The 65188-nt window shown below is 56.3% G+C and overlaps 8 protein-coding genes across 14 annotated transcripts; 4 read left to right on the top strand and 4 right to left on the bottom strand.

Annotated features, from left to right (window-relative positions):
* Positions 1-12285: 12285 nt before the first annotated feature.
* Positions 12286-15108, bottom strand: DRAP1 (DR1 associated protein 1). 2 transcript variants are annotated; one of them, XM_032414228.1, is made up of 7 exons: positions 14822-15108; positions 14497-14569; positions 14292-14385; positions 13880-13999; positions 13666-13780; positions 13341-13429; positions 12286-12993 (listed from the first exon to the last, which is right to left on the bottom strand). In XM_032414228.1, exons 1-7 carry the CDS (start codon positions 14861-14863, stop codon positions 12888-12890), a joined length of 639 nt encoding a protein of 212 aa, XP_032270119.1. In that variant the 5' UTR covers positions 14864-15108; the 3' UTR covers positions 12286-12887. The 2 variants fall into 2 exon arrangements, with proteins under 2 accessions (XP_032270119.1, XP_032270120.1); XM_032414229.1 differs by having other exon boundaries at positions 12293-12993; positions 13666-13759; positions 14822-15104.
* Positions 15109-15361: 253 nt separating this feature from the next.
* Positions 15362-17604, top strand: CUNH11orf68 (chromosome unknown C11orf68 homolog). 4 transcript variants are annotated; one of them, XM_032413967.1, is made up of 2 exons: positions 15362-15448; positions 16183-17604. In XM_032413967.1, exon 2 carries the CDS (start codon positions 16184-16186, stop codon positions 16937-16939), a length of 756 nt encoding a protein of 251 aa, XP_032269858.1. In that variant the 5' UTR covers positions 15362-15448; position 16183; the 3' UTR covers positions 16940-17604. The 4 variants fall into 4 exon arrangements, with proteins under 4 accessions (XP_032269858.1, XP_032269856.1, XP_032269857.1 ...); XM_032413965.1 differs by having other exon boundaries at positions 15383-15448; positions 16180-17604; XM_032413966.1 differs by lacking the exon at positions 15362-15448 and adding an exon at positions 15519-15900.
* An 11857-nt stretch (positions 17605-29461) lies between these two features.
* Positions 29462-37163, top strand: FOSL1 (FOS like 1, AP-1 transcription factor subunit). Its single transcript, XM_032414974.1, has 4 exons — positions 29462-30097; positions 32341-32538; positions 34515-34622; positions 35038-37163. The coding sequence occupies exons 1-4, from the start codon at positions 30008-30010 to the stop codon at positions 35455-35457; spliced, it is 816 nt and encodes a 271-aa protein (XP_032270865.1). The 5' UTR covers positions 29462-30007; the 3' UTR covers positions 35458-37163.
* Positions 36714-37732, bottom strand: CCDC85B (coiled-coil domain containing 85B). The gene has a single exon (XM_032414975.1). The coding sequence runs from the start codon at positions 37568-37570 to the stop codon at positions 36962-36964; it is 609 nt and encodes a 202-aa protein (XP_032270866.1). The 5' UTR covers positions 37571-37732; the 3' UTR covers positions 36714-36961.
* Positions 37733-40158: 2426 nt separating this feature from the next.
* Positions 40159-44290, top strand: FIBP (FGF1 intracellular binding protein). Of its 2 annotated transcripts, XM_032414922.1 has the most exons (10): positions 40159-40363; positions 40555-40753; positions 40935-41061; positions 41929-42029; positions 42519-42652; positions 42991-43099; positions 43176-43239; positions 43513-43599; positions 43687-43784; positions 44116-44290. In XM_032414922.1, exons 1-10 carry the CDS (start codon positions 40279-40281, stop codon positions 44183-44185), a joined length of 1074 nt encoding a protein of 357 aa, XP_032270813.1. In that variant the 5' UTR covers positions 40159-40278; the 3' UTR covers positions 44186-44290. The 2 variants fall into 2 exon arrangements, with proteins under 2 accessions (XP_032270813.1, XP_032270814.1); XM_032414923.1 differs by lacking the exon at positions 43687-43784 and having other exon boundaries at positions 40173-40363; positions 44116-44268.
* A 116-nt stretch (positions 44291-44406) lies between these two features.
* On the bottom strand, positions 44407-48412 carry CTSW (cathepsin W). Its single transcript, XM_032414920.1, has 10 exons — positions 47790-48412; positions 47418-47502; positions 46467-46580; positions 45875-46029; positions 45676-45772; positions 45511-45591; positions 45275-45400; positions 45000-45064; positions 44721-44924; positions 44407-44639 (listed from the first exon to the last, which is right to left on the bottom strand). Exons 1-10 carry the CDS (start codon positions 47874-47876, stop codon positions 44529-44531), a joined length of 1125 nt encoding a protein of 374 aa, XP_032270811.1. The 5' UTR covers positions 47877-48412; the 3' UTR covers positions 44407-44528.
* Positions 48413-50990: 2578 nt separating this feature from the next.
* Positions 50991-58445, top strand: EFEMP2 (EGF containing fibulin extracellular matrix protein 2). Of its 2 annotated transcripts, none has more exons than XM_032414752.1 (12): positions 50991-51009; positions 51561-51620; positions 51947-52064; positions 52279-52327; positions 52977-53183; positions 53928-54050; positions 54334-54450; positions 54602-54721; positions 55982-56101; positions 56188-56314; positions 56563-56758; positions 57645-58445. In XM_032414752.1, exons 1-12 carry the CDS (start codon positions 50999-51001, stop codon positions 57804-57806), a joined length of 1410 nt encoding a protein of 469 aa, XP_032270643.1. In that variant the 5' UTR covers positions 50991-50998; the 3' UTR covers positions 57807-58445. The 2 variants fall into 2 exon arrangements, with proteins under 2 accessions (XP_032270643.1, XP_032270644.1); XM_032414753.1 differs by lacking the exon at positions 50991-51009 and adding an exon at positions 51172-51190.
* Positions 58446-58457: 12 nt separating this feature from the next.
* MUS81 (MUS81 structure-specific endonuclease subunit) lies at positions 58458-64218 on the bottom strand. The gene is made up of 16 exons (XM_032414751.1): positions 63819-64218; positions 63601-63730; positions 63280-63365; positions 62630-62728; positions 62461-62529; positions 62204-62289; positions 61537-61677; positions 61245-61340; positions 61033-61160; positions 60841-60938; positions 60162-60278; positions 59968-60063; positions 59673-59801; positions 59494-59597; positions 58873-58956; positions 58458-58780 (listed from the first exon to the last, which is right to left on the bottom strand). The coding sequence occupies exons 1-16, from the start codon at positions 63951-63953 to the stop codon at positions 58714-58716; spliced, it is 1665 nt and encodes a 554-aa protein (XP_032270642.1). The 5' UTR covers positions 63954-64218; the 3' UTR covers positions 58458-58713.
* Between the last annotated feature and the right edge of the window lie 970 nt (positions 64219-65188).

Raw genomic sequence — 65188 nt, 5'->3', positions numbered from 1 at the left:
GCCACCAGTGTGAAAAGAAGTCTCTTCCTGGGTAGAAAAATCCCAGGGAAGGGCTCTGATATGTCTTGCCTCGAGTCTCATGGCCAACCTTGCACCAATCAGAGGAACCCAGTGGGAAGGGGACATTGACCAGCATTTCTGGCACTACCACCTGGTTGGAGTGTGGGGAGCAGTCCTCTAAAGGTGGGGATGTGATTTGAGGTGGCCTGAGGGAAGATGGGCAGGGCAGACCAAACACCCACCACATGCCTACCATGTGCGAGGCAACTAGGAGGGATGCAGATGTGAATAAAACAAGCCTTCTGCCCTTGAGATGGGCACAGTTCAACGAGGGAGGTAAAACATGCACTGACAATTATAATAAAATCGGAACATGGGATGAACCTTGGAAGAGCAACAGGCAAAGGACTTGGGGTATTCCAAGGAGGGCAAGGGACTTCTGATTCTGGCCATGAGGACTTCCTCCGTGGACCAAAATGATCCTTTTGCCACAGACAACTAAGAAACTGGACAAACATAAGAAACAACTACTTTCAGATATTAGAAAACTGGTAGCACAGGACTGTAATCCATGGGACAAGGGAAGCAGATGAGGTGAGCCCTACCATCACCCGGGTCATCTACATCTGCCATCTGCCTAGAGGTAAATCCCCTGCTGCATGCAGGGAGAGGAACCCAAACAGGGTCCATCAGACTCGCTGATTAAGAGTCAGAGACCAGAGTTTGGACAGGCAAAAGGTAGCTAGGAATTCTGAGGTAGAACATTTAAGAGGAGGAAACTATGTAGGAAAAGAGCCCTAAACCCTGTAGAAGGAGCCCCTTAAGCTTTTGGAAGAATACTAATCTGCACATGGCATAAGGTGAAACCCCACAAAACTGGACAAGAACACATTTCAAGAGAAGAACAATTACTGCAGAGCTGAAGACAAATAATTCCCAGAGCTCACACAGAACTAGAAATCTTTCTAAGAAGATTCTCTCCAGTCAGAGTAGAGAAATCTCACTGAATACACAGAAAATTCAGTAGAGAACCAGACGGGCCACGCCGTAGAGGTGGGCCTAAATCAACCCTTAAAGAAAGCTACTCAAGACCCACCATAAAAGAGCTTGAAATACATCTTGAAATGATCAAATCTAACCCGCAAGTAACTAAATTACCAGGAAAAGTCCAATACTCTTTAAAAGAACTCAGTAAAATCCAGATTAATAATGTAAAGCTCACAATGTTTGGCATCCAATAAAAAATTAATATACATACAAAGAAGGGGGGAAATGTGATTAATAACCAGGAGAAAATCTGCCCACAAAAACGAACTCGGAAGATGGCAATACTATCCAAATTGATTCAACTTAGTCCTTATCAAAATCTCAGCTGCCGGGCGCCTGGGTGGCTCAGTCGTTGAGCGTCTCTGCCTTCGGCTCAGGTCATGATCCCAGGGTCCTGAGATCGAGCCCCGCATCGGGCTCCCTGCTCCACGGGAAGCCTGCTTCTCCCTCCCTCACTGCCCCGCTTGTGTTCCCTCTCTCGCTGTGTCTCTCTGTCAAATAAATAAAATCTTAAAAAAAAAAAATCTCAGCTGCCTTTTGCAGATACTGACAAGCTGACCCTAAAGTTTTTGTGGGAAGTCAAGGGGCCCAGAAGAGCCAAACAATCTTGAAAAAGAAGAACAAAGTTGTAGGACTCACATTCTCCAATTTCAAAACTACTATAATCAAGACAGCGTGGTACTAGCATTAGGACAGACATAGAGATCAATGGAATAGAATTGAGAATTCAGAAATAAGAGCACTTACATTGACGGTCAGTTGATTTTAGACAAGGCCATTCAATGGGAAAAGAATAGTCTTTTCAAGAGATGATACTGGGACTGCTGGGTTTTCACATGCAAAAGAGTGAAGTTGGACCCCTACCTTACACCATATATGGAAATTAACTCAAAATTAATCATAGACTTAAATGTAAGAGCTAAAACTATAAAACTCTTGGGGAAAAAAACACAAGAATGACCTTGGATTAGGCAATGGTTTATAACTTAACAGAATTAAAAGCACAAATAACGAAAAGAAAAAAATTAGATTTCATCAAAATTAAAAACTTCTGTGCTTCAAAGGACACCATCAAGGAAGTGAAAAGGCAACCCACAAGATGGGAGACAATATTGGCAAATCATGTATTTGATAGAGGACTTTTGTCCCAAATGTATAAAGAACTCTTAAAATTCAACAATAAAAAAGGCAAATAACCCAATATAAAAATGGGCAAAGCAAGCACACAAAGAAAGAAAAAACAGAAACAGACTCATGAATACAGAGAACAAACTGGTGGTTGCCAGAGGGGAAGGAGATGTAGGGATGAACAAAATAGGCAAAGGGGATTAAGAGGTACAAAGTTCCAGTTATAAAATAATTAAGTCACAAGGATGAAAAGTATAGCACAGGGAGTATCATCAATAATACTGTAATAACGTTGTATGATAACAGATGGTAACTACACTTATCATGGTGAGCATTGCATAATATATAAAATTGTCAATTCACTGTGTAAACCACTGTGTTAACTAATGTAAACCTGAAACTAATATAACATTGTATGTCAACTATACTTCAAGAAAAAAAGCACGTTAAAAAAGGATTTGAACTGGGGCGCCTGGGTGGCTCAGTCGTTAGGCGTCTGCCTTCGGCTCAGGTCATGATCCCAGGGTCCTGGGATCGAGCCCCGCATGGGGCTCCCTGCTTGGCGGGAAGCCTGCTTCTCCCTCTCACACTCCCCCTGTTTGTGTTCCTTCTCTCACTGTCTCTCTGTTAATAAAAATGTTTTAAAAAAGGATTTGAATTGACACTTTTCCAAGAATATATCCAAATAGCCAATAAGCATATGAAAAGATGCTCAGCATCATTCACGACAAGAGAAAAGTAAAAAACAAAAAGTAACAGGTGTCAGGGGGGATTTGGAGAAATTGGCACCTTGTGCTTTGCTGGTGGGAAGGTTAAGAGGGTGCAGCTGCCATGGGAGACAGTATGGTGGTTCCTCGGAAACTCATAGAATTGCCATATGACCCAGATATACCTCGTCTGCACGTATATCCAAAAGAATTGAAAGCAGGGACTGGAATAGATATTTGTACACCCATGTTCATGACAGCATTATTCACAGTAACAAAAGCTGGAAACAACCCAAATGCCCCTCAATGCATGAATGGATAAACAAAATGTGGTGTATACATTAATGGAATATTATTCATCCTTTAAAAAAAGAAATTCTGACACACACCACAGTATGGGTGAACCTTAAAGATATTATGCTAAGCGAAAGAAGCCAGACATATAAGGATAAATATCGTGTGATCCCACTTACATAAGATACCTAGAATAGTCAAAGTCAGAGACAGCGAATAGAACACTGGTTACCAGGGCCTGGGGGTAAGGGAGAAATGGGGAGCTGGTGTTTAATGGGGACAGAGTTTCAATTTGGAAATATGAAATGATTCTGGGTCGCCTGGATGGCTCAGTCGTTGGGTGTCTGCCTTCGGCTCAGGTCATGATCCCAGGGTCCTGGGATCTAGTCCCGCGTCAGGCTCCCTGCTCAGCAAGGAGCCTGCTTCTCCCTCCCCCTCTCCCTCTGCTTGCTGGTCCCCCTGCTCATGCTCTCTCTCTCTGTCAAATAAATAAATACGATCTTAAAAAAAAGAAAGAAAGAAAGAAATGATTCTGGAAATGGATGGTGGTGATGGTCGCACAACACCGTGAAAGTACTTAATGCCACTGAACTGTACCCTTAAAAATGGTTAAAATGATAAATTGTACGTGTATTTTGGTACAATAAAAAAAAAGGAAAGCATGTAAATGGTGTATACACGCCAATTAAAAAGAAGAGGTTGTCAGATTGCATTAAAAATGCAAGACTCAAATTTTTTATTTATTTTTATTTATTTATTAGAGAGAGAGAGAAACAGCATGAGAGGGGAGAGGGTCAGAGGGAGAAGCAGGCTCCCCGCTGAGCTGGGAGCCTGATGCGGGGCTCGATCCCAGGACCCTGGGATCATGACCTGAGCTGAAGGCAGTCGCTTAACCAACTGAGCCACCCAAGAGTCCCTGCAAGATTCAATTGTATTCTGCCTGCAAGAAACCCACTCTAAATGAAAAGACACAGATAGGTTCAAATGGAAAAGGATGGGAAAAGGTATATCATACAAACACTAACCCAAGACCTAAAGGAAGGAGAGGCCACTTTCAGCCAGGCCCCCAGGAGGGCCTCCCGGAGGAGGTGACACTTGAGCTGAGCTTTAAAGGCTTTGTAGTATTAGGGACTGTGAAGGCTAAGAAAGCCCACGTGGTGAAGGCATTGAGTGTGCATGTGTGTGTGGGCATGAGAATGCATGTGTGTGTGTGCATGAGTGTGTGTGTGTGTGATGAGTGGCATACAAAGAGTTAATTACCACACTGGTGGAGGGAGGTGAGCTGGGTTTGACAGTTTAGGTGCGGTGGAGAGTTCACACGTGGCTCCAGACAGAGGGGGCAGGCAGCGCAGAGAACCCAGGAGGCAGAAACAGAACTTGAAGCACTTAGGGGAAGGGGAAAGTGAAACCTGCCCGGGTACCAGGCCACGGGCCACAGCAGAAACTCTGTGGCTGGAGACCCGCAGCATGCCCCTCATTGGAACAAGGAAGGGGGAGAGACTCAGTGGCCAGGGCCGTGCCTCTGAGCGCCTGGAACAGTGAGCCCACACACGCCCTATCTGTCTCCCATCCCCTCTCCCTGCTTTCTTCCCCTTCCTGGGACCTACCACCGAGCCCTTAGGTGTTTGCAATTTTGTTTTTGGTCTGCCAGTTACACCATCCCTAACCAGAATGGAAGCCCCCCTGAGAGCAGGTTGTCTTTTTTTTTTTTTTTTTTTTTTTTTTTGGTATAGAGAAGGAGGTCAGTTTAATAACATAAAACAGAACAAAACGGAAAAAACAGTCACCCAGAAGCCCCTCTTACTGGTCAAGGTACTCATTCCACCCCCAGCTTCTTGCCCCATCATCTGGCGCTTTTACACAGACACAGTCTTATGCTTTTCTAACGAGTGTTATTAGTTACGCCATGATTCAAGATCCCGGGGTGGGGGTCACCATGTACCCAGGTCCCCAGTCACCACCTTGGGAGAAGGATGGAGGACAGAGGAGGGGTGGGTGGAGCCAGTTGAGATCTTCCCAGGACACGTGCCTTCTGCCCAGCGGTTGTCCCAGGCTGACACCCAGGATTTGGGGCAGAGGGACTTGTACACACACCGGGAGACGTCACCCCCTTTCACAGCTCCACTGCGGCGGGAATCCAGGCAGTCCCTAGTTGGGGAAGGGGCTGTCCGAAGGGGCAAGATGAGTAGTTCTTGACTTTGGTCTTGATGTCTTCTGATGCTGAGTCCCAAAGACACCCCTGAAGCAGCTCACAGCTCAGTGTGACCCTCAGCAAAGACACCAGTCAGACCAGAAGCCGCAGGTTGTCAAAGCTTTTGTGTGTTTGGGGCGCCTGGTGGCTCAGTCAGTTGAGTGTCTGCCTTAGGCTCAGGTTTGATCCCGGGGTCCTGGCTCCTTGCTCAGCGGGGAGCCTGCTTCTCCCTCTCCCTACACCCTCCCCCCTGCTCGTGCTCTGTCTCTCTCTCTCTAAGAAGTAAATAAAATAAAATCAGGGGCACCTGGGTGGCTCAGTCGTTAATCATCTGCCTTTGGCTCAGGTCATGATCCCAGGGTCCTGGGATCGAGCCCCACATTGGGCTCCCTGCTCAGCGGGAAGCCTGCTTCTCCCTCTCCCACTCCCCCTGCTTGTGTTCCCTCTGTCGCTGTGTCTCTCTCTGTCAAATAAATAAATAAAATCTTTAAAAAAATAAAATAAAATAAATAATAAAATGGTTTAAAAAAAATCTTTTTTGTGTTCCTCCCCAGAGCCCAGAACAGGGCTTGGCACAGAATAGGGGCTCAGAAATATTTGTTGAGTGAATGAATGATAGAAACATACATGATCCCATAAACACTGCAGGGCCACTGTTTTCCTGTCCTTATGAGACACTGTCTAGGAAGATAAGTGGGTTTAGCCCATTTGGGAAGATAACAATTGGCAAAATCTTCTGTTTTTATTTAAACTTGGGAGCATAGGGCGCCTGGGTGGCTCAGTTGGTTAAGCTACTGCCTTCGGCTCGGGTCATGATCCTGGAGTCCCGGGATAGAGTCCCGCATTGGGCTCCCTGCTCAGCGGGGAGTCTGCTTCTCCCTCTGACCTTCCCCCCTCTCCTGCTCTCTCTCTCATTCTCCCTCTCTCAAATAAATAATAAATAAAATCTTTAAAAAAAATAAACTTGGGAGCATAGACGGGAGCAGCCCATGCTCCTTGGTTTGGGGCACTCCGCGCATCACCAGCGTCCCAAAAAAGCCTCCCTTTGAAATGAGCTTTCCCTTCAGTCCATCCCCAATCCTATTCCAGCATTCCATAGTCCCCCCTCCCTACTCTTGTGTTTGATGCATGCCCTTCCAATCTGCTTTCTAGGCTTTGAGCCCCATTATGCATCAGTGACGGGAGGCACCATTTACTTCACACTCACACTGTGCGGGGCACTTTGCTAAGCACTTAATGCAGCAAACCTCACTTCATCATCACGTGTCCCTGAAGGAGTTGCTACTGTTGTCCCCACTTTATAGATGAGAAAACTGAAGCAGAGAGACCTTCTGTCGGTTGCCGCAGGTCACAGAGTAATTGGCAGAAATACACAAGGATTGTCCTGTTCCTCTGTTTTTAGTTTCCATAAACATGGCTCTGCTGAGGATCTTATGCTGTATTTTTCTGTTTTTCATGCAACACTGTGTTTAAGCCTTGTCCACACTGCTGACACTTAGCCTCTGGTTCTTCAGCACCTCAAACCATCCCAAGGACACATCTATTTGCGAGAGCTTTTACCCAGGAGTGGACCTGCCGATGGGCACGTAGGTGTCAAACTGCCCTTTCAAACATCCTGACTCCCACCAAAAGCATCAGACTTCCATTTACCAGCTCCCTACCAGCTACCCTGTTTATGTGGCTTCCTATTCTCGCCAGTCTGGCAGGTGCCATGTGGGATCTTGGGTTTTCCTTTGCAGCTCTCCGATTACTGGGGTGGGTGCAGAGATCTTAGTCCTCGTTCCATTTTTTTTTTAAATGACATTTAAACATACACATGCACACAAAATAGGAAGGACATGATTTCAGAATAGAGTTCACTCGATGAAAGGAGGTGAGGGTCACCCAACTCCTGCCCCACTCCCCAGCTACAAGGAGTCCCCTGAGGGAGTCCAGAACCCCCCTCTCCTCTCCCAAAGGCTCTGCCCAAGGAGAGGAGGGACCAGGCCCCTGGTGGAGCATCTGGGTTGCAGGAGTCATCCCCCCGCCATTGTGCCCGTGGCCTGGAACAGCAGGAAGTTGGTTCCCTCCATGTCCTGGAGCCAAACCTTTTGCACCTGAGAAAGGATGGCCCTCGGGTGAGAGGAGGCCATTAACTCCCTTTTCCCTGCCTACTGGGCCCCTGGGCCCCCGCACAGGGCAGGTGCGGATCCAAGATCCTCCTGTGCTCCTACCACTATCTTCTTCCCCTTCGGGAAGCTTCTGAGGCCCTGAGAACCTGCCACAAAAACACCCCCCAGCCACGGCTGGCCAAGTGCAGGGCTAGTGGCTCCTAAATCAGGCTCCTGGGTGGTGGCCGAGGTTGTGGGAGCCGGGCGAACCCGTGGGGAAACCTGACAGGATCAAATCGCAATCCTCCAGCACTTTGCCCTCGCTGTCCCTCTGCCTGGAGCCCTCTCCTCAGTTAATGGGCTTTTCTACTCCAATCTCACCTCGGCAGAGTCTCCCCTGAACCCTGTATGGGATGGCTGGGGGCACCCTTCCTGCCCCAGGACTCCCAACTCCTCCCTAATTATGCTTTATTTTCCCCAGGGCACGTACCACCATCTGACACACTATTTGTCTTCCTTATTGTCTCTCTCCCCCGATCAGAGATAAACTCCCAGAACACACATAATCGTCACTACCTAGCAGGCCACGGGTTCCCGATAGATAAAATTGTTATGAGGTTATCATAAAAATGTACATCTTGAATGTGCAGCTTTAATGTATTTTTTTTTAAGATTTTTTTTTATTTATTTATTTGAGAGAGAGAGAGAGAGAGAAACAGCATGAGAGGGGAGAGGGTCAGAGGGAGAAGCAGGCTCCCCGCTGAGCCGGGAGCCCGATGTGGGACTCGATCCCAGGACTCCGGGACCATAACCTGAGCCGAAGGCAGTCGCTTAACCAACTGAGCCACCCAGGGGCCCCAGCTTTAATGTATTTTTATATACAAGCACCACCCAGTTCAAGCGGTGAAACATTTCCAGAGGGCTCCTTTGCGCCCCGTCCCAGCCAGCGCCCACCCCGTGGGAACATCATACCGCCTCCCACTGCCCGCTCCTGAGCGTCATTTGAATGAGTTCGAGCATAGCGTGTAGTCCTGCGTTCGGCTTCTTTTGCTCAACAGAACGTGCACGAGATCCACCCGTGATGTGTGCAACGGTGGTTAGTGCTTTTCTAGGGCTCTCCTATTGCCCAATGTTCTATCATTTCTTTATTCATGCCCTTGCCGCTGGCACTTGGGGTGTCCCTGGCTGGGGGCTATGAACATTCCTGTATGCGTCTGCCGGGGGACACGGGCCTAGAAACGGAATTGTGCGCGTGGGGAAGCGCAGGTCAACAGACTCAAGGAGAAGCTGGCAAACCATTTTCTAAGGTGCTTGCAGCATCTGAGATTCCCACCAGCAGTGTGAGTTCTGGTGCCCCTAGCCTCGTCTCCAGCCCCCCGCGATTGTGCGCTCTGTTTCCGGCTCCCCGGGGGGTGACGGTGGCCTCTCCTCTCCCTGCTGAGTGAGGATGTTGGGTGCTCAAGGAACGTCTGCTGAACGAATCCTCAGGTGTGCTATGGAGGGGGCCTCTCCGCTTGGCAAGGAGGGGTGGGTCCGTACCTTTCACCTGAGGGGAGCAGCGCCTGGTGGCCAGGCTGCCTCAGAAGCCGCTGCCCATTTCACACACTGGTCACACTTACACCCCGGGGTGGAGCCAAGGCTGGGCTGAGGCCTTCAGATGGGACTTGGCCCAAGGCCCCGAGGCCCCCCGATGGAAAAAGAGAAGGAAGGGAGAAAATCATCCTGGCCCAGACAGAGCTCCGCAGATGGAATGTTGACAAGCTGCTGGCTCCTGGTGCCCAGGGGTGCCCGCCGGGCACAGCCATCGTTCCCCTTCCCAGGATGCACCTAGAGGCCCGGTCAGGGGTACTGTCTCCCCGGGGCCCCTGCCCGCACTCAGGAGGCTGCACTCCTAACACTTGGCGAAGGCTGGGTCAGGCCCTTCCCAAAGGCCTGTGAGGTCCTGCGGCAGAACCAGCCAGTCGGTCACTGGTTGGCTAGACCACTTTTCCTAGCCTCCCTCAGGTGGGACCTTGTGACAGGTCCAGTAGGAAGTGAAGAGGCGATGGGGCCACTTCCAGCCCTGGCCCCAAAACACCTCTGTGGGCTATAAGTTTGTCCCTTCCTCACTGGCCTTGAAAGTCATGGGTTGCAAACGGTGGGGCCCCAAGATGGAAGGGGCCTGGGCCCTGAAGTCCCTCTTGGAGAAGCACTGTCACTGATCAGATGAATCCCATTATGAGTCTCACATGAACAAGCAAGAAACATCCGCTGCATGAGAGCCTATGTATTTTGAGTTTAAGTCAGCCCTTTGCCCTAACTAATAACTAATATATACAGTATAGCATATATAACTAACGCAGGGAATCCCTAGCCCCGTTTTACAGATGAGAAAACTGAGACACAGAGAAGCTATAGAACTTGTTCCAGGCTAGCAAATGGAGAAGTCAGGATTTGAACCCAGGGCCCGGTTCCAGAGGTCACGCTCATCAGCCCACCGCGCAGGCCGAAGAAGCAGGCCTAGAACACAGAGACGCAGGCCAGCGGCTCCTGGGTGTCTCCCCCTCACCTGTGTCTCCTCAAGTCTTTTGCCTGGAGGCTGCTCCCAGCACCCTGGCCTCCTTGCCTTCCCCAGTCATCCCAGCCTCATCACTCTGCACCTTCTCAGTTCAGAACCTCACCTCTGGACACAGCCCAGCCCCCGGCTCCAAGGGTCTCTTCCTCTCCCACGCCCACCCACCCATCACACCTGCGTGGCAGGCCCTCGGCTCCGTGGGCCCGGCGCCCACCTTCCCCGGACTGGGGGGGGTGGGGGGGGAAGACTGCCCCTCCTGCTCCTGGGCCGCTGGGGACCGCCTCCCATTCGTGGTCCCCGTCAGCCAGAGCTCTCTCAGTTACGAGTGACCAAAACCCAACTGGCTTCGAGGGGGGGAAATGTTTATTGGCTCACGTGACTAAAAAGTCCAAGGGATACAGGGTTCAGGCAAGCCTGGGTCCCGGGGTCCTCAGAAACGGGTACCTCTGAGGCTCCTGGCTCTCCTGCGCCGACTCCGTTCTCAGTCAGGATCACCCGTCGGGGTGGGAACCGGCTGCCAGCAGCACCCAGCCTACACTGTCAGCTTTGCTACCCCAGGGTGGCCACCGTCACCCTCACCAGGGCTCTCTGCTGCCTCCAGGGCCACGGCAAAGCTAGCCATCTTGTCAAGACCTGTCCCCAACGGTCCCCCCAAAGTCCCAAGGGCTCAGGCGTGTTGGCTGGCCCGCTAGGGTCACAACCCGGCCTCCATCTCTCACTGTGGCCAGAGTATGTAGTGCGATGTCCCCACCCCTCAACCTCAGGGAGTGCGCTCAGCTGCACATACTACAGGTTGAGTAGAAGAGAGATGGTCCCCAACAGACAGCAGGGGCTCTATAACCACGGCAGAGGCAGACAGCACCCAGGTGCCCCTCGGCTCCGGGTGCCCGGGCCCATCCACACCTGCCGCCTGGCCTCCTGCGCCCCAAAGACAGTGTTGCATCAGAACTGAATACCTCAGGGCGCCTGGGTGGCTCAGTTGGTTAAGCGACTGCCTTCAGCTCAGGTCATGATCCTGGAGTCCCGGGATCGAGTCCCGCATCGGGCTCCCTGCTCAGCAGGGAGTCTGCTTCTCCCTCTGAGCCTCCCCGCTCTCATGCTCTCTCTCTCATTCTCTCTCTCTCACATAAATAAATAAAATCTTTAAAAAAAAAAAAGAAACTGAATACCTCAGTGCCCCTGCCAAACCCTGTCATCGTCCCCCGCCTCGCCCTGGTCAGGCTGGGGTCAGCCTCGGGCAAGCGCACGCACTGCATCCGTCGCCCTCCCGTCCTTTGGTCCCCTCCCTCGCTACAGCCTGCCTTTCTGCTATCTTCAAAATCAAAACCCAAAACTCTGTCCTCGTTCTGAGCCACGGCTCTCGTCTCTGCTTCTCAGCCCTGAGCACTGCCTCCCCTCCCCTCAGTTTCTCACCTCCAGCTCCCCATTGTCAACACCCACCAAGCCTTCCCTAAAGCTTGCAAGCTGTTCTGACCCTGACCTCTCCCTCGGGGGGGGGGGGGGGGGGGGGGGGGGCCCCCCCCCCCCCCCTTTGGGGGGCCGGCCCTGCCCCCCCCCCCCCCCCGGGGGGGGGGGGGGGGGGCTGGGAGGTGCTGCTCTTCAGTCTCCTTTGGTGGCCTGCCCAGGCCCTCCCCTCTCTCCCTGGGGCGAGGTCACCTACTCTCAAGGCTCACACATCTGTCTCCGGGCCCCTAACATTCCAGGGCCCATTCTATGCCTCCCCTCGGCAGCTTCTCGGGCACCCGAAACTCACCACAGCCCAACCTGTGACCCTGACACCTAATCTTGCTCTTTCTCTGTGTCCTCCAGCTGGAAAAGGGCCCCTGCCCAAGTCGCTGCAGAAAAGAAAGCTGGCAGTGCGTAAGGGTTCCCTCCCTTCCAGCCCCACAGCCAGTCAGTTCGCGGCACCCTTGAGTCTACTGGTAACACGCACCTCAAGTCTGCCCACGGCCGCCATGTCTCCTGCCCAGCCCCACCAAGCCCCGGCTCCCTGAAGGCACACGTCTGCCTCGGGGGCCCCACGGTTCGAGGGTCTGCTTAGAAATGGGGGCAGACAGGGCGCCTGGGTGGCTCAGTTGGTTGGGCGACTGCCTTCGGCTCGGGTCATGATCCCGGAGTCCCGGGATCGAGTCCCACATCGGGCTCCCTGCTCGGCGGGGAGTCTGCTTCTCCCTTTAACCCTACCCCCTCTTGTGCTCTCTCTCTCTCACTCTCTCTCTCTCAAATAAATAAATAAAAATCTTTAAAAAAAAAAAAAAAAAGAAATGGGGGCAGACTGACCACCAGGGTCACTATCCTGCTCGAAAGCCAATCTTTGAGGCCCTCGATAGTCCCACCTACCTCTGCTCCCACTGCCCCTTTCTACACGCCCTTCATGGCACCAGGCACCAAGCTCTGCAGTTTTCAAGGCCTCTTCCCATTATTTGTCCCATCTGTCCCTTTGTAGCAGTCCAGAGTGGGCAGAAGAGTCTCCACCAGAGAGATAAGAAGCCACTCAAAGAAAAATAGGAACCTCTCCAGGGCCACACAGCACAACGGAACAGGTTGTCCCCCACCATAACCAGGACCTCTGGCTCCGGCCCTACACCACCGCTCTGCCTACCTTCCTCTGTCAGCAGCCCTGCTCCTACCCCGGCAGAACCTTCACTCAGCTGCTGCCCTGCCTGCCACAGCTCCTGGCCTCAGCTCAGCATGGGGAAAGCAGGTGGATGGGTGGGAAGGTGGCCACAGAGCCCTGGACATAGGCTGGGACAGACACCGGTGTTCCCTTTTATTATTAATTTTTTAATAAATTTAAGAACAGCTCTATCTTCTCTCCTCCCCCCAGAGCAACTAAAACCAACTAAAAGGGGGCGTGGCCTGGGGGGCAGAGGGCGCTAGGAGTCATAGTCCTCTTCATCCTCTGCGTCAGGTGCTGAGGGGCCCGGGGGTGCTGGGGGCAGAGGCAGAGTCGAGGTGAAGGGCATGAAGGGTGTCGGGGGGCTGCAGGGCAGAAACAGGAGAGAAAGATCAGGCCCCTCTCCGGTGCCCATTCGTGCCCACTGAGCCCTACCCCACCCCCATGAGCATGGAGCCTGTGGCCCTCTGTACCAAGGGGCAGCCAAGCTCAGTGAAGGGAAGGACCCAGAGCAGGTCACACAGCTCCTGCCCAGGCCCCATCCAATGGGGCTGGGTGCGGGTGGAGGAGGAGACCTTCTGAGAACAGTCTCCTGCCATTAAGCCGTGCTCAGTTCCCCCCCTCCCGTCCCCCAAATCGGCCACAAGGACAAGAAAAACAAGTCAGCCTTGCGGAGTCTGCTAGCCCCCTCTGGTGCCACTGAACTGCTTACCTCTGAAAGTGGGCAGGGGGATGACTGGCCTGGGGTGGGGCCTGTGACGTCTCCTCTTCCCCATCGGTGTCTGTATCGTCAGACTCATCCTGGGAGCAAGACAGGGATCAGAGGAGACAAGAAAAGCATGAGCCCATCACTGTAGAACCTAGACCCCTGGGAGTGGCAGGGACAGGTGACTGAGCTCTATAGCCTGACCTTTATAGCCCCAATTTACAAAAAACCATAGGTGAGGATGGGACCAGGTGTCCAGCCAGCAAGGCCTGGTGGAAGACTGCCTGCTCCACACCATGGGGTAGGGCAGCAGGCTGGGGGCCTCACTCACCTCCTGCTCCGAGTCCGTCCCTGACAGCTTCTTGTCCTTGCTTTTGCTTCCCATCCCACCATTCTTCCGGCCACTGCTTCCTGGCTTCCGGCCCCTTCGGGAAGGTACAGTCCATCTGCCCAGAGATCTCACCACTCCCTGACCACCCCCCAACCACCCCCAGCCCCAGTGGCCTTGGCCTTCCTTGCCTGGACACCTGGCCCTGGCTCCCCACCTGCGGGTACCCTTGTCCCCGTCCATGTGGTTGTCTTCCCCGTCTCCCTGCATGTCCGGCACAGAGGCCACCAGGTCCTTCAAGAAGTCAAACTGCTGCTCCAGCTCAATGCACTGCTTCCTGGAAGGGTGGGGGGAGAAGACAGCATTCAGGTGGGGCCCAGATGTCTGGGCCCTCAGCAAGGGACAGCAAGGGTCTCTGGATGTCAGGAGAATAGAGCCTGGAAAACCTCCACCCCATCTCCACTACTGGACCTTTCTGCCTGGCTAGACCACCCAACCCCTCCTCCCCCAGTTCAAACCCACCAGTGTTTGAGGCATTGCTGGTCTCCCAGCAGCCTCCCACCTCCCCTAAGTGTGTGAACTTCTGGGGCAGGGTCCCGCTGGGCCCAACCAGCTCCCAGGCCACTCACAAGTGGGACGTGGTCATGGTCTTGGCATTTCGGGACTGGGTCACCTGGCAAGCCTTCTTCAACAGCGACTCCAGGAACAGCTCAAGCGCCCGGGCTGAGGAGCGTCAAGGAGAACACGGGTGGGGGATCCCCAGCCTAAACAAGGCGATCCCGGGCTCCCTCCCTACCCCACGTCCCTCAACCTGGCCAGGCCCCGACAGGATACAGATGATGACAGGCACTGCCGCCGCCACCTTCCCAATTTCTTCGTCAGTTTGCATGATCTTCTTGATCCGCGCCTGGGGAGGGGGCAGAAAACTCGGACCCTGTCACCTCCGTCCCAGAAAGGGGTGCTGGGGAGGGCGGACCGAGAGAGGGTATCCCGGGAGAAAGGAGGCGGGGGGCACGGACGCGGGGAGAGCACGGAAGGGGGCGGGGCGTCCGTGCCCCCGAACACCTCGATGCGCCCGACGCCCCCCCCCCCAGCCCGGCTTGGGCCCGAGCCTCCCGAGAGCCCGGCCCGCTCCTCCCAGGCCCGGCCACGTGCTCACCGGCGGGAACCGCGCGTTATACTTTTTCTTCTTGCTCGGCATCTCAGGGCCTCTCTTGCCGCGCCGGGCCCAGCGCCGCCGCCCGCAGCTTCCCGGCCCCCGGGCCTGCTCGCCGCCCGCCTGCCGCGGTTCCCCCGGGTCCTTGTGCCGCCCGCTCCGCCCCCGCCGCTCCCCACGGGGTCCTAGCGCCGCCGGCCCGGACGTCGCTCGCAGGGCCGGAGCGCCCTCCCCTTGGAGCCTCGCTGGCGGTGCGCGTCGCTCCCGGACCGGACCGCCACTCCCGCCGGCCCCCAAGCTTAGGAGAGCGAACGTTAGCCCCGCCCCCGAAGCCCCGCCCCGCCCCGGGTTCCCCGACGGCCCCGCCCCCGAGGTCAGCCCCTCCCCTTGCAGGTCCCGCCCCGCGGCGCGGCCGACCGGCCCGGCGGCCCCGCCCCGTGCTGCGCTTGTCTATAAAGTTGTTGTTGAGACGGCGGGCGCTAAGATGGCGGCGGCGGCAGCCGTGGCGGGGGCGGGGCGCGGCGGCGGCGGCGGCGGTGGCGGCGGCGGCGGCGCAGGCGGCGCAGAGCCCCGGCAGGAGCGGAGCCGGGCGCGGGGCTGGGCCGGCGCCGAGCGCGGCGAAGGCCGGAGGTGACGGCGGGGCTGCGGGAGGGGGCAGGGCAGGGCTGGGCGGGGGCGCGGCTCGGGCTGTGGGCGCTAATGGCGGCGGGCGCGGCTGGCCCGAGGCTGGCGCTCTCGTAGGCTCTAACAAGCCTGCGTTCCAGCCTGGCGCTCTCGTAGGCTCTAACAAGCCTGGGTTCCAGGCCGGCCACCGCGCCATTGGCCTTGGACTGGTCACTGCCCTTTCTGGGCATCAATGTGCTGGTCTTCAAGTGGGCCCGACAGCGCCATCCTCGGAGGTCTGGCCCTACTGGGCCTGCCTCGATGCTGCGCGAACGTGCGCCTCTTTGCCTTCCGTCGTTAAATCCCAGCGCTCGGGATCCTTGCCAGTTATTGTCAGGCCAGGAGGTGTAGCGGGGCTGCTTGCTCCTACACCTGAATTCGCATTTCGGCCTTGTCACTCGTTGCAGGTGTGACCTTGGGTAAGTCACTTCTCTCTGAGCTTCAGTTTTCTGGTCTGTAAATCGGGGAGAGTGGTAATAAGATCAGCAACAACCTTTATGCAACGCTTATTCCACCTCAGGCGTTTAATGCTCAACAGCTCTAGGGGACAGGAACAGTTGTCCGCTGTAAAGATGCAACTGAGGCATGGACGTTAAGTCTTGCCCAAGGCCACCGAGTTTAGCCCATTGGCTGCACCTGGTACGGCCCAGCAAACTGTAGATGTGTCCTGGGCCTGCCCTAACTCCGTTCCTTCACAGCAGGATGGAGCCAGGTGAAGAGATGGAGGAGGAAGACTCCCCAGGCGGCCGTGAGGATGGCTTCACCGCTGAGCACCTGGCCGCAGAGGCCATGGCAGCTGACATGGACCCCTGGCTGGTGTTTGATGCCCGAACCACACCTGCTGCCGAGCTGGATGCCTGGTTGGCCAAGTACCCACCATCCCAAGTTACTCGCTATGGGGACCCTGGCTCGCCCAACTCTGAGCCTGTGGGCTGGATTGCAGCATATGGGCAGGGCTATGTCCCCAACTCGGGTGATGTGCAGGGCCTGCAGGCAGCCTGGGAAGCTCTGCAGACCAGCGGGCGGCCCATCACACCGAGTACCCTGCGCCAGCTGGCCATCACCCATCACGTGCTCTCTGGCAAGTGGCTGATGCACCTGGCGCCTGGCTTCAAGCTGGACCACGCCTGGGCTGGCATTGCTCGGGCCGTGGTCGAGGGCCGGCTTCAGGTGGCCAAGGTGAGCCCACGGGCCAGGGAGGGTGGGCGCCAGGTCATCTGTGTTTACACGGATGACTTTACGGACCGCTTGGGTGTACTGGAGGCAGATGCTGCCATCCGTGCGGCAGGCATTAAGTGCCTGCTCACCTACAAGCCTGACGTCTACACCTACCTGGGCATCTACCGGGCCAACCGCTGGCACCTCTGCCCCACTCTCTATGAGAGTCGTTTTCAGCTGGGGGGCAGTACCCGCGGCTCCCGTGTGCTGGACCGCGCCAACAATGTGGAGCTAACCTAGTGTGGCCAAGGGGGGGAGACCACCTTCTGCCCCTTTCCCCCCCGCTCCCTACTAGGGATGGATCCTCCCATCTTCCTCCTCTTTGTCCCAAGGAGTTTGAGCCCCCTAGCTCTGAGGACTACGCCAATCGGGAACTGCCTGCATCTTCGATCCCTTTGAACTCTTGCCCTCCGTTCAGGGCTGACTCAAGTCCCCACCAGCTGGAGGCTCTGGCTCCCTGAGGGCCGGACCCTCAGCCTCTCTCTTCACTGCTGCTCCCCTCTGTCATCCAGGACCACAGGCTGGGTACAGATTCCCAGGGGGAGAGCCTTCCTTGGCCGCCCTCATCCCCAGCTGTACCTCCCTCTCCTCCTGAATCCTTTCCTTCTCCTCCCTCACAAGAGAGAAAAATTAGTGCTTCCAGTCCCTCTTGGAGCCTTCAGTCCAAGGGGCAAAGGCCCTGCAGGCCTAAGCATGCTATTTTGTTGGGGGGGAGGGGGTGATTGTACCCACTCAGCCCTTGGCAGAGAGAAGGGGTGCCAGGGCCATGGACACGGGGCCCGCCCCTCCCTGCCGCCTCATCCAGCCTGCACCACCTTCCTTCCTGCCTTTACTACCGTGATATGTGCCTGCCCCTGGCATTTCAATAAAACCCAGCTTGGGTGTGTGTCTTGAGTGTTTTTTAAAATACTGGTTACCTGCTTTGGTTGCTGGGGAGAGGCAGGGCCAGGAGAGACTGCTTCTCTGCCCTAAGTGGGTACCCCTAACTGCCCCCAGTAATAAGATTCACCTCATTGCCAAGGCTGGGAACCTCTCTGAGAGCCTCTGCAAAGCCAGTCCTGCTTCTCCTCCATCCCAGGAATCAGAATCAGTTTCTCAGTGGTTTCCCATAAATCTAGGGGCTTGACCCAGCAAAGTCTGAGCACAGGGTGTATTTGTGTCAGTTAGAGAAAGGTACCCTCTTGCTCCTGGCATTTCTAGGTTAGGGAATATGGTCTGGTGAGCAGAGGATGGGCTAGACTTCGGCCGCCTGGGTTGGACATCCTTACGCAGTAAACAACCTGCACAACCATAAGGAACTCTGGAAGCGCTCTCCTTTAGACTCACTTCTCCCGCCCTGACTGTCCTGGGCCACTGGACAGTTTGCATAGCACTTCCATATGTCTTAAATTTAAGTCTCACAACCTGCTTTGGAGATGTTGGTCCCATTGTGTGGTCAAGGAAATAGAAGCCAAGAGGGAAAAGGAGTACTCTCAGGGTCATGCAGTGAGTTGGGCAGAGTGGGACTTAACACCCTGGCCCCTGCCTCCTCCTCAGACTGTTATCCAGGGCCTCACCCACCATGAGTTCTTCACAACCCACAAGGCACATTCACTCACACGATGTGGGCAGCACCACTCAGCTGAGGCTACTGTAATCTGGGAGTCTGGCTCCAACATCCCCCAACCCTGTGCCTGGCCCGGGCCTTGATTGGAGGCCAGGGTTTCTGGCAAGGAGCCCCTTGGGACGCTGCTCTCGTGCCGTGCCGGGGCTGACTCAGCCTCCAGCCGCCTCACCAAATTGGAATTTGGAGCAGGGGAGCGGAGATGCCACTGGGCTGACTGGGTGGAAATGGGTGAGTCATGAGATGCTGGCTCAGCCCCCTCCCCAGCTTCCTCCTCACCCCAAGCTTCCCCAGGGCTGAGTTCCCTGGGAAGTCCCAGAGCTAGGTGGTCTCTGACTTGGAGCCCATTGCCCTGTCTCCCTCAGACAAGCAATGCTTTGCACTTGACCAAATTGGGCCAAGGCTTGGGGGGATCCTGCCAGGCCCTGATGGGTCCCGCAAAGCAGCCCAGGTGGTATCACCAGCACCTGATTCTCCTTTCCTGACAAAGCATTTCACCCACTTCCCTCTCTCTTCCATCCTCATGGCCCTGCCTTAGCCCATTCCTCACTCTCACACCACTGCAGCTTGCCTCCTCTGCCTCATTGCCTCCCAGCGACCCCATCTCTCCCCCTCCAGCCAGCTCTCCTGCAGAGCTACCCGTGCCCCTCTCCTCCTCAAAACCCTTCCGTTGGGGCGCCTGGGTGGCTCAGTTGTTTCAGCGGCTACCTTTGGCTCAGGTCATGATCCCAGGGTCCTGGGATAGAGACCTGCATCAGGGCTCTCTCTTCAGTGGGGAACCTGCTTCTCCCTCTCCCTCTGTCTGCTGCTTCCCCTGCTTGTACTCTTTCTCTCTCTGTCGAATAAATAAATAAAATCTTTAAAAAAAAAAACCCTTCCGTGGTTCCCTGTAGCCTGCAATATAGAGTCCACTCTCTTGAGGCAGCCATGACCCTAGACCCCTGCCAAGCCCCAGCTTCCCTCAGGTGCCCCTTCCTGCCTGTGCTCATCCCACTGGAGCCAACTGGCACTTCCTTCACCCCTTGCCATGCAGCCCTGGGCCTCAGGACGTTCCTTCTGCTTGAACACCTGTCATTCAGCAAGGATCGGGAGGTTACTTCTATAATTACTCGATTGATGCCTATCTCTCGCTGGTCCCTGAGCCATATGCCCAGACTGTGGGGCTTAGTGAAAGCAAGAACAACATCTAAATCTCAGCCCTGTCCCCAGAGCCTAGCACAGTGCTTGGCCAGAGCAATCTCTCCATAAATTAACTAAAATCCAAATCCAAATTTCAATCCAAATCCAGTCCCTACCTGTTCCTCTGGACTCCTCTCCTTCATTCTCTGCTTCACCCTTCATGTTCCAGAAGCGTGAGCTGCCTGTTGTTTTCTTGCAGGCATGCTGGCCTTTCTCACTTTTGTGTCTTGCTCATGCTGTCACCTCCATTTGGTGTGCCTGACCCTCACATGCTTTCCTGGCTGAACACATGTCACACCTACCAGCCCATCCTCCCAGAGATTTGTCATTCCCCATTCATCCACACCCCAAGCTCCCATAACACCCACCCCGCTGTGGCTCTCATCTGTGTGTCTGGGGCCCCCCCGCAAGGACAGTGGCTCCACTTTATCCTGCAGGGTGTCTTCAGGGTCCAGCATAGGACCTGGCCTAGCACAAGTGCCAAATAAACATTATTGAATAAATGAGTGATTGAATGAAAGTCACTCTCTGTCTCCGGGCCTGTTTCCTCATTCTGTTCATAACAAGAGCGAGGGCACTGTGCTGAGTGTTTCCCTCCATCATCTCATCAAAGTCTCACCTGGCTCTGTTATTATTGCTGTTTTGCAGAAAAGGAAACGGAGGCCCAAAGAGGTTCAGTAATTGGTTCCAGGTTACAAAGCCGTAAGTGACAGAGCCAAGATTTGAATCCAGGTCATCCAACCACAGAGCGCCTGACGGCATTGTTGAGCCCCGCACTATAGGAAAGTGCTGTTGGGGGTGCCTGGGTGGCTCAGATGGTTAAGAGTCTGCCTTTGGCTCAGGTCATGATCCCAAGGTCCTGGGATCGAGTCGCGCATCGGGCTCCCTGCTCAGTGGGGAGCCTGCTTCTCCCTCTGCCTCTCTCTCTCTCTGTCTCTTATGAATAAATAAAATCTTTAAAAAAAAAAAAAAAAAAAGGAAAGTGCTCTTGGAGTGAGGAGCTGCAATGATAAATAAGCCCCATCAAGGACTTAGGACCTGACTTGTAAACTACACAGGTTAGGTCCTCAGAACTGCCGGAGAGGACAGACTGGGCCAAGACTAAGATTCCCATTTTACTGATGGAGAAACTGAGGCCCAGAGAGTACAGTGACTAAGCCTACCTGGGCAGGAAGGATCTCCCAGGCCTATGGTAAAGACTGCTTCCCTACCAGGCCAGGGACTCCCCAGGATCCACCCCCTCAGGCTGGCAGGGGATTCTTCCCTGTTTGGAGTAAGGAAACAGCCCAGGCCCAGGGTGGGCTAGGCTGAGTAAACTTGGACAAGCCCCTATGCTCAGCCCTCTTTTATAAAACCACATAAAGGATGACTGAGGCCAGGGAAAGGAGACCCCACACACACAATCTACCTCCTCCCACTCACATGTCCTGTGTACCCCAAACCCCAGGGAGGAGGCTCTAGAGGGGCTGGCTGGGGAATGGGGAGAATATCTACCTGACCCCTGATCTCAGCTGGGGCTAGGGGGCTGAGCCAGAGAAGACAGGAAACAGCTGAGTTGGGAGAAAGTTTTAGCCAGGGCTTTGGTGAGGTTTGGGGGATTTTCCCAGCAGGGCAACTGCACCCCACTCCCGCCCACTGGGAGGGGCCCTGGCAGGGACAAGGCTTGGGTCACACAGCTGATTCATCCAGGGAGGGAAACTCCCCACTTCTCTGACGCGCATCCCCCAGACACTGAGGGGGTAACCTGAGGGCACACAGCCCAGAGACCCACTGAACCCATTTTCCCTTCATTATTGGCTTCCCACCAGGGCATGAAAACCCCCCGGCTGGACAGAGGGACAGAGTCAGGCAGTGGGGCAGGGTATGGGGCAGCTTCCCAGGGAATGACCTCAGAGACTGGAACCAAAGCAATGGCCACATAAGGGGTGCCCTGGCCCCCTCCCCTCACCCATTTGTTTAGTTGAGGACACTGGGGGTCAGATAGTAAGAGCGAACGGGCACATGACCTAGTCGGTACCTGGTACTCCTCCAAGCAGTTTGCATGCATTAATGCATTTTGGTCCTCACAGCCCTCATTTTACTGAGGAAGGAATTGCAGACAGAAGAGGTAAAGTAACTTGGCCATGGTCAAGGCTAGAAACACTCTGGCAGCCTCCACAACTCCCCTAAAATGTTCATACACACCCCTGTGGCAGGGAGCTGTGTCCCCGGTCACTGAGCAGCTCTGGCTCCTGGGAACTCTAGAGGACAGACATGTCACCCACTGGGCCCTGGCTCCTCCCAGGCTCAGAAGAGAAAGCTTGTCCCACAGGGGGAAAAAAAAAATCAGTCAAACCCCCAGAGGCCAGGAGAGGGCAGAGAAGCATTCCCGCCAAAATCTTCCTCTCTTAAGGCTTTGACTCCTTTCCAAACCCCCATCCTTTCCTCCGGAGCCAGAGCCTCCCTTTCCGGTCTGCCAGCCCGGCTCGCCTCCCTGACACCACACATACACACTCACGCAGGAACACACGGGCACGGGCGTGCACGCTGAGTCCAGCCTCCAGACCCCTGCTCCTCGGCCGGGCAGGCTGGGGTCCTGCCGGGTGTTGGAGGGGCCCTGAGAGTTGGGGCTTTTTGAGGCATGGCCAAAGGCCCTCCACAGGCAAGTTCTGCCCCATCTGGCTCCCACTCACAGGCTGCATGACTCACCCCCTCGCCCCCCATGACTCAGTTTACATGGGTGCCCAGAGGTCCTCCCAGCGAGGGTGGGGTGGTTTATTGGCCCAGCCTAGGCCTGCCAGCCTTTTATCCCGGGATGAGCGTTTCATCCCCCTCCTGGCCCGGAGCAGGATCTGGCACCCTGGAGCCCAGGGGTGGGGGTAGGCCTCAGGTCCAGGACTGTGAGGAGAGCCCAAGAACTGGGTGACAGGCCCTAACTGCCCTGGGCTTAGGTCTGCAGGGAGCAGGAACTGCTCCAAGAAACCTAAGGGGTGAGGCTGAGCGGGCAGAGCCGTCCTGAGCACTGACAGCAGGACCCCTGATGCCCTCCATGCAGAGGGAATGGTCCACATGGCACAAAACTCGACGGCATGAAAATGCTAACACTTACTGAGCCCTTCTACAGGAAACCTTCTACAGGAAACCATTAGATGTGCTAAGTGCCATCCACATCTAATCTCATTTACTCCCCCGACAACCCTGAAAAGCAGGTACAAACATTATATTATTTTCACAATGAGGAGACTGAGGTATAGAGAAGTTAAAAGAATGGCCCCGGTCACACAGCCAGAAAGCGGCTGAGCTGGGGCTCGAACCCAGGCCACCTGACTCCAGAACTCTTATGGTTATCCTCTGCTGCTTCCCCAAACTGTGCTGGTTGGAGCAGAGGTGAGGGACCCGGGGGTCTGCCCTGCCCTTCCCCCAGGTGGATCTCCACTGAAACTTCTGGTTTTAGGGCTTACAGTGTGTAAATTACTCACCTGCAAGAAGAGAAAACTGAGGCTCCCAGAGGAAAAGGGGCTGGCCTGAGGTTGCAGAACAGATCAGAGATGCAGGTGGCTGAGACCATGTCTTTGATGCTCTCTGGGATGCCCTGGGCTGGAGAGGTGGCTGGTGGGGGAGGGAAACCCAGGACAAGAGTGGGGACATGGTAGCCCTGTCCCTGACTCCTGCTTAATCCAGCCCCTTTCTTCTCTGGAGCCTCAGGGTCCTCATCTGCCTCATGGGGACAGGCCTGCCATTGCAACAGGGTGGCATGAGCCTCAAAGGACAGCAGAGGGACAGGCCCCTGTGCATGCTCAAACAGTAGGCCCTGGAAACAGCAGCCCAGCCCCCACTTGTACCTCATCCTCTTCCTCGCCCGGGCCCCACCACATGACTCCCTCTGACCTTGAGAGCCTGGAGGGCCAGGCCCAGAAGACCTTCCCACAAGGGACTCCAGCCCCCTCTTCCCTAGATTCCAGCCTCAGCGAACTGGGCACAGGTCACTTCCCTGTTCAAACACCACTCAGGAGTCCCCTTGTCTCCCAGCCCAAGTCAAGTTCCTTGGTGGGGCATTCAAGGACCCTGGCTTAGGCCTCACTCTGCCCACCCTTCCAGCTCACAGCCCAACACACATTCCACCACATGCTCTGGACCTCAGCGTCCCCAGGCCTTTGTGCCCACTGACTTCAACCCCAGGAACAGCTCCCCCAACCTCAACTACTCCCCTGCCAGGAAGCCTGCCCTCCCCCTGGTGGGAAAGAATCCTTCCTTCCTGGGGCTTCCTGCAGTGCCCCCTGGTGCTCTCCAGCTCCGGTCCCCCAGCATTGCCGACCTACTGCCAGGGCTGTTTTCCTCAGTGTCTGATCACCTCTCGGCGCTGTGAGTGTCCTGGGGCCAAGACCAAGTCTATAATCATCCCTACCTCCCCCACAGCTGGCTCCATTCGACTTTATATTCAGTTAATTCGGGACAATGGATATAGAAACTGGTCCATCATGCAATGGGGTCGGACTCAGCAATCAAAAGGAGTGAGCTGCTGCTCCGCACATCCAGGTGAGCCTCAGACCTAATGGTGTGAGTCAGAAGGCAGACACAGAAGAGTTCGAACTATAGGCTTCCACTGATGTGAAAGTCCAAAGAGACCGAACTAATCTGTGGCAATAGAACTGAGATAAGTGACTTCCTGCGGGAAGGGGCAGAGAATGACTGCAAAGAGGCAGGAGAGAACTTTTGGGGGGTGGGGGGGTGGAAATGTTCTATATCTTGATTTGAACATGCTCACAGGTGTCTAAAATGATCAAACAACCGACCAATACATGGTATTGAATGTAAAATATAGTTCAACGAAGTCGACTTTTTTTTTTAATGGGGCAGATCTACATATACCTCGTGGAAGGATTTCCAAGATACAAGAAAACAAAAAAGCAAGGAGAAAACAGGATGCAGAGCAGGCGACCTTCTGGGTAAAAAAGATACACAAGAAGGTGGTCACACCAGAGTGTAGTTTCCACTATGTACCCTTGTGTAGCTTCTGGATCTTGAAGCATGTAAAAGTATTACCTAGTAAAAGAGAAATGCAATGAAAAATTAAAAAATAGAAGGCAAAGTAAAAAATAAAGATCATGTTTTAAAATAACTTAAGGGCCACCTGGGTGGCTTAGTTGGTTGAGCATCTGCCTTCAGCTCAGGTCCATGTACCCTGTGACCTAATAAGTCCACCCCTGGGCACTTATCCTGGAGAAATAAGTGCGATCGGCCACCGAAGGACACATCCGTTTATACGAAGTTCAAGAACAGGCAAAAGTCATCAATGATGCTAGAAGTCAGAATAGTGGTACCCATGGGTGGGGAGTGGTGATTGAGGGGGGCCACAAGGAGCTTGGGAGCTGCTAGAAATGTCCTCTATCATGATGAGGGCAGTAGCTACACGGGTTTACATACATGAAACAAGTCATTGAGCTGAACATGTTGGATGAGCGCACTTCACTAGATGTATATTAAACTTCAATTTAACCAAGAACCAAAATTATAAAACAATTAGAAGAAAACATAGGGGTAAATGTTCAAATTTGGCAGTAGATTCATAGCTCTGACACTGGAAGAATGAGCAACAGAAGAAAAAACAGAGATTGGACTTCATAAAAAATTTAAAAACTTCTGTGCATCAAAGGGTGTTCTGAAGGGGCGCCTGGGTGGCTCAGTCGTTAAGCGTCTGCCTTCGGCCCAGGTCATGATTCCAGGGCCCTGGGATCAAGCCCTGCATCGGGCTCCCTGCTCAGTGGGAAGCCTGCTTCTCCCTCTCCGATACCCCTTGCTTGTGTTCCCTCTCTCACTGTGTCTCTCTCTGTCAAATAAATAAATAAAATCTTTAAAAAAAAAAAAAAGGGTGTTCTGAAAAATGTGAAAAGACAACCTACAGAATGGGAGAAAATATCTGCAGATCATATTTTTAATAAGGGTTTGCTAGCCAGAATATATGAAGAACTCTTATAATTCAACAACCACACACACACACAAAAAAAAAAACAATTAGGGGTGCCTGGCTGGCTCAGTCCGTAAAACATGGGACTCTTGATCTCAGGTTGTGAATTCAAGCCCCACATTGGGCATGGAGCCAACGTAAAAAAAAATTAGAAATGGGCAGAGGACTTGAATAGACATTCGTCCCTAAAGTATATATAAATAGCAAAAAAGCACATGAAAAGATATTCATCATTAAGGAACATGGTCTGTTATTAAGGAAACGCAAATTAAAACACAATGAGATACCACATCACACCCTCTAGGATGTCTTTCATTTCAAAAACGGAAATAATAAATGTTGGCAAGGATGTGGGCAAATTAGAACCCTCATACACTGCCAGTAGGAATGTAAAATGGTGCAACCGCTTTGTAAAACAGTCTGGCAGTTTTTCACAAGGTGAAACAGAGAATTACCATATGAGCCAGCAATTCTACTCTTAGGTACATACCCAAAATAAATGAAACATATGTCCACACATAAACTTGTACACAAATGTTTATAGCAGCCTTAGTCATAATACCCCAAAAGGAGAAACATTCAAATATCCATCAACTTATGAATAAATAAATAATTGGTATATCCATACAATAGAATATTATTCAGCAATAAAAAAGAACAGAATATTTATACATACGACAACATAAATGAGCCTGGAAAACATGCTAAGGGAAAGAAACCAGATGTAGAAGGTCACATATGGTATGATTCCATTTATATGAAATGTACAAAATAGGCAAATCCATAGAGACAGAAAGAGGATTTGTGGTTCCCAGGAAATGCGATTGGGAGTGATTTCTTCATGGGAAGGGGATGATTTTCTGGTATAATAAAAAAGTTTTGAAAACTAGAGAGAAGTGGTGGTTGCACAACATTGTGAATGCACAAAATTCTATTGAAGTCTACGCTTTAAAATGGTTAATTGTATGTTATGTAAATTTCAACCTCATTTATAAAATAAATAAACTTCAATTTAAAAGGTGAATGGAGGGGCTGCTGGGTGGCTCAGTCGGTTAAGCGGCTGCCTTCAGCTCAGGTCATGTTCCCAGAGTCCTGGGATCGAGCCCCGCATTGGGCTCCCTGCTCAACGGGAAGTCAGCTTCTCCCTCTGCCTTGTTCTCTCTCTCTCTTTCACATAAATAAATCAAATCTTTAAAAAAAAAGTGAATGGAGGGGTGCCTGAGTGGCTCAGTGGGTTAAGCGTCCAACTCTTGATTTCAGTTCAGGTCATGATCACAGGGTCCTGGGATCGAGCCCAAGTAGGGCTCTATGCTCAGTGGGAAGTCAGCTTAAGGATTTCTCTCCCTCTCCCTCTGCACCATCCCCCCAATCTCTCTCTCTCAAATAAATAAATACATCTTTAAAAAAAATAAAAAGTGAATGAAAAATGAAACGCATAAACATCACCTCACATCCTAGGGGCACTGACAACTTGCTGGGTGCCAAGCACACTCATCCATCGCCTCCATTTGCCTCACTGCAGCCCCAAGAGGTGGGCATTCTCTGGGGCTCAGGGAGGGAAGTGACTGAGCCAGGCTCACACAAGGTGCCAAGGGACAGTGCCCTAGTTTCTCAGACCTCTGGGCCCCCGGACTCCTGCAATCACGGTGGCCCCTTGGGAATCTCGCCTGGCCTCCCTGGGTGGGAGCTGGTGAGGTCAGGGGCCAGGAACGTTTCTGCAGCCGCGAAGCAGAAGTTAGTGACTGAGGAGCTTGGAATGTGCTGCCTCTGAAAGGTCCTCCTTGTGGCTCCACCAACGGTTAGGGCAGGAAGGGACTTTCAGAACCACGCAATCACACACACACACACACACACACACACACACACACACACAGACACACACAGATTTGAGACCTGAGCCCCTGAGCTCAGTCACTGCCCCAGGATGCTGGGGGGAGTGGGACAGGGTGGTGTTTCTGGATCAGGCAGATGTGTGCAATCGAGGCTGACCTGTGTCAGTCCTCACATGTGCCACCACCCGACCGCCTTTGTCACCTTGACCCATCCAACTTGGGCTCAGCCAAAGAGTTCAAACATCAGTTAGTGTGTGTGCTGCATGACTGCCTTGGTATGTGAGCAGAACCCCAAGGGCTCCCACTTCTGCAGCTTTTTATTAACATGTGTATTTGTTTTTGCTGTTTTTTTTTAAGATTTTATATATTTATTTGACAGAGAGAGATAGCGAGAGCAGGAACACAAGCAGGGGGAGTGGGAGAGGGAGAAGCAGGCTTCCCAGTGAGCAGGGAGCCCGATGTGGGGCTCGATCCCAGGACCCTGGGATCATGACCCAAGCCGAAGGCAGACGCTCAGTGAATGAGCCACCCAGGCATCCCTGGTTTTGCTATTTGTCAAGTTCTTACTATATGCCGGGCTAAACATGTGATATTATTTTATTTCTATTCTGTAACAACCCTGACATGTAGATTGTGTGTCTCATCTAGATCATACAGCTGGTGAGCAGCCCAACCAAAATTCAAACTCCAGAACCCAGAGCTGTCTGATTTCAGCATGCATGTTCTTTTCCATGGATCACACTGCCTCAAATCACTCTCTCTCTCCCTCTGTCTCTCTCACCTCTCTATTTCTCATTCTGGTAAACTGCTGTTGGTTTCTTTTTAGAGAAAGACAAGCATTGAGTAGAATAAGGGCAAGGAAGAGGCACCAAGCTGGCAACCACCTTCTGAGCGAACAGCACTTTACAGCTTACAAAGCATTTTCACATTTATGATCTCATTTGATCCTATAGCAACCCCATGAGGTCAGCAGGAGGCTCAATCACTCCCATTGGGACTGGGACTCAAAGGGCAGGTGACCCACCCAGGGTCACAGAGACAGAAAATGGTAGCTCAGGGACTGGAAGCCCAGGGCCAAGCTGGCCTTCTGTGTCTGAGTCCTGAGTGCACCCACAGACCCCAGGGAGGGCAGCCCAGGACCCTGCTTCCCCAAACTCTTCCTTCCCTGAGGACAAAACTGGAGCTGATCAAATGGAGGTAGCAGTGGAAAGCAGGAGAGCCCAGCTCTCTTTCTGTAGTTGTGTGACCCTGGCAGTTGGAGGAAGCAGAGAAGTTTTGGGGTGGTCCTCTCAGCACTGACATTCTGCACCGGTGAAAAAGTGTCTGGGAGGGCTTTGAGAAATCTTGACTGAGTGTGGGCTTGGGGCTCCCACAGCCCTGATTTGGCAACCTGCTTCAGCCACTCTCTTAGGGACATTAGGCACTTCATTTCAACATCCCTCAGCCTTAGTTTCCCCATCTGTAAAATGGGGATGACGATGGTACCTACTCCCCAGGGTTGTTGGCCTTGGTTGTTGAAATTTGGCCCCGGCCTCACATTCATACAGACCTTTGACATAACCTCCAAATAAGACTGTTGACCACACAGCCCCCAGAGAATGGTGACGGTATTTAAAGAAGATGGCATTTATCAGACCACAGGACAGCTGTGTCCCGCTGCAGGCTCTGCAGGCTCTTAACCGCTTATGGAGGCTCTGAATTAAAACTTGTTATAACTTCTGAAATTATCCTGTGAGTAGCACAGTCACGTTGCCTTGTATTTGTGGGTAGTTCAAACCATTAACTTGTTCATTGTAAACATTTCCCTTTCGGTAAGCCTGGTTTATCACTTCTCCCCTTTTTTTTTTTTATTTTTTTAAAGATTTTATTTATTTATTTGACAGAGAGAGAGACAGCGAGAGAGGGAACACAAGCAAGGGGAGTGGGAGAGGGAGAAGCAGGCTTCCCGCGGAGCAGGGAGCCCGACGTGGTGCTCTATCCCAGGACCCTGGGATCATGACCTGAGCCGAAGGCAGGTGCTTAACGACTGAGCCACCCAGGCGCCCCTTCTCCCCTTTTTAGTATACCTGAATCTTAGATGCCAGTAGCAGGGTTCCTGGCATGAAGTAAGCACCCAGCAAATAAAATAATAACCACCACAATCACATCTATAATCCACTTCACTGTTTCCGGACCCCTTTCTCATTCTTCATTTCAACCTCCCACGCGCTGCAAGGCGTGATTCTCTCGTCCCATATGACGGATGCCAAAACTAAGGCCAGACCAGGCGGTGAGTGGGCTCCGGGGCCCGCGCCCCGAATTGGGAAGGCGGGCCCAAAGCCTGGGCTCGCCGGCGGGGTGGGGCCGGGCGCCCAGCAGCTTACAGGTGCGTAAATCCTCGGGGGAATCCTCGGTTCCACCTGGGCGCGGCGAGGAAATTGCACCATGTATGGGTAACTACGTCAGAGGAGGCAGACCGCCGCTGTCGTGGGGGACGCCGGGTCCGTCCCTTTCCCCCACGAAAAGGCGGCTACCGGACTGTAGGAGGCGTAGACAAGCTCAGTGCGGACTGGCAAAAGGCGGCGCGTCTGGGGAGGTGGAGCCCTGAGGTGTCCAGTGCCGTTGAAAATCGCCCGCTCCCCCCTCCCCCCCGCAATCGAAGTGGTTCAGCCCGAGAACTTTTCATTCATAAAAAGAAAAGACTCTGCGAGGAGCAAGTGAGTCAGAACCGAAGCCGGCGACGCGGACCCCACAAGGCAGCCAGCCAGGGCATGTTCCGAGACTTTGGGGAACCCGGACCGAGCTCCGGGGCCGGCGGTGCGTACGGCGGCCCGGCGCAGCCCCCCCCTTCAGGCCAGCAGGTGAGAGGGACCCGACGCCTGGGGTTCCCGGGTGGACAGCGCCTGGGACGCTGCGGTCGGCTCCGCACACTTTGGGATTGGGGTCGGGAACAGGAGTAGGGACTGGGTCTGGGGCCGTGGCCGTGGCCGCGGATGCTGCCCATTCTCCTCCGTCTAGAGGCACATTTCCCCCGCAGCTCAGGGGAATGCTCGCGGCGGGCGCAACAGGATCTGCGAACGTCCCCTCTCGCTGGCCCCTTTTTCCTTCGCTGTCTGCTGTCCATCTGTCCGGCCGTCTCTGTTACCTTCTTTCTTTCCTCCCGTCCACGACTAATTTCTTTGTCCTGTCTGCGTCAGAAGGACGCCCCTTAGTCCGGGATTAGTCCCAGCTCCGACAGGAGCAGAGGGTTTGACCCAGCGCGGACGAAATTCCCGGGATCCGAAGTCTGGGCTGAGGCCGAGAAGTCCCCACACAGGAGGGAGGCGGGATCCCCCGGCAAGCTAGCCCCGACAGACTGGGAATCCTCAGCACAGTCTGTGACCATCTGTGTGTCCGTTTGTCTGTCCCTCTCTATCCTGTCGCCAAATCCCTATCCCCTTCTTGGCGCAGTGGAGCCTGGTGGGATCCCGGAGACGGGTTCTCGACCCCTAATTTACAGGCTGGGGCCAGTGGAGACTGAGAGATGCCGGGACACGCGCAGGGTCTTGCAGCGGGCAGCTCCCGCGCCCCCGACTCTCGTCACCGAAGAGCGCCCCGCTGCAGGCTGGGGGGACGTGGGTGGCTGCAGGTGCCCATTTCCTGTCGAGGGGCAGCGCGCACGTGTCGCTAGGGGAGGGAAGGAGCGGCGTCCGTTCCGCCGAGTCACAGCGGCCGAGTCACGGTGGCTGACTCACCCGGGGCGCCCCTCCCTTCCTGGCCCGGAGCGGCCCGGGCCCGGACTACCTCGGGAGCGGGAGACGCCGCCGGCGGTGCCTCGGTCCCGGAACTGGGGTCACTGGGCCACTGGGCCCGCAGCGCTGGGCCGGGGACACCGCTGTCTGGACTTGCCTGGGCTTGTGGCACGCTTCCGGAGGCCTGGGCGCCAGGGCCCAGCCCCAAGGCTTGAACCCAGTTCTCCTCCCCAATGCTGAATCCCCATCTCAAGCCCTTCCTCAGATTTCTGGCTGAAAGAAAATCTTGGCAGGTAGTACATGGAGCTCATACAGTGCAGCCTGCATGGTCGGGGAGCTTTGTACCTCATTAACCGTATTTCACAGAATCTAACAATTCATTGATTTGAAAACCCACCATTATATTGTGCTGCTACATTTTTCTTTTCTTTTCAAGATTTTATTTATTTATTTGACAGAGAGAGAGAGCAAGAGAGGGAACACAAGTAGGGGGAGTGGGAGAAGGAGAAGCAGGCTTCCCGTGGAGCAGGGAGCCCAATACAGGACTTGATCCCAGGACCCTGGGATCATGACCTGAGCTGAAGGCAGATGCTTAACGACTGAGCCACCCAGGTGCCCCAATGCCACTAAATTTTTCTAAAGCTGCCAAGTGAACTGTGATTTCAGAGCTACTAAAGGGCATCTCTCAGCATCAATGAAATGCCATAATCCTCACCTACCACAATATTAAAAGTAAGGCAACGGAGGCACATTGAGGTTAAATAACTTGCCCAGAGTCATGGCCAGTAAGTGGCTGAGCTAAGAGCTCACTGGGACAGCTTAAACCCAAGGCAGTGGTTCTTGCCCACCACAGCCTCTGGGCACTGGACACCTGCCACTTACCAGGCCCTGTCCCACACATTCTCTCACCGGATTCTCTCAGCCAGCCTTGGAGACAGGAGTTGGAATTCTCCTCTTTGTGCAGGTGGGATTCAGGCAGAGTACAGGAGTATGCCTGGGCCCAAACCCCACTTCCCACTTATTGGCTATGTGTTTATGGACAACTGTTTTCCCAACTGAAAATGAAGACACTGTTGTGCAAATTGGATGAGTCAGTATTTGTAAAGTAGTTGGGACAGTGCCTGGAATTCATACTTTATAGTATGGTCCACTAGGACAATGAAGGCACGGCAAGGTTATGAGACTTGCCCAAAGTCACACAGCTCTTAAGCAGGGATTTGTCACCAAGTCAGTCTCTCTGTCAAGTTGTGCTCTTTCCGGTCTCTCGGAAGCAGCAGCTGCATTGAGGGTGGATGGCAGAGTGGCTTCTGTCCAGTGAAAACCCTCAGTCTACACAGACCTCATCCTTGGCTTTCCATTTCTCCATCCCTCAGAAGTTCCACCTCGTGCCAAGCATCAACGCTGTGAGTGGCAGCCAGGAGCTGCAATGGATGGTGCAGCCTCACTTCCTGGGACCCAGCAGCTACCCCAGGCCTCTGGCCTACCCCCAGTACAGCCCCCCGCAGCCCCGGCCAGGAGTCATCCGGGCCCTTGGGCCACCTCCAGGGGTTCGTCGACGGCCCAGTGAACAGGTAAGGAGCAGAGGCGTTGTACTGGTTCTGATGCCCACAAGGATGCTGAGGTGCAGAGGACAGGTTCTTGGCCAAAAGAACACAGGCTTAGAAAGGGGGGGGGATGGGGAGGTGGGGCCACTGGTGACTCCTGGCCAAGGGAGAAAGTAATAGGAGCCCCTGGGGTGATCCAGAGGGCAAAGAGGTCACTTCTAGATCAGGGAAAGCTTTCTGGAGCTGGAGGTATATTAGCCTGGAAGGATGGGTAGGATTTGCATAGGTAGAGATGAAGGAAAAGACATTCCAGGTAGGGAGGATGGCAGGAGCAAGAATGGAGGTGGAGGTGAGAACATGTAAGGTGTGCATGTGGAAAGGTGGGTGGATGGTAGAGGGTCTCCACCTGCTGACATGTATGGTGATGGTGAACATATGCTGCCTAAGGAGGTGGGGAGAGAACAGAAAGGGGAGGGTTCCCTGCAGCTACTCTCTGGGTCTAAGTTTCCCTATCTCATTTAATCTTTACAAAACGCCTCTGAGGAATGCACTCTGGTTTTCTCCATTTTACAGCTGGGAAATGAAGGCACAGAGAGGTAGTCACTTGCCCAGATCACACAAGTAGTGAGCAATGAGACAGGTCTTTTTAATTCTATTTTTTAAAAAAGATTTTATTTATTTATTTGACAGAGAGAGACACAGCGAGAGAGGGAACACAAGCAGGGGGAGTGGGAGAGGGAGAAGCAGGCCTCCCTCGGAGCAGGGAGCGCAACGTGGGGCTCGATCCCAGGACGCTGGAATCATGACCTGAGCCTAAGACAGGCGCTTAACGACTGAGCCACCCAGGCGCCCCAGGTCCTTTTAATTCTAAAGTGAGATCCTAACCATCAAGCCACACTATCTCATCCAGAGATAACAGAGGCTCAAAGCAGAGTGAGCTGGGAACTCTTGGCTCCCCAACCAGGGCTCCAGCTTTCACAGTGCTAAAAAAAAGTCTTTACCAAAATAAATAAGAGATAGAGGGTCTTTAAGGGAGTGGCTCCTCCTTCATTTTGGTATGTGAGACTATAGCGGAGTGAGGCTTGCGCATAGGGAGCTTACCCTGACAGCAGGGTAGAAGAGGAGAGAGGTCAGGATCTTGGAAAGATGTGCAGTTAGACAAGACTTTGTGACCAGTTGGAGAAGAGAACCATGCTGTGAGCCCCAGAGGCAGGCTCCTGGACTTCTTCAGCCCTGTCCTCAGGGGCGCTCTCTGTTTCTGGGACTCCTAGACTGGGGCTGTGAGCTCTAAGTGGGGTTCTTTTGGGGGAGGTGGTCTCCATCAGCAGGCCTCTCAGTGTTGAACAGAGTGAGTGGATTTTAGTTTCGGCCCTGGGACCATAAACGCGTTATTCATCCTCTCCAGGCTTCAGTTCCTTACATGGAAAGTTGGGTTAAGAATCTGTGTAAAGCTCTTCCGCCGGCATGTAATAGGTTCCTAATAAAAAACAACTTGCTCAGCCGCAACACTCATGAATCCCTCCTAGTGCTCACAATTTCTGCGGAAAAGGACACTTGGTTGTCAAGAGATTGAAAAGAATGAGGGTCCTTCGAGAAAGAGCGATTGGTTCCCAGGGGCTCAGAGTAAGAAAGGCCACTTCTGGCTGGACAATGAGAGAAAGCTTCCTGGAAGAGTGGGGGTATCTCAGTTGAGTCCTGAGAGATGGGGGGGGGGGGGGTAAAGGTTTGTGGGGGGTGTGTGTGTGAGGGGGCATTCTAAGAGAGGAATCAGAGGAGGCAAAAGCTGGGTGCGAGGAGGGAATCTGATTAATTCCATCTTACTAAAGCGTGACTGCGGGGAACCGGTCGCGGTGCAGTGTGGTCCCTGAAGCGCAGGGGCGGGGGGTGGGGGGGCTGCACCGCCATGTCCTCCGCCAGGGTCCTAGCACTGGGCCACCGCACAAGGCGAGTGCCGGGCAACCAGTGGCCCAGGGTCTACCTCACTACTCCCTCTACCCGTCCAGATCAGCCCGGAGGAGGAGGAGCGCCGTCGAGTGAGGCGCGAGCGGAATAAGCTGGCCGCGGCCAAGTGCAGGAACCGGAGGAAGGAACTGACCGACTTCCTGCAGGCGGTGAGCACCGGCCGGTGCGGAGGGTGTCCAGGCCCCGGCCCACCGAACCTCAGAGGGCCGTGACTCCCCTGAGCCTGCGGGGCCCCAGGGGGAGCCCGTATATGAAGTCCCCTTCCCCCAGGCTCCCGTCGGAGGAGCATTCCTTCGGAGAAAACGACGAGGAAAAAGCAATTAAAAATTAGTTACAGCGCGTCTCACTCCCAGCAAAGCGGAGGAGAGCTAAAGCTTCGGCGGGCAACCTCCTTCTAAGATGCTCCGGGGCTTGATGGGAGTCGAGCCCATTTCTCCCAAGGGCTCATGGGAGTTGTAGTCCAGACTCGCCGGAGACCCACCCCCACCCCTCAATTACCACCACCTCCGGAGGCTACGCGGTATTCAGCCCTCATCTTCTAACTCCTCTCCTAACCCTCCACAGGAGACTGACAAACTGGAGGACGAGAAATCCGGTCTGCAGCGAGAGATTGAGGAGCTGCAGAAGCAGAAGGAGCGCCTGGAGCTGGTGCTTGAAGCCCACCGCCCCATCTGCAAAATCCCGGAAGGGGCCACGGAGAGCGACACAGGCGGCCGGGGCGGTACCAGCGGCACCAGCAGCCCACCAGCCCCCTCCTGCCCTGTACCTTGTATCTCTCTTTCCTCGGGGCCTGTGCTTGAACCCGAAGCATTGCACACCCCCACGCTCATGACCACACCCTCCCTGACTCCTTTCACCCCTAGTCCGGTCTTCACCTACCCCAGCACCCCTGAGCCCTGCGCCTCAGCCCATCGCAGGAGTAGCAGCAGCAGCGGGGACCCATCCTCTGACCCTCTCGGCTCCCCCACCCTCCTTGCCTTATGAGGCACCCCAGCCCCCTACCGGCGGGTCCCACTCTAGCCAATGTCTCCCCACCCATTGGTCCAGCTGGTCTGGACCATATCCCATGCCCATCCCCAGCAGGCTCTTCTCCATCCCTCCAGATGAGACTGAGCATATTTTGCTTCCCAGGAGAGTCAGCTTGGGGCCACCAAAGCTGCCCACTGTTTTTCCAGAGCTGGCTTCTCTAGCATAATTTGCACTAAATCAGAGACAAAATATTTCCCATTTGTGCGAGGGAACTCCTGGCAACCAAAAAGGACTTTGTAGATCCCTAGAGGTCCTCTAGAGCCCTAAGCCCCTCCAGACCACACCTATAGTCTTCATCACCCTCTTCCTGTGATCCACCCAATCCTACTCTGACAGAAGATGATACTCTACCAGCCTAGAACACTAACTCACCCAGCCCCACACTGCCAGCAGCACCAAGTGATTGAACCAGGGCATTCTGCTGGTCCCTCCTGAATGGCAGGAGAGTGCCAGAGGCTTCTGTGATGAGCTGACCTGCAGCCCCCCCAGCTCTGAGAAGACTTTAGCTCCAGGGAATCCAAGCCTCCACAACGAAGGCAGCTGCTATTTATTTTCCCACAGAGAGTATTTTTATACAAACCGGCCAAAATGCAATAAAAGGCTCGAAGTTCTGGCCTGGTCTCATTGAACCCAGAGGCAAAAGGGAGAACATTTGGAACCAGAAGCCCGAGGCTCCCGTCTCAGCTCTGTGGACTTACTGCATGAGTTTGGACAAATCATTTGATATTTCTGGACCTCGGTTGTCTTATCTGACAAATGTTACATCTGCTCTGCCTCGTCTCTTAAGACTGAGAGGAGGAATAGAGTGCTGTTGGGTGCAAGCCAAAGGATTATCATCTTGCTCCTGATGGGGGCCCACAGCGCTCCTGCGTGGGCCACAGGAGGGCGCTGTTATGCCCCGTCCAGCCTCGGGGGAGGCCGCTGAGTGGGTTCTAGGCCCCCAACACCTGCTTCCTGCCCCATTGTCTTGGACAGGAAGGAGCCGGGAAGGGAGCTGGAGCCACTTCAGGGGCCGGATCACTGCCTGTCCCGAGGCCTAATGGGGGGAGCCAGGGGCTTACCACGGTCCCACATCCCGCCCCAGGCTTGAGGTAGTGGGGGAGTCAGCCACCTTAGGTCTGCAGCCCCTCCGGATGGGAATGGTACCCTGTCTCAACGTCCCCGCCCTCGTCCCCACCCCGGCGAGTCCCAAACAGACGCTGCCCAGGCCACGGGCTCTGCTTCCGTTCCAGTTTATTAGCCCCCACCCCGCCCCCAGCAAGTCCCTTCTTTCCAGCCTCCAGTCCCCCTGCTGCCCCACCAGCGAGGGCGAGGGGCCCTCCTTGGTGCCAGAGTTTCCAAATCCATGCCAGCGGCCCCTCGTGCGCAGGCGGGACGGCGTCCAGGTCCCGAGGTCCACCTCAGTCCCGGCGCTTGGGAAGCAGTCTGGTCGAGCGTCGACGTGAAGGAAGCTGAGCCCTCAGTCATCTGGGGAGCAGGCCAGGGGCAATTGATCGGGACTGCCCACGCTGCCGGTGCTGGAGCTTCCATCGCCCAGGTCGCGGGGCCCGCAGGGGGGCAAGGCGAGCTCGGGTGTCGGCCCGGCGCTTGAGCCCCCAGCGCCGCCGGGGCCGCCCCGGGGGCCCCACTCCTCGCCCAGAGCCAGGCAGAGCTCCTTAAGCGCCAGGTTCTCCCGCAGCAGCTCCTCCTGGCGGCCCTCCAGCTCGGCCAGCTTCTGCCAACAACCGCCCAAGTCCTCGCGCACGGCTCGGGATGCTTGGGTCCCGAAGAGCTGCCACTGGCGCGCGGCTCGCCGGCCGCGCTGGCGCTCCGAGTCCAGGAAGCAGCAGAGGTCGCGCAGCTCACGGTTCTCGGCCTGTAAGCGCCGGTTGAGCTGCTTGAGCTCGCGGATCTCGCCCAGGTGACCCTGCAGCTGCCGATTCACCTCCTGCATGAGGCGGCCGCGCTGCACCAGAGCCGCCAGGCGCGCCGCCTCCTCCCGCCGCAGGCGCCGCACCAGCTCTTCCTTGCCCAGCGCCGCCATCTCCTCGTCCGTCAGCTCCTCCAGGCCGCCCGCCTCGGCCTCCATGGCTGCTCAGGCCTCTGGAGCATCGCCTGCCCGCCGCCGCGGCCCAGGAGCCCAAGTCGAGCTCTGCGCGCTCCGGGTCGGGCTCGGGCTCCGCGGGCGGCAGGCTGTGGCAGTAGAGCGTAGGCTGCAGCAGCCCCCGGGGGTGGGCACGCGGCGGGGCGCGCGCCGGGGCGGGGCCGTATGACGCTAAGGAAGGACAGCCAATCCAAGGAAGGCTCCCCGGAAAGGGGCGGGACTTGAGCGCAGACTACAGAGAAAGACGGAGCCACTTCCCCGCCCACTCCGGACGGCGGAGTTACGGACCGTCTTGGACGCTGTGTCCCAGCGCCACCACCCTCCGACAGGTGACCCCAAACTAGGCGCTTCGTACTTCCCAGTTCCAAACTTCCTCAAGCTCTCGCCTAGGCCTCTCAGCTCCTTCTGAGAACCAAGACTGCGGCGTCGGCCACTGACTCTCCTGCCCACCCCTCGACGGCACCCAGACGGATCTCGTTACCAACTTTCCTAGCTTAGTTCATACTCGAGAGTCTCGGCTCACTGAACATCTCTCCCAGCTCTTTGGAGCCCAGAGTCCAGACGTGCGTGACTCAGCATCAGCCTGCCCTTTCATGGAAATTTTCCTGCCCGGGGGGAGGCGCATACAGGGATTCATTTGTTCAATAAACTTTTATTGTATGCAAAGCTCAGGCAGAAATAAACTTGACTAGGATTCTGATCCTGTCCTCAAAGGGGTCGTAATTTATTTTTTTAAAGATGTTATTTATTTATTTACTTGAGAGAGAGAAAGAGAGCACGAGCAGGGGGGAGGGGCAGAGGGAGAGGGAGAAGACGACTCCCCGCTGAGCAGGGAGCCTGACCCTGGACTCAATCCCAGGATCCTGGGATCATGACCTGAGCCGAAGGCAGAGGCTTAACCGACTGAGCCACTCAAGCGCCCAAAGGGGTCGTAATCTAGTGGGGGAGACAGGCTGTGTAAAACCAGAAGTAAACGGGGGATGGGCATGGTCTGAGGGAGCTCCACCCCCAAAAAAAGGTTTCCCCAAAGAGGTGGTAATCTGAGGGGCCCCGAAAGATGTATGGGAGTTTGCCAAGTAAAGAGAAAGCTATTTCAGGGAGCGGGAATAGCATGGTGAAAGACACTGGGGGCCTAGCTGCTTTAGGAACCGTGAGAGTAGCTCGATGTTTTCAAAAGGTAGTTGTGTGGAGAAAATGGTAAAATGAGGGAGAGAAGCAACAAAGGTAGTTGGCTGGAGCGTTGCCACAGGCCAGCTAGTAGGATTTTAAGCAGGGGAGTAACATTTTAAAATATGCATTTAAAAAATTATTCCGGGGGTGCCTGGGTGGCTCAGTCGTTAAGCGTCTGCCTTCGGCTTGGGTCATGATCCCAGGTTCCTGGGATCGAGCCCCGCATCGAGCTCCCTGCTCGATGGGAGGCCTGCTTCTCCTTCTCCCTCTCCACCTGCTTGTGTTCCCTCTCTCGCTTTCTCTCTCTCTGTCAAATAAATAAATAAAATCTTTTAAAAAAAAATTCTTCCGGCTGCTCTGTGTGGGATGAACCATGGGGAAGAGACGTAGGCAGGGAGATTAGTAAGAACACTGTGTCAATGGGCAAGGTAGAGCTATGCAGAAGGACTGGGCTGGGACAGTGCCAGTAGGGGTGGAGAGGACAAAACATCCTAGAAATATTCAGGAGGCAAATCAGCAGAACTGAATGTGAGGAGTGAGGACTCTGGGAGAAAGCACAGGGTTCTGGGATGAGAACTGGGTGAATGTTGGGACTGTCACTGAGATAGGAACGCAGGAAAGAAACAGATCGGAAAGAGACCTGTCTGGCTTTTGAGGGACCTGTAGGGTAGACAGCGTAGAAAGACGAGCAGATAGGCAGCCCTCTGATGTGGACTTCCAGCCAGAGCTCTGAGCTACAGAGTAAGAGAAGTCATTAGTGCAGGGGGGTGGGGTTTGGGGGGTTAAAACCATGGGAGCACGTGCCCCATGCCCAAGAGAGTTGCTCAGCTGCAGGATGGACTGAGGCGCTCCCAGCAAGGCCCCTTGGAAGTTAGGTCAGATATATTTTTTGCAGAGAAAAGATTTAGGACAAAGACCTGTGAAACCCCTACATTTAAGACACACGTCAGGGGCGCCTGGGTGGCTCAGTTGGTTAAGCGACTGCCTTCGGCTCAGGTCATGATCCTGGAGTCCCTGGATCGAGTCCCGCATCAGGCTCCCTGCTCGGCAGGGAGTCTGCTTCTCCCTCTGACCCTCCCCCCTCTCATGTGCTCTCTCTCAAATAAATAAAATCTTTAAAAAAAAAAAAAAAAAAAAAAGACACACGTCAAAGTAGGGAGGCCCAGAAAAGGGCAGAGAAAGTGGGAGAAAAGCCAGAAGGAAGTGTGGGGGAAGGCTGCCAGCGCAGGGGAGAGACTGGCCGTTGGCCTCGACTCCCGAAGTCTTCCTGCAAACTGGGCCAGGATGGGGGGGCGGGGACGGGGAGCCTGGGATTGCCCCTCCCGCCGGGAGGAGGGGCTACTCCTCTTCCTTCGCCGCTTCTGCCCCCACCCTCTCTGTCCCGGAAGTGGTCCTTCTCTGGCTCCGGGTGCCGGGAGCCGAATCTCGGCGCTCCCGGAAGTAGCCTGCAGGCGGCGCGCCCGGCCCGGGCAGTGCTCGCTCCAACCGGGGCTCTGCAGCTGCGCCCGGGTCTGGGCGTCGCCATGACCAGCGAGCTGGACATCTTCGTAGGGAACACGACCCTCATCGACGAGGACGTGTATCGCCTCTGGCTGGATGGTTACTCGGGTATGTGGGGGGCCGTCTGTGGAGCGGGTCAGGAGGGGCGGTGGTTTGGGATGGGAGGGGGCGGGGCCAGGACTCCCGTCCTTTGGGGAAGTGGGCAGAGGGAGTAAGGGGTGTTTAGAAGTCGGACTTGGGATCCCCCGAGGGCCTGTGGGTTCGTGGAGCGGGGCTTAATGCTGGCGCCCACACCCCAGTGAGCGACGCGGTGGCCCTGAGGGTGCGCTCGGGAATCCTGGAGCAGACGGGCGCCACGGCGGCCGTGCTGCAGAGCGACACCATGGACCACTACCGTACTTTCCACATGCTCGAGCGCCTGCTGCACGCACCGCCCAAGCTGTTGCACCAGCTCATCTTCCAGATCCCGCCCTCCCGACAGGCGCTGCTCATCGAGAGGTGGGATACCAATCAGTCTGACCATATACCCATTTTGCAGGGCGAAACTGAGGCCCGGGTTGGGATGGGACTTACACAAGGTCTGAGAAAGTTGAGAGTAGGAGGGGCCAAACCTAGGCCCTGCCGGACCCCCGTTTCCCTCCTATGTGGAAAGTCAGTGGTGTCCTCTGCCTCCACGCAGGTACTATGCCTTTGACGAGGCCTTTGTGCGGGAGGTCCTGGGCAAGAAGCTGTCCAAGGGCACCAAGAAAGACCTGGACGACATCAGCACCAAAACAGGCATCACCCTCAAGAGCTGCCGGAGACAAGTGGGCACTGCATCCCTGCCCCCCAACACAACATCCCATGTCCAGTCTGTCCCTTCACTCCATCCCTTTGGTCACTGCCCCAGCTCCATTCTCCTCCCCCACCTCTGATTGTGGCAGGGGCTTCATACCCAGTCTCTTGTCCCTTTTTTTGCTCTTCCAAAGCATCTCCTATTCCCCTGCGGGAGCTACTCTTTCAGAAGCTCAGATCTGACCATAGCTTTCCCCTCCTCGTAAATTTTAATTGACTCTCCCACTCCATCCTGGATAGTAGCCACACTCCTTGGCCTTGACCGTCATACTCTTCTGTGATCTGGTCTCTGCCAGCCTTTCTCCGCTTATATTTCTCCAGCCCCTGGCTTTCTTTTTGCTCCTGCTACTCCTACCTGGAGGGTACTATTCTTGGCCTTATCTACCCCTTGAAATACAAAGCAGGGGGTCAGATGCCACCTTCTCCACAAGCCTTTTTGGTGGCCCAGAAGGGAGAAGTAACCCTCCTGGGCCTTTAGTATTTTTTCTCTGTGTCTTTTGTGCACTCCTGAACAGCTTAGCATTTGCTTGTTTTTTTTTTTTTTACTTCCTGGACCTCAGCCAGGAGAGTCAGTTCCAACACGAGCTCATGAAGAACTGGAGAGCATGATGCTAAAATAGGGGGAATTCAGAGGTAGGAGTGAGTAAACATTTATCCAGGGCAAGATGCTTGAATTGATAACAGGTATTAACAGTTAATAGTTTATTGAAGAATACCACATGCTAAGTCAGCATCTGTTGACTGGATAGATGGATAGGTGAGGCAAGGATGTTCAGTAATCAGTTTATTGGATGACCAGCCTCTGACCAGCCCTCCTTCCTCCCCTAACTGCCCTACAGTTTGACAACTTTAAGCGAGTCTTCAAGGTGGTGGAGGAAATGCGGGGCTCCCTGGTGGATAACATTCAGCAACACTTCCTCCTGTCTGACCGGTTGGCCAGGTGAGGGGCTGGGCAAAGAGCCAGCCATCTCCCTTTCCTGCAAGCTTCTTCCTTGGGCCATAAGGCAGGTCCACTTTCCCCACCCCAACCCACTTGACCTCCTGGCTGCATTGGGGGATGGCTCTCCTACTCCTGGTCTGCGCTTTGGATCAGACTGGCCTGGCTTCAGATTCCAGCCTGGCCATTTACCAGTGGGCCTGTTGTGAGATGCCACATGTAAATCCCGTGTTGCAGCCCCTGGGGCTTAGGAAGTGCTCAGTAAATGGTAACTGTTATGCTCAGGTCTCCCTCTGTTCCCCTTAGGAGACCTGGGCTGAAACCTCTGTACGCAGATGGGGAGGCCCAGAGAGAAGTGGCTTGAAGCACGTCACATAGTGAGCTGGGGCAGAGACAGGCCGGAAGTCGGATGCCCCGCCAAAGTCACAGGTTCGAGCTGCTCGCTAAAAAGGAATTTGAAACCCTGACAGGCTCACTCTCCCCTCCTTGCAGGGACTATGCGGCCATCGTCTTCTTTGCCAACAACCGTTTCGAGACAGGGAAGAAAAAACTGCAGTATCTGAGCTTTGGTGACTTTGCCTACTGTGCTGAGCTGATGATCCAGAACTGGACCCTCGGAGCCGTCGGTGAGACCCCCACTCACCCAGGTGCCCGGATACCTCCCCACCCTCTCAGGACCTGGTTCCCCACCAACAGTTTCTCCTGCAGGCCCCAGTTTCCAGCATCCTTTCTTCTTCAGTGCCTGAACCGCAGCCACTGCTGCTCATAGCCGTGTCCCCACGCACAGCTCGTCTGCAGACAAAGGGCCCGCCACTTGTCTGTGGCCCGGGGCAAGTCCCTCCACCTTTCCGACACTCCCTTCTCTCTGTCACGGGGTGCGCTGAGATGATGGGTGTGGAAGGCTCCGGATATCACCGGAGGGGTTTTTACCCCCACCCCCATTCCCTTGCTGGGCCTCCCCCAGACTCCCAGGTGGATGACATGGATGTGGATCTAGACAAGGAGTTTCTCCAGGACTTGAAGGAGCTCAAAGTGCTTGTGGCTGACAAGGACCTTCTGGACCTGCACAAGAGGTGACCGTGGGGAATCCTCGGGCCGGGGCGTGAGTAGGGGCCCCAGCACCTCTGGGCTTACCCTGTCTCCCTGCAGCCTGGTGTGTACTGCCCTTCGGGGAAAGCTTGGTGTCTTCTCTGAGATGGAAGCCAACTTCAAGGTCTGTGGCCCAATCCAACCTCTGTCCCTTGTGCATCTTCAGCCTCACTGCACTGTCCCCACGGGGCAACTCTGCTCATGCCAGAGCGGGTAGCCCTGCTGCTGCTCCTTCCACCCACCTCAGGTGGGCGGGGGGGGGGGTGCACATCGGGGAGTTATTTGATTGAGGGAGGTGGATAGATTTCGGGGAGGGACATGCCTCTCCTCCAGCTGCTGGGCTCAGCCTCCAGCCTCGGGGACAGAAGGCAGAACTCCCAGGCTCTCTGCCCCACAGAACCTGTCCCGGGGGCTGGTGAACGTGGCTGCCAAGCTGACCCACAATAAGGATGTCAGAGACCTGTTTGTGGACCTCGTGGAGAAGGTGAGCTGTCCTGCCTGCTGCCCTCTGATCCCCAACCTGGCCTGTCCCTGGGCTGTACCAGCGCTAGATGTTTCCTTGGGCCCACAGTTCGTGGAACCCTGCCGTTCTGACCACTGGCCACTGAGTGATGTGCGGCTCTTCTTGAATCAGTATTCGGCATCTGTCCACTCCCTAGATGGCTTCCGGTGAGAGACCCCAGGCTTCCTTTCCAGCTTGGTCTTGATGTAGGCAGCCTCCTGCCAGGGCGTAACCCTCCTGCAGATGCAGGGTTCTCTCTTCTGCCCTAGGGGTGGAAGTCTGTGGGCCCTCCTCTTAGAGGCTGTGACCTGATCTTAGGTAGGCTCCTGAACCTCTCCACACCTCAGTTTCCCCTGTAGAACGGGAGGATCATGATGATAATAACTGTAGGAGTGGTGTGAGGAGTGAGGAAGCACTTAGGTGTATGAAGCTCTTGGAGCAGCATCTCACACATGATGGGGATTCAGGCGAAGGCCCCTGTCACTGTTTCCATTGCAGGCACCAGGCCCTCTGGGACCGCTACATGGGCACCCTCCGTGGCTGCCTCCTGCGCCTCTATCATGACTGAGGTCCCCTCCCACTGCCCTGCCCACACTGACAATAAAGCTGCCGTGACTTTGGAGGAGCCCGTGCGCGGGAGTGTGCGCGGGCGTACACACATCTGTCTCTGAGCGTCATGGTGACCGTGCATAGGGATGTATGTGTATGGGGGCCCCACAGAGCCTAGGATGTGTCAGAGTGTGGGGTGTCTGTGCTCTCCCCACCCCAGCTGAGTTCACGTGCAAGACAGGGAGCTCATCTTGGTTTATTCAAGCCATAGCAGGATTAGGAGGACAGGCAAAAGCCTTGGGTGGGGGCAACAAGGAGACAGCGGGCATAGCGGGAGAGGGCTGAGGCTCGGCGGCGCAGGCTCAGAGAGGGCAGGACACCGGGTGCTTCTTCACTGGTAGGTCCATGCGGGCCGTGAGCGGGTACTTGGTGATGCCGCATGCATTACTCCCACGGTGCAGCCGGAAATAGCCCTAGGAAGTCAAGGGGACATCAGAGCCAGAAGGTGGGGCAAGGTCTGTCCTGCCCTGTACCCTCGGGTAGATCACACTCACCTCCTCACCCCATTCAGCACCCCAGGAGTTCTTCAGGATCCAGTATGGGTATGAGCGGCGACGATGAGGCCGGGATGAACCTCCCTCTGCCCGCCTCCCCGCCACTGAGTTGCTCCTCCCAAAACCCACCAGCAGGACAGAATGGTTCACAAGCTGGGGGTCACAGGTGGCAGGTGTGGCCTTGATCACACCCTTCTGGTATTGCTGCAAGGGCAGAGGGGCTGAGTCTGAGGCCACCTCCCCTAGATGTCCCTCCCCCCATTCCCAACCCTTTCCCACCTGCAGTAGCTTCATGTTGATGGTCACGGTGATGGGGCCGTGGGTGGCCAGGTACCAGGCGATTGCTGGGGGTAGAAGGTACCATTAGGCCCTGCTTCCTCTCTGCCCCCTGCTCTTGCCTCATAGTCTTACCCCCACCCCACCCCCCACCTCTCTGTGCCTACATCTCTGTCTCTAGCCCAGTCTTTTGCCTCTATCCTGGTCTGTCTGTCCCTGTCATCCTGCCCCAGGCCTGCTCCCGCCCCGCTCTGCCCACATCCCTGCTCTGCCCGCACTCTGCTCGTTGTCCTGCAGCATCATGAAGTCCTGGATCCAGGCCACCTTCTTGTACTTCTTGGCCAGGCACTTGTGGGAATTGCCGTCCCCCTGGAATGGGTAGTCCTTTTCACTGGCCAATCCACCTGCAGATAAGCAAGGCCAGGGTGGAGGCTCAGCGCCTGAACTTCCCCCCTCCTCCCCCACCCCCTCCACCCCCGCCCCCAAAAGCTGCCCAGAGAGGCAGGGCACTCACTGTTGTTGAGGACAGTTATGAAGGCGTCCCAGACGAAGCCACCCCCGCACCCGTCCCCACAGCGGCCACAGTCAAGCAGCTCTGGCGCAAGAAGGGACGGTGTGGGCTGACCGCGCCCTGGCGCCCCCCCTCTCCCCCCTCACACGCCCCCTCCTTCAGCCATACCCTGCACGGAGACTTGCACCGACTGGTTGTATTTGATGCCCCACAGGGCCTCGATGTTGCCCGCTGTGGCCATGGCCCAGCAGCAGTTGCAGTTTTTCTAGCCGGGAAGGGGGTCAGTGGGAAGGTGTCCAGGCCTCGTCCCCCCCCCCCCCCCCCCCCACGCCACCGAGGCTGGACTGGGCCAGATGGGGGCAGATACCTGCTGCCTGATGGGTGAGATGACGCCCTTCAACTTCCGCCAGTCACAGCTGCGGGGCACCGACTCTCCCGACTCTTCAGACCCCACCTTTCTGCCCACGCTGGGTGCCTCTCCAGCCATCCTCTGGTGCCCATAGAGCTGGCCAAACTCCTCCTCTGGGGGATGGATGGACGGGGCCAACAGGGTCACAGTTTTGACCCCTTCTCCCCCATACTCTGCCTCTCCCACTCCAGCCATCCACATACTGGGTTATTTGAGTCCCCATGATACCCTGGGAGATAGGCACAAGGGTATCGAGGCCCAGAGAGAAGCCAGGTTTCTTCCTGGGACACACTCGCCTGCACTTGCTGCCTCACCCCCTAAGCTGGACTAGAACCCGGACCCGCCCCTGCTTTTTGTGATTTGGGGCAAGCAAACAGGCCTCTGGTCCTCAGGCTCCCTCTCTCTGGGAAATAAAAGCTGAAGGTCGTAACAATAAAAAAATTAAAAAAAAAAAAAAAAACCTGAAGGTCTGCCCTGCCCAGCCGCCAGTATCCCTGCAGAAGTCTCTGCCTCCCCACCTACCACCTAGGATCCAGGAAGCGTCCAGTACCTGTGAGGTCACTGAATGGAGTCACCCCAAACTCGGCTGTGCCCAAGTCTTCCGCCTCCAGCTGCTGAGCCTGGGCCAGGTTGCGTGCAAAGATGTCCAGGCGATGAGCATACTCTGGAGCAAAAGGGGGTGGTTCTAGGTGGCCTCCTGAGCCCACAGAAGCAGGAAGTGGCCGCTGGCTGGGCATCCTCCCACTCACACCCAGCCAGGTGAGCACGGCTCCTTTCTTGTGGCCACTGCAGGCCCCACCGCCAACATCTGGGCCAAGGAAATGGCTCCCCAGTCCCTCTAGGGTTGGGTTTTCCTCAGAGGCAGTAAGGGGGACATCTCTGCCCACCCACAGGGAAGACAAGTAAAGGGTCTGAAGGCAGAGTGACTCAGAAGGGAAAGGTGGGTGGTCAGAGACTGGCTTCCTGCCAGGTCATGTTCTCCCTTCACACCTCTGACTGCATGTTCCGAGCTGGAACATGATGAAGGTGGGGAAGGGGTGGGGTATGGGTCCATGGCATGGGCAGCCTGGGCTGAAAGGTGCCCACAGACCATCCCCCTATGGAAGACGAGACCCAGAGAGAGGGCGGGAGCAGGGCTGGGACCTCCTGGGCATGGAGAGTGAGTCCCCAGCTTGGGGACAAGATGAATATCCTTGGTGTTTCTGAAGGAATTCATGACTAGATGGTAGTCGGCCTGCTGCGCAGAGTGACAAGAAAGTGGCTGTGGAAGCAAGGGGTCCTCTGGGACGGGTAGACCCCTAACAGCTGCTGCCTGCCCTCCAAATTCATAGCAAAGAGTGATCCTGTCGCCCCTTGTGCAACCAGGGAGTACACCCCCAGCCCTGCCAACTTCCCTGCTGAGTGGCTTTGGCCCAGCCCATTCCCCACCCGCAATCTTGATTTCCTTATCTATTAAATGGGAGGCGGGGGTGAGACTGGAGATGTACATGCCCCATGATACCTTCTGGGTTTGAGTAACTCCGGTTGTACTGGGTCTGGAACAACATGAAGACCTGTTTCAGCTCCAGTGGCTGGGGACCTGGGTCCTGGCAAGGAACCAAGAGGGTGGGGGGAGAGCAGGTGAGGAGTCATTGCTGGGACCACACCTCGCCTTCCAGCCATGCAGGGTTGGGGCTAGGGGATCAGCTGCTTAGCCTGCAGGGTCTCCCTGCGTTAGCTTGGGCCTCATGGCATCATGTCAATCACCTCTGCAGCCTCAGTTGCTGTCTCTAAGAAATGGGAATAAGGCAGTTGTTTCTGAAAGGGTGAGCCCTAGGCAGGAGTCTCGCAGAGGGAAGAGGATGGGAAGCAAGGGTGGTGGTGGGGCACTTACCTGGTTCCTGAGGGAGCCTTTGATGCCTTGGGGCAGGCCTGCCACCAACAGGGCCAGGAGGCAGGAAAGGTAGACAGTTACTGCCATGGTGCTGCGAGTGAGAGTGCTGGAAGCAGGAAGCTGTGCAGACCAAGGTGGAGGGGCTGAGAGGGCGGAGCTGGAGAAACCGCAAAGGAGAAACCCGGTTGAGAGGGGGAGGTGGACCCCTTGATCACAAGAGCTGCCTCAGGCCTTCAGGCCTTTGTCCCGTACAGCCCTCAGCCTGCCTGTTTCCCACTCCACCCTTTTTCTTCATTCAGCAGATACCTGCTGCCCACCCTGTTCTGGGCAATTCTGGGGCTACAGAGAAGGATCTGTCCTTAAGGAAACAGGAATAGACAGATCCCAAGTGAGCAGTTGCCATATATGGCCGTCAGTGTCGTGACAGGGAAGTCCAGGGGGCTATGGGTGCCACAGGTTTTGAAGCCCTGGGTGGGGATGGAGGGTGGTCATTGCCCCCTGGGGAAGCACTCTTGCTCATCCTGGGAAACTGAGTCAGCTCAAGGGTCATCCTCCAAGAAGCCTTTGCTGCTCCCCATCCTCTGGTGTCACCTGCAGCCCCTTGAGCCCCTGCTGAGCCTGCCTCCCAGCCACACAAGAAGCATCTGATGCCCCTGTGTCCTCAGCACCCAAGCCAGGGCCCAGCCCCGAGCAGGCTTGATCGGTGTTTGTAGACCTAACAAGTGGTTGTCACTGGGTTTTATTTTTTAAATTTTTTAAGATTTTATTTATTTATTTGACAGCACAAGCCGGGGGAGCAGGAGGGAGAGGGAGAAGCAGGCTCTCCGCTGAGCAGGGAGCTGGACGTGGGGCTTGATTCTGGGATCATGACCTGAGCCGAAGGTGGGCACTTAACTGACTGAGCCACCCAGGCGCCCCCGCTGTCATGGGTTTTAAATAGGAAAGTTCAGGGTCTAGGGTACAGTAAGTGGCGGCTACTGCCTTGTCCCGTTCATCATTCTTATCACAGTCTGGGGATGGGGATGAGGGGCCACGTTGAGTGCAGAAGGGATGAGGGCAGGGAAAGTCAGGGTCCTGGAGGTCAGGAGAAGCACTGCGAGGAGGCAACCCCGAGTGGTGGGCGTACTCAACGCCTAACACCGCAAAGACTCAAAAGTTGAGTCGCCAACTGTGTACCCAGTCATTCCCCTCTGGGCCTCAGATCCTCATCTCTAAGTGGCAACAATTCCTTTGAGTGGAATGACTGTGGGCCTATGACCCTGGCTGGCACATAACAGGTGTTCAAATGGTGTGTCCTTAATACTCTACTCAGAGGCGGGGAGCCCAGAGTCTTGGAATCGGAGTGACTCGAGTTCGAATCCTGTCCTTACCACTCTGGCTATTCCTGGACAAATCTCAGCCTCTCTCATCTGTGAAATAGGGTGGTAACAGCACCCCTTCCCTGGCTTGGCAGGATTGCATGAGGTGCATGCAGGCGCCTGGAAAGGTTATGCCTTGATAATCAAGAGCTATTATTTTTATTATTTTTTTAAAATAACAGCTTTACTGAGACATAATTTATAAGACAAAAAAATTCAGCCTTTTTAAAAAAAAGATTTATTTATTTATTTGACAGAGAGAGAAAGCACGCACAAGCAGGGGGAACAGCAGGCAGGGGAGAAGCAGGCTTCTTGCCGAGCAAGGGGCCTGATGCGGGACTCTATCCCAGGACCCTGGGATCATGACCTGAGCTGAAGGCAGACACTTAACCAACTGAGCCACCCAGGTGCCCCAAAATTCAGCCTTTTAAAGTATACGATTCACTGGAGCACCTGGCTGGCTCAGTCGGAAGAGCACACGACTCATGATCTCGAGGTTGTGAGTTTGAGCCCCATGTGGAGTGTAGAGATTACTTAAATAAATAAAAATTTTTAAAAAAACTTTACACAATTCAGTGGTTTTAGTGTATTTGTATAACTGGACAAACCACCACTTGATTTCAGAGTATTTTCATCACCCCAAAAGAAACCTCATGTCCATTAGCAGTTGCCCCTTCCCCTGGCAAATACTAATTTGTCTCCTAGATTTCTCTATTCTGATGTGTCCTATAAGTGGAATATGAGGATGTTTGTGTCTGGCTTCTTCCACCTAGGGAAATATTTTCAAGATTCATCCTTGTTTTAGCATGCATCAGTACTTCATTCCTTTTTATGACTGAGTAACATTCCATCATATTACCACATTTTGTTTATCCATTCATCAATTAATGGACATTAGATTGTTTCTACATTTTGGTTCTTATGAATAGTGTTGCTATGAATATTGTGTATAGATCTTTTCGGGTGGACATATGTTTTCAATTCCCTTGGGTATATACAGGGGAATGAAATTTCTGGGTCATGTGGTAACATTTTGAGGTCCTGCCAAACTGTTTTCCAAAGAGGACCATCTTATATTCCCACCCATAGTGTATGAGGGTTCCAATTTCTCCATATCCTCGCCAACACTTGTTATTGCCTGTCTTTTGGTTTTAAAGAGCTATTATTTTTAGCATCCTCGCCCCAGTGGCTGGGAAGGATCTGGGGGGTGGGGGGGTGCACTTCCCAACTCACCTTGAACCCCAGGGCTGACCTCGGGATCCACGTGCCCCCATCAGTACACCCTCTTCCTGGGCAGGGCTGCACTGGGGGCGATCGTGAGGATAAACAAGGGTGGGAAAGGGAAGGTTGGGCTCAGCAGTTCCCGCACTTCGTCTGCCCCCGGCCGGAGATCCCTGGACACGCGTCCCTTTCCCGTCTGGCCCCGCCCTGAGACGTGGGCAGGAGGAGGCCCCGCCCCTTCCTGGGAGCCAACTCCGCCCAAACTCCTCCCCAAAAGGCGCGCCCTCTGCTTGAAAGAGAAGGCAGAAATCCCGAAGTTGGGGGTGGGGGTGGGGACCCATTTGGGAGGAGGGCCGGTAGGGCACTGACACCGGGCCCTGGCGTCCTGGACGCGCAAGTTCAGCCCTGCGTGCCTTCTCAGGGGCTTCCATTCATTCTAGGCCAAAAGGCAACTGCGGACCCCGCTCCCGAACTGTTGTAGTTTCGCGGACCGATGGTTGGGAGGAGGCGGTCCTCGAGTGAAGGGACCACCTGGCTGACAGCCCTAGGGATGGAGGAGAGAAGGGACAGAGATGAACAGTTCTGGGCCTGGGAGCGTCTTGTCCTCGGGCGAGGGTCTGGGAACCCTGAATGAAATTTTGGTATTCCCAGAGTGACTGTCTGGGTGCACAGAACAAGATTCTGGAGGGGGTAGAGCAGGGTCTGGAAGCTCCAGGATTAGGTGGGGTCCAGGTGGCCAGGATGACATTCTGGGAGGGGCAGAGTGTGGAGGCCCCGGCATTATGTGGGTGCACAGGGTGGAATTCTAGGAGCCCAGATTAGGTAGGGTCCAGGTGCGCAGGATGACATTCCGGGTTGCGTAAAGTGAGGGCCTAGGGGCTCCCGGGTGAGTCTGGGGGCCTGGCATCAAGGCCATGCCCCCAGGGTGGGGAGCTAGGGGGACCCTGGCCCTGCGCCGGGAGGCGGCTCCGCGCAGCGCCGCGGGGGACCGGGTGGGGGCCTGCGGCTGGCCGGGGGCGGAGAAGCGGGGGGTCGGGGTCCCTCCCCCTGGCGCGGGCTCAGGAATCCGCCGAGGGGCGGGCGGAGGCGCCGGGGTGGGCCGCGCCGCAGCGGGCGGGCGGGCGGGCGGGGGGCGCTTCCTGGGGCCGCGCGTCCAGGGAGCTGCGCCGTCCACCCGTCCGTCTGCCCGCAGGCACTGCCCGAACCAGCCGAGCCGCCGGAGACGCGGGCCGCGGGGGCGTCGCGGGCTCAAGTGAGTGGCCGTCCGTGGGGGGAGGGCGCGAGCCGGAGTCTCGGCCGAGTCGGCGTCAGCGCAGAGCCGAGAGGCCCGCGCTCCTGAGCCCGCGCCACTGGGGGACCGGGCGGGGGCGGGGCGGCCGCGGACGGGTGGGCCCTGAACCCCGGCCGCGGGAGGAGTGGGCCCTCGGCCCTGGGAAGCTCCGGGGCCCCAAGCCCGGTCCCGAGCGGGAGGCGGCCGGGGCCAGGGGTCTGAGTCCTGGAACGGGGCATGGGGGGTGCGTGGCAGAAGCGTCCTGACCCCCCTTCCCCCACTACCCCTGCACCACCACCACCTCCCAGCCCCAGGATGCTCCCCTTCGCCTCCTGCCTCCCCGGGTCTCTACTGCTCTGGGCGCTGTTGCTGCTGCTTTTGGGGGCAGCGTCTCCCCAGGATTCGGAGGAGCCCGACAGCTACACGGTGGGGACAGCGGGCCCACGGGCCTGGGATGGGCTGGGTAGGGCGCAGAGACCAGGATCCTGGGGGAAGATTCTCCCTCCCCTGGTTGGTGAAGCATCTGGGGGGCCATTGTTTGGAGCAGGCTGGGAGGGTGGCCAGGCTCAGGCCCTGATCTTGGCCTGGTCATTTGAAGGGAACTGGGGATGACTACTGGTCATCTCTGGTCCCTTTGTAGGAATGCACAGATGGCTATGAGTGGGACCCCGACAGCCAGCACTGCCGGGGTGAGTGTGCCTGGGGGACTGACCCACCCCCAGGAACTGGGCAACGGATTGGCACCTTAGGTCCAAGAGCAGCAGCGGGGAGCCCGATGACCTGTCCTCTGCCCAGCCTGGCTTGGCAGAAGCCAGCTCTGATTCTCTGGGGGCCAGCTCAGCTAGGGGTGGAGAAGCCATGCAGGCCCCTCCCTCTCAGAGAAACCCTGGACACCCTGCCCCCACCCCTCAGTAGGCCCGAGAGCAACAGGGCACTGCCCAGAGGAGCTCGGTCTTGGATACCTCTAACCAGTCTCCTATCAAGCTCTGTCCCATCAGGGCCTGGGAAGGCAGTGTCTATGGGGTGGGGGTAAGGAGGCCTGCACGTCATTCTTGGGCTGAGGCAGGGCCAGGGCTTTGGGGAGGGGTAGAGACCCTCTTGGGGACAAGAGTATGGGGGTGACTCCGGGAACAGTCACCACCGCCCCCCCCCCCCCACCGTCAGCCCTGGCAGGCCTTGGGGAAGGGTCCTGGGCAAGCAACCTTAGCTTGGTGAGTAGAGAGAGAAGGCCTTGCCTGGGTCACACAGCTTATAGAAGGCCAAGCTGGGCCCCTGCCTGCCGCCCACTTCCCCGCCAGCCCGGGAGACGGGCTGTGCCCAGCAGGCCCCTCTCTGCAGATGTCAATGAGTGCCTGACCATCCCCGAGGCCTGCAAGGGGGAGATGAAATGCATCAACCACTATGGGGGCTACTTGTGCCTGCCCCGCTCAGCTGCCGTCATCAACGACCTGCATGGCGAGGGACCGCCACCACCCGTGCCCCCCGCTGAACACCCCAACCCCTGCCTACCAGGCTACGAACCTGACGAGCAAGAGCGCTGTGTGGGTGAGTGAGGGTCACCTTGGCACCAGGGCTTTCGGTCCTCCTGCCAAGCATCTATCACTGCATCTTAAAAACTCAGACCTCGGGGCGCCTGGGTGGCTCAGTCGGCTAAGCGGCTGCCTTCGGCTCAGGTCATGATCCTGGGGTCCTGGGATCGAGCCCCGCGTCCAGCTCCCTGCTCGGCAGAGAGCCCGCTTCTCCCTCTCCCTCTGCCTGCCACTCTGCCTACTTGTGCTCTCTCTCTCATCTATCTGTCAAATAAAAAAATAAAATCTTTAAAAAAAAAAACACCTCAGAGCTCAGTTGCAAACTTGCTCAAAAGCAAGGGTTACTAGGATAACTTTGTGCGGGGCCTGCCGCAGGTGGTCCCACCTCTTGTCCTACTGCTCCAGCCAGCACCTGGAACCCCCTTCTCAACTGCTGGAGACCCACTGCCAGAGCTCTGCCCCCTGCCCTCTTCCTGATCCAGACCCCACCCCTGGCTGCCATGGGCCTTGGAGGAGGAAGGCCCTGGAATCAGCATTCCTGGGAGTCTGGGCAGGGCCTTATTTCCTGTTGGCTCCCAGGCTGACGGACTGTTATTTGTGCTGTCGGGAGACTCTAATCCATGTGCTTCTTTCTCGGGGGTGCCAATTATCCACGCACCCACGTGAGCGGTACCTGACCTGTGTCCTTCTGTGCGGAGGTGTCTGTCGCGTCGGGTGGTGCATGGGCTCCCGGGCGGGGGCTGAGCGGTGTCTCCTGCAGACGTGGACGAGTGTGCCCAGGCCTTGCACGACTGCCGCCCCAGCCAGGAGTGTCATAACCTGCCCGGCTCCTACCAGTGCACCTGCCCCGACGGCTACCGCAAGATTGGGCCTGAATGTGTGGGTGAGTCCGGGGAAGAGCCTCTCTAGTCCCTGCTCCGTGCCCTAGGCCTGGCTCTCACCCTAGCACCTGACCCCCCATGCCAGCTCACCGCCAGGCTCGACCCTCGTTCCCTGCCACCGCTGTCTTCCTGTCACCGGTCACAGGACTGTGAGGGTCTGTGTGTGAGTCCTGGCTGACCTGGCCCAACTCAGCGCCCCGGACCCAGGCGAGACTATGGGTGGTGCGGCCTTGAGTGCCAGCTGACCCGTGCGCTCTGCCCCCTCCCCCCCGGCCTCCCCCCCAGATATAGATGAGTGCCGCTATCGTTACTGCCAGCACCGCTGCGTCAACCTGCCCGGCTCCTTCCGCTGCCAGTGCGAGCCGGGCTTCCAGCTGGGGCCCAACAACCGCTCCTGCGTAGGTGAGGCTGGGCCAGGCCAGGCTCCTGCGTCCCGGGCGGCGGGGCGGGGCGGGGCGCCGGAGCTCGCTTTCCGCCCAGCCTAGGCAAAGCGGGCGCTCTGGGCGGCTCCTTGGCTTTCACCCCTCCTGTTTTTTTTTCCCTGAACCCCCAGATGTGAACGAATGTGACATGGGGGCTCCATGTGAGCAGCGCTGCTTCAATTCCTACGGGACCTTCCTGTGTCGCTGCCACCAGGGCTATGAGCTGCATCGGGATGGCTTCTCCTGCAATGGTGAGAGCCGCCCCTCTCCCCTGGGCTCCTCCACGGGTCCCCCAGGCCCTGTGTCGTGCTGTGTTTCCTGCCACACAGTCCTCCATTTGATGCCTCCGTGTCCCATCCATTCTGCACCCACCTACCTCCTCTGTATTCCACCCCTGGCTGATTGCAGGGCACCTGCGCACCTGCCCACCAGAAGGTGAGGTTGGGAGGAAGGCACGGAGGGGAGCAGGAGGGAGCACTGAAGCTCAGAGGGGAGACTGACAAAGGATGTGGGTGCTCCCCTCTTTGGGAGTCAGGTGGACCTGCATTCAAATCCTAGACTAGGGCCCGCCACTCTTTTGAGCCCATTTCCACTTCTGTAAAATGGGTTGTCTTGAGGATGAAGTGGGACAGAACAAGACAAGCTCCATCAAGTCCCAAGCCAGAACGTTTTAAAGTGAACTACCATTTGTTGAAAACCTTCCCTGTGCAGCACATTTCCCTTGCATACTTGGCCTTGTTTAATCCTGCCAGCAATCCTATGATGAAAGTATGCATTTTTCCTTCCTCTGCAAGATGAGGATGGTAATGTCTCCCTCGAGGTTTTGGGGGGGAGGATTGTTTAAAAAAATAGTAAGCATAAAGTCCTTCAACGAAGAGAGGTTAAGTGACTTGCCCAAGGTCATACAGCTAGGGTGAGGTGGCCCCAGGGTTCCACTCTGCACTTCTCACTCCTTGTCAGCTGGTCAGGTACCCTGTCTGTGTTAGGCTTTGCTGCTCTGCGGCCCCACCGGGTGGGGTGCCTGGCTCGGTGCTAGGCAGCATGCAGGGAGCCAGAGCAGGAACCGTGGCTCCTGCCTGTGAGCACGCAGTTGGCAGGAGGGGGCTGTATGCTTAGGCTGGTCGTGGGTTGCAGGAATTGGGCAAGTTACTGGAAACCGTAACAGGCTGGGTCCTCAAGGCTCATCTAGTCTAACCCACTCATTTTATTGACAGGGACATTGAGGTTCCCCAAACTCAGTCAGGACTTAAAGCCAAGCCTCTAGATTCACAGTGCTTCCATTCAGTATTGTCTTGCTGTGCTGGGGCAGAGAGCTCTGGGAGCTGGGCGGTCTGGGCAGACCTTTCTTTGAGTCCTCTGTCCCCTCACTGAGCTTTGCAGGGTTTGTCTCACCCTGCCCTGTCTTTCCATACTGAGCCTAACATAGGGCCGGGCTCTCTCTGTGAACCTTTATGGGACTGAATTGAGAGGATCGCCTTTGGTCCAGAGCCCTCATCCACACTCTCCCTCAGATATCGATGAGTGCAGCTACTCCAGTTATCTCTGCCAGTACCGCTGTGTCAACGAGCCTGGCCGCTTCTCCTGCCACTGCCCGCAGGGCTACCAGCTGCTGGCCACGCGCCTCTGCCAAGGTACAGGGGGCCCAGTGGGGCGGGCAGGGTGGTATCAGGGGCTGGTGGCCTGATGTCTGGGTTCCAGCCCCTTTCCCCTGACACAGACATTGATGAGTGTGAGTCGGGCGCGCACCAGTGCTCTGAGGCCCAAACCTGTGTCAACTTCCACGGGGGCTACCGCTGCGTGGACACCAACCGCTGCGTGGAGCCCTACGTCCAGGTGTCTGACAAGTGAGTCGTCGCGACGCCAGACCCCCCTGCAGAAACTGCAACTCCCAGAGGGCTCTGCGGCTGACGGGCTGCCATTCGGGCAGGCTAGTGCCTCGAGGGCCTATGGGAATTGTAGTCCTTCATGACAACCATGCGAACTGTTCTAGCAGGAATGGGAGGATATTTTGGGGGTCCCTATTTTTAGGGGTGGGACCAAATTTGGGGTGTGGGCCAGGACCTCATTCGTGTCCCCATTTCGGGGTCTCTAGTCGCTGCCTCTGCCCGGCCTCCAACCCCCTGTGCCGGGAGCAGCCCTCGTCCATCGTGCACCGCTACATGAGCATCACCTCGGAGCGGAGTGTGCCCGCGGATGTGTTCCAGATCCAAGCGACCTCTGTCTACCCTGGCGCCTACAATGCCTTTCAGATCCGTGCGGGAAACTCGCAGGGGGACTTCTACATTAGGGTAAGGCTTTCCCCTAACTGCACCCCTCAACTGACATGCGTAATCCAAAATTGAATTCCAGGAAACCTTAAGTGGGAGACTCGGCTCTACCACCATGTCCCGCCTCTTCTCTCAAAGTCCCGCCCCCCGGGAGGTGGAATTTCTGTAGAAAGGTAGGGGTATTCTAAATTCCCTCGGTACAAACTACAGGTTGTTAAATGCAATTCCAACCAGGCACTTGGACACTGGGGTTTGAGTCCCTGCACTGGTTTCCATATGTGGCCTCAATTTCTTCACCCTTAGAACAAGTCACTGGCACGAGAGGGCTGCCCAGGTAACAGACACAGCAGCATCTGGGGAAGGCGAGCAGATGGAGCTGGGCCTTGGAGAGAGAGGCAGCAGGGGTTGGTGCGGGGGGCCTGGGGTCCAAGAATCCAGCTCTCTGCTGGTGGAGCTATTAGGAAGGAGGGGTCCAGGCATGATTCACAATGAGAGGGGTCCAAGGGGTTTATCTGATTATCAGTCCTTGTTTTCTCTTTCTGAAATTGGATGCTCTGAAGGGAAGTCTGCCTGCTCCAGGTCACCAACGGCCCCACCACTCCCAAGAGTCTCCCACCTGGCCTTGAATCATCAGTTGACCCTGGTTAGACAAAAGAACTAGGTGGAAAGGGTGGGAAGAGCACCAGTGGGACATTTCTGAGGGCAGGAGCCTGGGTGCACCAGAGCCAACATGTCAAGGGTATCACAGAGCCGGATGAGAGCCTGAGGTCACAGCCTGGCGGGCTCTCTCCTTCACAGCCAACTGCTTGTGGGTTCAAGATACGGGACAGGGAGGTGATGCCGGGGCAGGGTCTTGGCATGTAGGTTGACGCAATCTACGTGTCCCCCCACCCACTGTACCCTGCAGCAAATCAACAATGTCAGCGCCATGCTGGTCCTCGCCCGGCCTGTGACAGGCCCCCGGGAGTACGTGCTGGACCTCGAGATGGTCACCATGAACTCCCTCATGAGCTACCGGGCCAGTTCTGTACTGAGACTCACCGTCTTCGTGGGGGCCTACACTTTCTGAGGAGTGGGTGGGGAGCCCTCAGGGAGGGAGAGGCTTCCTGCAGCCGAAGAGCTTGGGGCTCAGGGATGACTGTGCTCGCTGCAAGGGCAGATGCTGTTGTGAAGAGTAGAAAGAGAAAGGCAATAAAGGGAGAAAGAAGGAGTCCTGGTGGCTGAGGTGGGTGGGTAACACTCTAGTGAACCCCGGACGGGGGAAGGGGCCAGGCTGTGGGAGGCGGGCCAATCACCGAAAGGGGGGATGTCTCTGTCCAGGCTCAGGGGGCACCACAGATAGGAGCTGGGAACTACGTCCCCAAGGCTCGGATTGGTCCACATACCATGCACATCAGAATCACTTTGAGAAGGGATGTAAGAAGGCTGCAGACTCCAGGACCCAGCCCAGGAATTGGGGTTCGACTGGTATGTGGGGGACCTAGGAAACCCCACGGTAGACAATGGAGGCCTTGGGTTTCAATTCCAGCTTGTCCTCAATTTGGCTAAACCCTAGTAGCTTCCTGGGCCTCAGTTTCCTAATTCATAAAATGAGGCAATTAGAGTATGCGCGCTTTCCAAGCATTTCTTTTCCAAAATACAGAACCTGTTATCAAAGGAAATGTTATTTGATCAGGAACTCTGATGACATAAACTAGATTCAAAGTTGCAACGCCTCACTGACTCCATCTCCCTGGTGGTATCAATGCTCCCCCAGGGAACCCGAGTCCCGAGGAGCTCAGTTTAAAAACCACTGGACCTGCTGGTCTCCCCGGTTCCCGCCTGGATACTTCACAAGGCCGCTGGGGCCTGGCATCACCTCCATAATACACAAAACTGCAAATACTTATATTTTTATTGTAGCCCAACAGATTCTGATTAAAAAGCTGGCTGGCCTGTGAAGGTGGGCGGGGGTGGAGTCAGCCTCGTGGCACAGCTCAGGTCAGGGGGCCGTAGCAGCAGTAGAGTTGGGAGAAGGTCCTGCTCAGAGCGGGCCCCAGATTCCTGCACAAAGAGAGAGGCAGGTGAGGGTCAGGCCGTGGGCCAGAGCACCCCAGCCTCAGCCACCCCCTCTGGGCTCTTCTCCTTGCCGTCACCTCTGCAGTGGGCCACACTTGATGGTGCTCAGCAGCATGTCCTGTTCCTTGGGGGTGGCACAGGCGTCATAGGCGGCCAGTAGGCTGGGGGTGGGGTGGGGTGTTTGAGTTTCTAAAGCTTGACAATAGCACACAGCTGGCCCACTCTGGGTGGCTGGGCCACCATCAGGGCAGACAGGCAGAAGGGGTCAGCATGGGGTAGGGGAGTCAGGACCGCTGCTGCACTTCCTGAGCCTGGCATTCAAGGCCCTATTCCATCCAGCTCACCATCCCTTCATGCAGCGGCAAATGTTCCCCAGGTATGGCCATCCTCGGCCCCGTCTTCATGGCCCAACCCCCTCCTCCAGAAGCCTTCTCTGCTGCACCAGGTGGCGGGTCCCCCTCCCTCCTGTAGCCTCCCCTAGTGGCTGAGATCCCGTCTGGTCCGCCTGGTCCATCTGGTCCGAGCTGGCTGTCTGCCTTAACCACCTGACCTCCGTGACCTCAGTCGGGTCTGTCCATCTCTGGGTCTGTCCAGCCCTGGCAGGGCCAGACCCCTGCACAAAGCATCATAGGTAGAGCCGAATTCCACGCAGGTAGGGCAGGGGCAGAGGACCCCTGGGGAGCTGTGTGGGGGCCTACCTGGCAGGGGTGCCGTACTGGTCCACTATGGCTGCTGCCTTCTCCCCACTCACCCCGCGCACCTGCATTAGCTGCCGGGCGAACACCTCCCGCACAGACTGGGCCTGGGGTGGGGGAGGACCGTGTCAGGAGTGGGCCGGGGCCGGGCCGCGTAAGGAGGCACTGGGTGGAGGCAGTACCTTGTTCTTGATGGCTCCTGCGTTGAAGTCATTGAAGGTGAGGAGTGAGCAGAGAGGATTTGGGGAGGACCCAGGCCTTGAGTCAGGGTCCCCTGAGGGTCCCCAGGGGCGACTGCGGAGGGTACGGCCCTGAGGGAAGAGGGAACTGAGGCCAGGACAGAGCTCTAGGGGACCAGCCCCCAGCCAGTCCTTGCCGAATCCTAGGCCTCCGTGGGCCAGCCTGAAAAACAGGGCTCTTGCTCACTTCACTTCCTCGGGGGGAGCACAGGGCCCAGGGACACGTGCGCCTGCTCACCTGGTAGAGTCTCTGCAGGCCCTGAGTCAAGAGGGCCAGGTAGGCAGCTGACTCCTTAATGTCCGCCGTGCGCTTCACAAAGAAGCCATCGATGACCTGGGGAAGAGGAACCCACCCAAAAGAGGAAGGGGCCTCCTGGCTGGAGCCACGCACCATGGGGTCCCTACCAGCCTGGCCTGGCCCTCCTGGCTCACCTGAGTGTTGGTGACAGCCTGCAGCAGCGTGCTCTCAGGAAGGCTGAGGCGGTCCGCCGAGCCGTGCTCCTCCACCAGGTACACCCGGTGGCCCAGGCCGCAGCGCTTCAGCCGGAACTGGGGTGGCAGACAGGCAGGAGGGTCAGGCCTGGAGGCCCATGGGCCAGCTGTCCATCACGTCACATTCAAAATCATCACGGGGGACCCTGGCCCCACCAAGCCACCTCCTCGTCCTCCCTAGCTTCTCTGCCTGTTTCAGAGGGCCTCCACCTTTGCTCACACTGTTATTACCGCTGCACGGAAAAGCCTTACGCTATCTCCGAATGATGTCCGTTCTCCAAACCTCTCTTGGCCTACACGTGGCACGACTACGTGGTCAGCCCAGCAGCCAGCACCTACACTGAGGTCTGGGTCTTGCTTATCCCAGACTGGAGGGCCTGGCCACCCAAGGGGTCTCGACTATGCTCCTCGGTCCAGCCAGTCACCCTGCGCACCTACTGTGCACCTACAGGGGCCCCGAGGGCTCTGATCCTGGGCTGCCTGGGCGCAGCTCTAACGGGGGTGTGGCCACGGGAGCTCTGCCTTGAGGCCAGCCCGAAGTGCCCTGGACACCTCTGGGCCGCGGAGGAGCCCTAGGGCAGACAGGGAACGGGGAGCATGGCGAGGCCAGTCTAGGAACCTTCTGCTCGTGGAAGCGCCCATCTATGATGCTGCTACACAGGTCGTCCAGCCGCTTGCGCTCCACGATGTGGTCCAGGACGAGCTCCTCAGGTCTTGCTGCCGGGAGGCCAAGAAAGGTTCTGCTGGCTCGCGTCCTCCCCAACCCACCAGGCCCTGCCTCTGGTACCCGCCCTCTGTCCACACCCCTTACCTGGGTCTCTGGGCCTGGTCTCTTGAGCCACCCACACAAAGTCCCCGACGTGCAGCTTGCGCACCGTGTGGGTCACATGCAGCCGCTGCAGCTCGAGGAGCAGCTCTGGCCTGTGCCCCGCCCTGGAGCTGTGAGACAGGAGGCCCAGATCAGGGCAGGCCCCTGTCACCGCCCCCCCAGCATCCTCTCCTTTGCTGCCCGCCCCCACTCACCCCTTGGCTTCGCCAACGTCCACACACAACAGCACCCTGTACTCTCCAGGCCCAAGCGCCAGTGGCGGCTGCTGGACACTCCCTTCGCTGGCGCCACTATAAGGGGGAGGGGGGTATTGGTGTGTCTGAGGCCAGAACATCAGTGCCAGGCAGCCCCCCCCCCACCGCCCCCTCCACCCCCCCCGCAACCCACAGTGGGTGGGGCAGCTCGGCTGTAGATGATGGAGAGAGGGCTGGCCTCATTTCTGGGACCCCTCTTGCTCCCCATCATGCCCCTCCTCCTCCTCCTTACAGCTCAGCAGAGGCTGCTCCTGGCACTTCTGGCTCCTCCCCAGGGGGCTCCTCTGGCCCGATGTCCACATTCAGTGAGCTCAGGCCCTCTGACTCAGCCAGCTTCTGGGCCAGCTCCAGACCCTCCGGAGTCAGTGAGTACCTGGTAGATGAACACAGATCTCCCTCTTTCACTCACACCTGGCAGGCTCTCCTGCCTGCCCCCAGCTCGGCTGATCTCACCAGCCTTGGCGACCCTTGCACAAACAAGTCACCCCCAGGCTGTGTTCTCGTTCCTCAGATCAGCCTCCTTTGGACCTGCCCAGGGACATTTCTCAGTCTGCAACAAGCACATCTCAGATCACCTTTCCCTCCTCTCCGGAGTGCTGTTCCTGCATCTCTCCCCGCTAAATTCTAAGACGTGTCCAAATGCTGTGCCTTCAGCAAAGCTGTTCTGCTCTTCCAATAACCTGTGGCACCCTCTCCTGCCCCCTACCTACTGCTTGGTCTCTCAGATCCTCTTCGTACTCCCACGGTATGGGCTCCTGGGAGTAAGGCCTCCCTTCCCATACCCATCTCAACAGCACGAGGCCTGCAATTTGCTGGGTGACTGTAGGGCCCCACTCAGAACGTCATGCACATTCTCTCCCCCCACACACACTGCCCCCCCCCCCGGTAGTTGACTCCACCTGGCTGGCCGGTGTGTCCTGAGAACCAGGTTCCTGTGAAGGAGGGAGCGGAGGGCTGGCCAGGGCCGAGCACTCCCAGGGGCCACCTGTCCATAGGAGAGGAGACCCTTAGAAAGTTCCCGGTGCTACCACGGTCCAACTCCCTGGGCCCCAAACCACTGCTTGCTCTCAAGAAGGGAAGTCTCTGGTGGGCTTAGGGTCTGATCCACAGCTCCATCCTTTCCCTCGGCTCCATCCTTTCCCACCTCGGGGCTCACCTTGGGAGCTTCCTGGGCACACCTCTGCAGCAGCTCCTCCTTGGTTAGGAAGCTGTGGCCACTAGGATTCTGTAACCAAGGGAGGGTCAGTGCTGGGGCCGGCCCCCTCCAGCAGCCTCGGGCCCCACTGCCTGGGTGCTCCCGACTCCTGGGTCGGCCCCGTGCTCACCAGGTGCTCCCTGTAGAGCAGCAGCAGCACTGCGCGTGCGCCCGAGCGCCGAGCCGGCCAGTAGCCGCCCAAGCCCCCTGCTTTGGGCTGGGCTGGAATCTGAAAGATACACCGAGGCTTTGGACGCAGAAACCAATCAGCCATCGTGGACTGAATCTCTGGCAGGGCTGAGGGTCGGATTCTGTCTCGGCAGGCTACGTGGCCGCGAGCAAGTCCCCCAACCGCCTCTCGGTTTCCCTGTCTGGAAAATGGGTCTGATAATGGGACGACCTGTAAAGCTGGGCTGAGACGGTGGGAGGGTTACGGGGGTGGGAATGGGGTGAGGGGTGTAATCTGCCTGACGCAGCCTCAGTTCTACCATTGGCTGCAGAACAGAGGTGGTAAGGCAAGAAAAGCCAATAATAGCAATCCTCACGACTTACTGGGCTTGGCCCCCTAAATAGCCTGGTCATGGAACTCTCACCTGACTCTATTATCATTCAATATCTCCGTCTACAGAGAAGAAAACTAAGTACCAGAGTAAGTCATTTGCCCAAAGCCAGGCCTCACTGGTGGCAGATCTGGACCCAGGCCTGCCAAGTCCCCCAAGCCAGAAAATCTTACTCTCAGTGCTCCCACTCTCCTTTTCACTGCCCTCGCCCACTTCTCACTGGCTTGGAAGAGTCCTGGACTCTGGCAAGGGGCCCTTCCCGGGCTGGACTCTTCTCTCCAGATGGTGAACTCGGGGCATGGTCACCTGCGGGAGCAGAAGAGAGTCAGTGCCACGGAATCCAGCAGGCGGGAAGGTCTGGAACGCTGCCAGCTCCCGTGGTAGGTGAGAGGGGTGAGGTTCGGCAAGCCAGCCACTAGCCTGAGGTCAAACAGCAACTTGGACGTGAGTGGGGAGCCTGAAGCTAAGGTATCCCAGGTGGTTATGGAGGCTGCGCCTGGGGGAGGCTCAGGGGACCACCGGCCCTGACTCTTTCGCTCACCGCCTGATGCTTCGTGCTGCTGCAGCCGCTGGTCCAGCATACGGCAGAGCCTGTCTCCGAAGTGCTGTAGGATCTTAGCTTCCTTGCCGCTGCGCAGAGGCAGCGGGTACCGCCGGAGGGAGCGCAGGGCCTGGCGGGGGCAGGGGTACCGGACTGGGTCAGGGCGGGCCTGGTTGTCTGGCTCCGCCCGCACCTGTCCGCATCGAGCCGGGACCCACCTTCTGAAACACGAATTGCGTGCGGCGCCCCCTACTGGCTGCCTCGTCCCGCCATTCGGTTAGCCAGCGTACGAAGAGCGGGTTGGGGCAAACGGGCAGCGGGCGTTTCCGGCCCAGCCGGACCGGCGCTGCCATGAGCGTCAGGGCGGGTCCTCTGGCGCGTCGCGCCGACCCGACTGGGACGCCGCCAGTTCTGGAGACGGGATTCGAACACCTGGCTCTGGAGGGTGAGGGCGGGACCTCTCCAATCACGTGGCCCCACGCGGGGCACTAACTAGAGAACAGCCTCCAGCTGCCCTCCCCGCCCCTGCACTACTCTAAGTGGTTGGTGCCGAGCACTTTCTCTCCGGCCTTTCACCCTCTCGCCCCTCCCGGCCCAAACCAGTCTTTTGGACTGGCCCCACCCAGACCCCCCCTTCCTCCCATCCCAGATTCGAGAGCGGGGTCCTCTTTGTGCGGGACAGAAAGCCGACAGCGTCCCCGTGTGGCTGGGAGGGCTGGCTGGGGGTGGTGCTTAACATCAAGGAACCTGAGGCTGTCAGTTTCAGTCTCACCTTTGCTGAGGATGCTGGAGAGAGACTGGGCTTCTGAAAAGCCCAAGAGGTGGGAGTGGGGGAGGAATGAGTGCAGGTATATTTGTAGGAGGGACATCTAGAAAGGGGTACTGGGGATGAAGGTACAAAGGTAATGTAGGAGGACCTAAAGGACCCTCCGAAGAAAAGGTGATCCCGAGCTGGGGTGGTGGGAGCGCGGCGTGGAGATCCAGCAGTGGAGGAGGGGCGCGAAGTAGGGGACTTCTTCGGGAAGGCCAAAGCTAGGAGGACGGAGGGAACAGAGAACAAGTAGAAGGGGGACAAATAGGAGGTTCTGGGCCGCAGAGCGGGTAGGGGCGTCTGAGATGGGCACGTGGTTAGATTCAGGGGAGGTAAGAGCCCGGACGAAGGTGGAAAGGGAGAACACATAGTCATTTGGAGGTGGGAGACCCTCAAGGGGGTTTAGGTTTAGGATTATGCAGAAGGGTCCCAGGTTGAGGGACACATACAGCCGAGTTCGGCTCCAGGATCTCGCCAGGGAGTTACATTCTCCCCCAGCTCTTTTACGGAAGTCGCGAGGAGCTAGTCCGGGGCCTTCGTGGAGCGGAGAGGCGGGAACTGCAGCTCCAGGCCCGCCCCTCCAGACTCCGGCCAACCGCGAACCCGCCCCCGCCCCCCCCCACCCCCCACCGAGCCAGCTTCGAACTCCCGCCTCCCTCCCGAGGCTGCCTTATAAGGAGCCTCCATCGGGCGTTCGGGTTGGCCCCACCCCCTCCAGTCTCTTCTCCTAATAAGGACATCTAGGGCATCCCGTGGCTAGGGGCGGGCGGGAGCGTG

Source organism: Phoca vitulina, unplaced genomic scaffold, assembly GCF_004348235.1.
Source record: "Phoca vitulina isolate PV1807 unplaced genomic scaffold, GSC_HSeal_1.0 scaffold16, whole genome shotgun sequence".
Classification (NCBI taxonomy): Eukaryota; Metazoa; Chordata; class Mammalia; order Carnivora; family Phocidae; genus Phoca; species Phoca vitulina.
Note: the sequence above shows the minus strand (reverse complement) of the source record. Positions and strands in the feature narration are given on the sequence as shown.

Coding starts and splice junctions, on each gene's coding strand:
- DRAP1 (XM_032414228.1), bottom strand. CDS start 14,863: ATGCCGAGCAAGAAGAAAAAGTATAACGCGCGGTTCCCGCCG. Junction 14,386..14,496: donor GGCAGTGCCTGTCATCATCT/GTATCCTGTCGG, acceptor GACGCTCCTCAG/CCCGGGCGCTTGAGCTGTTC. Junction 13,781..13,879: donor GGGGACAAGGGTACCCGCAG/GTGGGGAGCCAG, acceptor ATCTCTGGGCAG/ATGGACTGTACCTTCCCGAA.
- MUS81 (XM_032414751.1), bottom strand. CDS start 63,953: ATGGCAGCGCCGGTCCGGCTGGGCCGGAAACGCCCGCTGCCCGTTTGC. Junction 61,678..62,203: donor AGGACACACCGGCCAGCCAG/GTGGAGTCAACT, acceptor TTCATCTACCAG/GTACTCACTGACTCCGGAGG. Junction 59,802..59,967: donor GCCTGCAGAGACTCTACCAG/GTGAGCAGGCGC, acceptor CTCTTCCCTCAG/GGCCGTACCCTCCGCAGTCG.
- CTSW (XM_032414920.1), bottom strand. CDS start 47,876: ATGGCAGTAACTGTCTACCTTTCCTGCCTCCTGGCCCTGTTGGTGGCA. Junction 46,581..47,417: donor GAGTTACTCAAACCCAGAAG/GTATCATGGGGC, acceptor CTTTTGCTCCAG/AGTATGCTCATCGCCTGGAC. Junction 44,925..44,999: donor TCAACATGAAGCTACTGCAG/GTGGGAAAGGGT, acceptor CTGCCCTTGCAG/CAATACCAGAAGGGTGTGAT.
- EFEMP2 (XM_032414752.1), top strand. Junction 52,328..52,976: donor CGACAGCCAGCACTGCCGGG/GTGAGTGTGCCT, acceptor CCCTCTCTGCAG/ATGTCAATGAGTGCCTGACC. Junction 54,722..55,981: donor GGATGGCTTCTCCTGCAATG/GTGAGAGCCGCC, acceptor ACTCTCCCTCAG/ATATCGATGAGTGCAGCTAC.
- CUNH11orf68 (XM_032413967.1), top strand. CDS start 16,184: ATGGAGCCAGGTGAAGAGATGGAGGAGGAAGACTCCCCAGGCGGCCGT.
- CCDC85B (XM_032414975.1), bottom strand. CDS start 37,570: ATGGAGGCCGAGGCGGGCGGCCTGGAGGAGCTGACGGACGAGGAGATG.
- FOSL1 (XM_032414974.1), top strand. CDS start 30,008: ATGTTCCGAGACTTTGGGGAACCCGGACCGAGCTCCGGGGCCGGCGGT. Junction 30,098..32,340: donor CCCCCCCTTCAGGCCAGCAG/GTGAGAGGGACC, acceptor TCCATCCCTCAG/AAGTTCCACCTCGTGCCAAG. Junction 32,539..34,514: donor GTCGACGGCCCAGTGAACAG/GTAAGGAGCAGA, acceptor CTACCCGTCCAG/ATCAGCCCGGAGGAGGAGGA.
- FIBP (XM_032414922.1), top strand. CDS start 40,279: ATGACCAGCGAGCTGGACATCTTCGTAGGGAACACGACCCTCATCGAC. Junction 40,364..40,554: donor CTGGCTGGATGGTTACTCGG/GTATGTGGGGGG, acceptor CCCACACCCCAG/TGAGCGACGCGGTGGCCCTG. Junction 43,100..43,175: donor CTTCTGGACCTGCACAAGAG/GTGACCGTGGGG, acceptor GTCTCCCTGCAG/CCTGGTGTGTACTGCCCTTC.